The sequence below is a fragment of the Anomaloglossus baeobatrachus genome, chromosome 3 (genome assembly GCF_048569485.1).
Source record: "Anomaloglossus baeobatrachus isolate aAnoBae1 chromosome 3, aAnoBae1.hap1, whole genome shotgun sequence".
NCBI classification, from domain to species: domain Eukaryota; kingdom Metazoa; phylum Chordata; class Amphibia; order Anura; family Aromobatidae; genus Anomaloglossus; species Anomaloglossus baeobatrachus.
Genome location: NC_134355.1, coordinates 536,795,865 through 536,867,953, shown reverse-complemented (window position 1 = coordinate 536,867,953; position 72,089 = coordinate 536,795,865).

The window sequence follows — 72,089 nt, the reverse complement described above, 5'->3', positions numbered from 1 at the left end:
CACATGCCACAAAAATAAACATCAGAGATGGAGCGATAGGAGCCAGGTTAAGGAGAGTGAACCCCAATGCACCCCGGAAGAAAGGAGTGAAGAAGAGATGAGTGAGGAGGTGAAAAAAGTAGAGGTCGGGGGACACTTATTTATAATCTGCCTTACATCAGCTATATAGAATATAAAGGAATACAAACAGACATTGTAGTAGAGGAAAGAAGTCTCCTTCTAGGAGACCTTCCCTGAATTCGGGGCAAAAGGTTACTGACGTCGGGGTAAAAGGTTATGGGATTTTATGTTGAACACTTGTGCCCTACTCTGCTCTCTTTGAGGTTTAAACAAATTGAAAGATCATAAGTCCTGATGTGTGCTGGGATTATATCTGAAAATGCTTTTGTGTGTTCGATTGATACAATGAATGTTTTAACCCCTTCCACCCTCAGCCTGTTTTCAACTTCCTGACAAGGCCATTTTTTCCAATTCTCACCAATGGTTCTCTGTTTGGTAATAATTCTGGAATATCTTAATATATTACAATGATTCTGTGATTGGTTTTTGTAACTTATTTTACTATATGTCAGTGTTCAAGTTTCAAAAATATAATTTCTGTTTATTTATGAAAATAAATTTATGAAAATATTACAAATTTGATGAAAAAAATTGAAAATGTAGCAATTTTTAAACTGAATTTTTATGCCTTAACCGGATAGTTACATCATCACATAAAATAGTTAATAAATAACATTTACCACATGTTTATGTTACATCAGCACCATTTTTTAAACATAATATTTGTGTTAGGAAATTATAAGGATTTAAAGTTTATCAGCATTTTTTAATTTTTCCAGAAAAATGTACAAAACCTATGTTTTTAGGCATCACATGACAGTTGAAGTGACTTGGAAGGTCCAACATGATGGATTTCACCCCTCAAAGTGCTAAAAACCATATTCAAGAAGTTTATTAACCCTCTAGTTATTTCACAAGAATTAATCAAAGTAGAAGGGAAAAAAATGAAAATTTTACTTTTTATCACAAAAATGTTGTTTAGCCCAAAATGTTGCATTTTTGCAAGAGTAGAAGGAAAAAATGGACCACATATAATTTGTTGTGCAATTTCTTCTGAGTACACGGGATACCCAATACATGTTGGAATACTACTGTTTGGGCACACAGCAGGGCTCAGAATGGAAGGAGGACCTATAGACTTTTGGAGCTCAAAATTGGCTGAATTATATAGTAGATGCCATGTTGTCTTTTCAGAGCCCCTGATGACCTAAAAAGTTGAAGTCCCACAATTACCCTATTTTGGAAACTAGAACCCTCATGGAATTTATCAAGATGTTTGTTGAGCACCTTAAACCCGCAGGTGCTTCACAGTATGCTGTGAAAAAAAGATATTTGCATTTTTCCTACAAACATATTATTTAAGCCTCATGTCTTGCATTTTCACGAGGGTAACAAGGGAAAATAAACCTTACAATTTGTTGTTCAATTTCGTTTAAGTGTGCTAATACATCATATGAAACATATTTTTGAGGTACAGTGCAAACTAGGAAGGGATGACGTGCCATATTGAAGTACAGATTTTGTTAGGATGATTTGGGGTGCCGTGTCATATTGTTAGAGCCTCTGAGATATCAAAAAAGCAGACATCCCATAAATGACCCCATAAATGACCCCACAATAAAAACTCCACTTCTCAATTACTTTATTTAGGGGTGCAGTGATTATATTGACACCACAGGTGTGTCACAGAATTGTATACAATTGGGTGGTATAGAAAAAAATTTATAGTTTTTACCACAAAAAAAGTGATTTGGCACCAGATTTTACATTGTTGCATGGAAAATGAGTAAATATTCACCAAAATGTGTCACAATTTTTGCTGAATGTAGCAATACACAATTTTTGCTGACCGTAGCAATACCCTACATGTGTCTGTACAGTACTGTGTGCTGAGCCACATGGCAGGGCTTGCAAAGGAAGGAGCACTATAGACTCTTGGAGCACAGATTTTCCTAGTATAGTTTTTTTACTCCAGATACAGAACCCTCTAAGTGCCAAAAGAACAGAATCCATCCAAGTGACCCCATTTTGGAAATTACGCTCTTCTGGGAATTTATCTACATCTAAAATCTGATGATTTTTTTCTCCATGTATGTGTTTCAAAAACAAGCAGCAATGGATGTTGCTTAGTGAAAAATGCAAATCTGCTATTGTAGTGCCTAGTGCATTGTAATGCCTGTACATTGTGCCCAGCTCTTTCTTTTCAATACATGCACTCCAGAATTGGCAGGCTCCCCTCACTATAGTAATGCCAAACATGAATGCTAAATGTAAATTAGGCTCACTGTGGGCATTTGGAGTTGGCAGCTCAGATTTTGCTGGCTTTCGTTTGGAGGAGAGCCATAGCATTTTTTCAAAGCTTTGTCTTACCAGTAATGTGGAAACCCCCTATATTTCCACTGATAGATGACAGACTGGAGTAAAGACTTGTCTTTATTTTGTAGATTGAGTTGAAGCTTTTATTCAGAACATTTTATATAAAATTTTGGACCACATTTATCCTGTGCTCTATGCTGAGCACTTACTTCGGGCTTTACATCTTTGGCTGTGCTCACATAACAATAGATTTTCTCATGCAAGAGAATTGTGCTGATTGTGTTAATATCACTGATCCGGATCTCCTGCATGAGTCGGAGCACAGATGCCGAGAAGACGGAGAATTCCTTTTCTTCTCCATTATCTGTGTCTACAGTAATCAGACTGCATTCAAATGACATCTAAATGAAGTCCAATGTTTCACACGCACCCATAGACTTGTATTAGCGAGTGTGATGCAAATATCGGAGCCACACGCAGCATGCTGTGATTCTTTTCTCGTACTGAATAGGCATTAGAAAAAAAATCATAGATCTGCACTGTTTCATAGAAAACACAGGTCGGAGTGGTATCTGATAAGATATTGGACAGCACTAGGTCGCGTTACACTTAAGTGAGTGAGCCCTAAATCTTCAAATGATGTGATTCTGATGACACCCCGGAGAGATCCGTACACTATAATGAGGCAGCAGAATTACTCTGGATTGTATCTGGACTATGTTCAGTGGTGTCTGTCTTTTTAGAAGTGCACAAATCTGTGGTCGACAGCGCTTTTATGCATCATTAAAAAGACGGACACTGGCAGATTATTTTTCTATATATCTGCCGACAGTTTTGTGAGGGTTTGCTTTTTGCACAATTAGTTGACATTTTTATTGGTACTATTTTCAGTTAAAATAACACTTTTTGATTGCTTTCTAAACTGATTTTTGAGAGGCAGAATGAAAAAGCAACAGCAAATCAGGAATATATATATATATATATATATATATATATATATATATTAAGCCTTTCATTTCATGGTAAAGTTGATAAAACAACTTTATTGTTTGGCTTAGTACAATTACAGCAATACCACATTTGTTTAATTTTTTTAAGATTTAGAGATTTTACATAACAATTTTTAGAGAAAAAATAATTATTTCTGTATCTCTATTAGGAATGAATGCACCCGTGGATGTTTGGAGTCAGTCAGACTTTAGTCCAAAGTAGTTTACCCGGAGACAGGCCCCATATAAGTCAATCAAGACACAAACTTAAGTGCTGTAAAATGTTCCTAGTAAGGGTTAGGAGTCAGCAAAAGGAAGCAAATTTAAGTTAGCCTGCTTTACACCATACGATCCAGCATACGATATCGTATGCGATTGTACCCGCCACCATCGTATGTGCGGCACGTTACATTTTTTTAACGTGCCGCACAATCGATTAAAAGCTGTCACATGTACTTACCCGTCCATACGACCTCGCTGTGGGCGGCGAACATCCACTTCCTGGCATCACAGCAACGTCACGCGGCAGCCGACCAATAGAAGCGGAGGGGTGGAGATGAGCGGGACGTAAACATCCCGCCCACCTCCTTCCTTCCGCATTGTCAGCGGGAGTCGCGGACGGAGTTAAGCTGTCGTTCAATGTTCCCAGGGTGTCACACACTGCGATGTGTGCTGCCTTGGGAACATTGCACAACCGCACGTTCAATTTATGAGAAATGAACGACGTGCATGCGATGAACGGATTTTCGTTCAATCGCAATTGCACGGAGGTTTTACACGCTACAATCATACTTACGATGCCGGATGTGCGTCACTTACGACGTGACCCCGCCGACACATTGTAAGATTTTTTGTAGCGTGTAAAGCGCCCTTAAGAGTCAGACAATTATACATACCTACAGATAAGATGACTGTCAGACTACTACTTTCTGTGCTTCTCCACCCACCCTGTATGCTGGTATCTGTGATTGTTTGCAGTAAGTCTGCTGTATTGCTGTGCAAAAATAAATAAATCATTTAAAAAATTATGTGGGGTCCCCCTGTTTTGCTAAATAGCCACAGCTAAAGCAGAAGCTGTGGGATGATATCAGGCTATGAAGGGATCAATATTCATGGCTTTTCAGTACTTGATAACAGCACCCCCCCCGATTTGCCTCGGCTCTTTCCGAGTTCCATCGTGCGGTCAGCTGACATTTTGTAATGGAGAGGGATCTATCAGACACCCTATTACTAACCTAGCAAGCAAAGAGGTAAAAAAGTACACACACACACACACACACACACAAGGGAAAAAATATTTTATTTTAAAAAATACTCTCCAACTTCCTTGTTCACTAACATATTATAAGAAAAAACTATGAAGATCCAATGTAGTCCCCAGAATCAGATGAAATCCAATATTGTGAACCTGAAAGATAAAAAGAGAGAGATTGAAAAAACAAAAAGAAGTCATCGTTTCTTGTTCCCCACTAGAGTTGAGAGCGGTTCGCGGTTCTCCAGTTCGCGGTTCGAGTGATTTTCGGGCCTGTTCTAGATCGAACTAGAACTCAAGCTTTTTGCTAAAGCTCGATAGTTCTAGTTACGTTCGAGAATGGTTCTAGCAGCAAAAAGACAAGCTAATTCCTAGCTGGCTTTCCACTGTAATAGTGTAAGTCACTCTGTGACTCACACTATTATGAAATTTCAGCGTATAGTGTGCGGGAACAGCGCATTCAGATCACTGCTGTTTGGATAACGGCGATCGCCATTTTTTTTTTTCCTTGTCTTCCTTCCCTAAGCGTGCGCGTGTAGTGGGGCGGGCCAGCATGTCAGCCAATCCCAGACACATACACAGCTAAGTGGACTTTTAGCCAGAGAAGCAACGGCATGTGTGATAGGATGTCCATGTCACATGTCCCTGCATTATAAAAATGGACATTTTCCTCCAGCACGCCATTATCTGCCTTCTGTATCTGGGTGTCAGTCACCGCTGGCGTAGCTCCTGTCTACGATACTGCTGTGTACGCTCTACACACAGCGCTATACAGAATAGGGATAGAAGTTTCTATTAGTCCTTGTAAGGGCTAATACCAGCAGGGTCAGAGCCATAGGTGACAGTCAAGTCCGTGAAAACTGATTTTAACAGCTACACAAGATGACAGCGTCTGTGTAGCTAAGGTCAGGGATTTCCTCGCTGCATTTCCCCATTAGGAGGGATAGAAAGTGAGGCTTCCTTTCCTCTACCCAGACCCACAACCCTGCCACTGTACCCTCCTGCCCTTTGTACACTCAAGCTCATTGTTACTAAGCCATTATACTAGCAAACACTGAGTAAACTTAGTAGCATCCTAAAAGTAGCTGTTGGACTTCCATTAGTGTCCCACTGGTGCAAAGCTATTTGCAGCACCACTGCATTGCACACTCAAACTCATTGTTACTAAGCCATTATACTAGCAAACACTGAGTAAACTTAGTAGCATCCTAAAAGTGGCTGTTGGACTTCCATTAGTGTCCCACTGGTGCAAAGCTATTTGCAGCATCTCTGCATTGCACACTCAAGCTCATTGTTACTAAGCCATTATACTAGCAAACACTGAGTAAAATTAGTGGCATCCTAAAAGTGGCTGTTGGACTTCCATTAGTGTCCCACTAGTGCAAATCTATGTGCAGCACCGCTGCATTTCACACTCAAACTCATTGTTACTAAGCTATTATACTAGCAAACACTGAGTAAACTTAGTAGCATCCTAAAAGTGGCTGTTGGACTTCCATTAGTGTCCCACTAGTGCAAATCTATGTGCAGCACCTCTGCATTGCACACTCAAACTCATTGTTACTAAGCCATTATACTAGCAAACTATGCTGCCAGTTTAAGGGCCGTAGTTGCATTGTCAGGGATAGTTATTGTTGTTTATGCTGCTGTTAATAAAGATAGACCACCGCTGAAATCTACACCACCTCTCAATTTTTACTACCACATTTTAAGTGCACAATCTTGTCACAATCAAAATGAGTGGCAAAATGACAGATGCTGGTGGAAAGGGGAAGAGGCGTGTTGGAAAAGGAAAAAAAGGGTTTGTCCATGGGGAAGGTGGCAAAGCTCCATTAACATCTGCTGAAGATAGACCATCTTTCAGCAAAAGTAAGATGTCTACTACTTACCGTAGACAATCCGATGTGCTCCCTTTTTTACGGACACGAACAACTGGAACAAAGGAAGATGATGGCCAAAAAAAGAAAATGCTTGAATGGATCTCAAGTGGTCCAACAAGTGCCCTCTCCTCCATCTCAACTACCGCATACAAAAAACACCAGTCCTCTGAGTTGTCATCCCAATCACACTTGCTTTCTCCAAGCTCTGAAGTCTCCATCTGCCCTGCACAGTATAGTGGAACTGAGACGGCTGAGTTTGCAGAGCTGTTCAGTCACACTATAGCCTGGGAATCAGAGGTCTGCTCCCAAGCTACAGTAAGTACAGACCAGGAAATGGTCTGCAGTGATGCCCAGAACCTTTGTGATTCAGATTCAGGCCGTGATGAACAAGTTTCTGAGCATAATGTTGACTCTTATTCACAAACTGAAACACCTGTTGTAATAGACAATGAGGAACATACTGATGACGATGAGACGCAGATACCAGATTGGGATGACAACTTAAATATTCGGTCAGGGCAAAAAGAGGCTCGGTCTGAGGGTGAGGGGAGTGCAAACACAACAATTGATGAGGAAGTTCTAGATCCCACCTACTGTCAACCCACAGTCAGGCCCTCGAGGAGGTCAACAGAGACAGTGGAGGAGGATGCAACTGACGACGAAGTTACCTTGCACCTTCCTGGACAGAGTCGGAGTACTGGTAGCACGTCTACAACTGCATCCTCAGCCACCACTGTGCCTCTGAGCACTAGTCGGGGTGGATCAGCAGGTCGCATGCCCTCTAAGCCTTGTCTAGCCTGGTCCTTTTTTGACATAGCAAAAGATTGCCCAAATTATGTGATCTGTAAAATTTGTCATGATTCTGTTAGTAGAGGGCAAAACCTCAGCAGTTTGACAACTTCTTCCATGAATCGTCACATGAATAAATATGATATGTCCCAGTGGGAAGCTCACCGTGCTGCAATGCAGCCAAGCGGAGCGAACCATCCACCGCCTGCCCCTTCCAGTGCATCCGAACGCTCTTCATCTTCTAGGACTGTGGGGACAGCTGTCACACCTGGTTTTCCACGCACAACTTCCACCACTGTAACCGCAACAGGCAGTTTGCTTGGTAGGTCGTCAGTTGGTTTGGAAGTGGAAACAAGTGCGTGTGTACAGCTCTCTCAGACATCGATAGCACCAACGTTGGATGAAGGAAACATCATGTCTATGCCTGCACTTTCCTCACAAACCTGCATTTTTCCAGGGACACCCTACTCAACACCGTCTACACACAGCAGCCAGATCTCTGTCCCTCAGATGTGGACAAATAAAAGGCCATTTCCTTCGACCCATGACTGTTACATCTCGTGGCTCTCCTGAGGCAAGGACTGAGGCAGTCTCCCATTCCTTGCCTGCCACGAGCACTCCTGCTCAGCAGCGCCGAAGGTCTGCCAGACTGCGCAGTGTGCAGGAGATACCTTCTCAGAGAGGCAGCAGAAGGGTGACACCTAGTGGTTCTCCTGTTACAAGGAGTGAAGCGGTCTCCCATTCCTGGCCTGCCGCAGACTCTCCTGCTCAGCGGCCCCGAAGGTCTGCGAGGCTGCGCAATGTGCAGAGGTGTACTGCTCAGGGAAGCAGTGAGATTCCCGTTATCTCTGCACATTGTGAGACCGAGGATCCCGCCTCTATTTCCCAGAGGCAGGAGGGTGAGCATGTGCAATGCGTGGTGGGTCCTGATTCGCTCACTGACGTCACACGGCTTGATGACAAGGCTGGTGACGTGGTGAATCCTGACTGGCCAGGCTGGGACGTCGTGGACCCTGATTGGGTCAAGTCCGTCATCTCCGCCTCGCGCCCGCCCTCGGGTGGAGCTGCACCTCCTTAAAAGCTCCCCCTGCCATCATGGCGGCGCGCGACCGTCCTTCTATGTTTGGATGTCTGGCAGCGTGCTGCCACGCCACTGCTCAGGCATTACTGGCTCTTGTGGGCTTGGCCCTTGCTGCTCCGGCAGTACCTTGTTTGCAGGCCGTGTTCCTGCCTTGCTGCTCCGGCAGTACCCCCGTCAACAGGCTGTGTTCCTGTCCCAGGTGAGCTCCTCAAGTCTCCATTGGACTCACCTGGTTATTGAAAGCACACGTGCGTGGGCACCTCTGTGCTACCCTCGTGCCATATTCTCGTGACTTCCACTGGCACACGTGCGTGGGCACCTCTGTGCTTCCCCATGCAACAGGTACACCGAGCCGTGAGATCTGTGCCATACAACCCTCACGGGTTAGGGCAGATCGGTGTACATAGATCGTCTGTGACATTCCAGACGATCGCTAGCAGCAACCCGCTCACTCTTCACCCACCATAGCGGCGGTCCCTTACACCGCACCCGCACAGTGGACCTTGACCGGTGGAAGCAGTCCATTTCCCATCTTGGCACGCTTCCCCGGGTCCCCCTCGTAACACATGACAAAGCTAAGAGGTTGACTTTATCCCTCTGTAAGATCTTGGCTACCGAAATGCTGCCTTTCCACCTGGTGGACACACAGGATTTTAGAGACCTTATGTCTGTCGCTGTGCCCCAGTACCAGATGCCCAGTCGCCACTACTTCTCTAAGAAAGGTGTGCCCGCGCTACACCAGCATGTCGCACACAACATCACCGCTTCCTTGAGAAACTCTGTGTGTGAATGGGTGCATTTCACCACCGATACTTGGACCAGTAAGCATGGACAGGGACGTTACATGTCGCTGACTGGGCACTGGGTAACTATGGTGATAGATGGTGAAGGGTCTGCTGCACAAGTCTTGCCGTCCCCACGACTTGTGTGTCAATCCTCTGTCTGTCCAGGTTCCGCCACTGCTTCTGCCTCCTCCACCTCATCTGGGTCCTCCACCTCCGCCCCAAGCCTGCCTGGTCAGGCCACCAGCGTTCTCACTTCACAGAAGGAATCACGCACCCCTCATTACTATGCTGGCAGCAGAGCGCAACGGCATCAGGCGGTCTTTAGCTTGAATTGTCTTGGAAAAAAGTCACACAGCGGCTGAGTTGTGGGCAGCTCTGGAGACTGAGTTTAATAAATGGTTGTCTTCACTCAACCTGCAGCCTGGTAAGGCCGTGTGCGACAATGCTGTAAACCTGGGTGCGGCCCTTCGCCTGGGCAAGGTGACACACGTGCTTTGTATGGCTCACATGTTGAACCCTGTTGTCCAGCAATTTTTAACACACTATCCCGGCCTAGATAGCCTCCTGAACAGGGCACGAAAACTGTCTGCTCACTTCCGCCAATCAACCACCGCTGCTGAGCGACTTGCATCGCTCCAGAAGTCTTTCGGCCTGCCGGCTCATGGCCTGAAATGCAATGTGCCGACACGCTGGAATTCGACTCTCCACATGTTACAGCGACTGTGGCAGCACCGCCGAGCCCTGGTGCAATACGTCATGACGTATAGCCTGGGCCAATGAGATGCAGAGGTGGGGCAGATCACCCTGATGGAGTGGTCTCAGATCTATGCACCCTTCTGCACAGTTTCGACATGGCGACAAATATGTTTAGCGCTGACAATGCCATTATCAGCATGACAATTCCAGTCATTCACATGCTGGAGCAGACGCTAAACACTATTCGGAGTCAGGGGTGGGACAACAGGAAGGGGAGGAACAACAGGAGGATTCATATGCGCAAGACACAACAACATCACCAAGGTCCAGACGTTCATCATCACCAACAGGCATGGGACCATGGGGGACAGGGATCAACAAGGGCGCATGGTAGCAGGCAAAATGTTGAGGAAGGTGCAGGAGAACATGAAGAAATGGAGGACGAACTGTCCATGGACATGGAAGACTCAGCGGATGAGGGAGACCTTGGTCAAATTTCAGTTGAAAGAGGTTGGGGGGAGATGTCAGAGGAAGAAAGAACGGTTAGCACCTCTATGCCACAAACTCAGCGTGGACTTGGTCCACATGGCTGCACAAGACACATGAGCGCCTTCTTGCTGCACTACCTCCAACATGACCCTCGTATTGTCAAAATTAGAAGTGATGATGACTACTGGCTTGCCACACTATTAGATCCCAGGTACAAGTCCAAATTTTGTGACATAATTCCAGCCATAGAAAGGGACGCACGTATGCAGGAGTATCAGCAGAAGCTGTTACTCGATCTTAGCTCGGCTTTTCCACCAAACAACCGTGCAGGTGCAGGGAGTGAATCTCCCAGTTGTAACTTGACAAACATGGGACGGTCTCGTCATCTTCAACAGTCTACCCGTACCAGTAGCACCGTATCTGGTGCTGGTAACAGCAATTTTATTGAATCTTTTCATAATTTTTTTAGACCCTCCTTTGCAAGGCCACCAGAGACAAGTCTGACACATAGTGAAACGGCTGGAGAGGATGATACAGGAGTATCTCCAAATGAACATCGATGCCATTACTTTGAAAATGGAGCCTTGCTCATTTTGGGCTTCAAATCTTGAAAAATGGCCAGAGCTCTCCACTTACGCCTTGGAGATTTTGTCGTGTCCAGCTGCCAGCGTTGTCTCTGAACGTGTCTTCAGTGCTGCTGGGTATATGCTGACAGATAAGCGCACGCGTCTGTCCAGTGACAACGTGGACAGACTAACGTTCATCAAAATGAACAAGTCATGAATCCACAAGGAATTTACTACCCCTGTGTCATCCTGGGGAGAGTAAATGCTTGTGTATTTTGAATGTGCTTGATGCAAATCTAGCTGTGAAGTGTACAACTGGGGCACAAGTGCTGCCACTGATGGGGTGTCTGTGTGGCCCAATTTTTGGAAAAAAGGGAGACTCTTCTTGGAGTCACCTTGCGGTGTTTTACATGATTTTAGAAGGGCGTTCCATGCCTATATCTCTGTCTCCTCCTCTTTTTCCTTGTCCTGCTCTTTTGTTTTCGCATGAGTATATGTCCTTGTCACTTTCCTATGTGTTTGTGTTGTGTTGTAAGTTGTTTGTCACCTTTTGGACACCTTTGAGGGTGTTTTCCAGGTGTTTTTATGTGTTTGTGATTGCCTCCCATTGTTTCCTATGCAGTTCGAGTGGTTCGCCGAATCGGTTCGCCGAACCGAACTCGAACGAGACCTCCGTTCGGCGAACCGAACTCGAGCCGAACCGCGGCCGGTTCGCTCATCTCTATTCCCCACTTGATTAGCTCCCAAATCCCCCCCACTTGTCTGAAGTAATCCAATGTGAATTGTGTTTATGTACCGCTCCCGTGCCAGCAGCCGTGCTGCTCGGATCCGGATCTGTGGTATGGCTCGAGGGACTCTACCGGACCCGGGGGTTGAGCGGACACTTTGAATAAAAGGGGATGTATTTGTATGGCATTTGCTGTAATTTGTCTGTGACACCACCCACGGTGTGTGGTGAGATGTGGAACCACCGCTGCTGTTATGGGGTACCCGGGGGCGATGGGATGGCAGCTGGATATCAACCCCTCCGCGGCTAGGGATGGATGCCCCGGAGCCTAGGGTTGTGAAGGGTTGCAGGGACCAGTAAACTTACAGTTCAGTTGTCCTGGTGCTGGATGAGGTTGCACTAATGTGTTGAGTCAATAAACACAAAGTCCTTTTGGTAAACCAAGGTGTTGGTGGCTGGCCTCAGACGGGTGTATCTGATCCCACACCTGGGCTAGTAGTCAATGTCTCTCTCCTCTGCACACTTTGTGTTGTGTGTTGGACCTCCCGGTGTGAAACACGGGGGTCCGCTCCCAGTCCTTTGGTTGGGAGCTTTGCTCGCTGACGCTGACCCCTGGAATCTACCGGGCCCTGGTGGATGCCCTATCCCTCTCGGTGGTGGGTGGTTGACTGTTTTCGTGACTTAGGTTGGGACAGGACCTATAATCCTGCCCTCAATTAGTTAATTAGCTAGGCCGTTGGTTTTGGCCCTGGCTTCAGGGTCCAAGTACCCTCTTGTGTGCATGGTTTTCAGGTCGGTTTTTCGGTGTCGGTACCGGAGGGCTACATCCCTGCCCCGCTCCACCTCGGATCTCCGGCAGCCATCTTCCCGTCTCCTGTTGACACTGGCCACTGTCTGCCACCTAGCCAGTACGCCAGGGCTCCAACCCCGACGCCTGTCAGCTAGCACTTCCAAACTCCTCCACTCACTCCAAACTGCAAACTGCCAACTGCCAGGCTGACTGCTTTCCCACTCCCAGGTTCTCCAGACCCCCTAGGTGGGTGTTTCTCATCCGCCTGGTCCGGCCCACTGGTGTGTCTGTACTACCCAAAAGGGGGGGCTAGGATTTCAGGTCGGCTGAATGTAACCCTGTATGGGAAGGTGTTATGCGGGGGCCTATCTGTGTGACTACCTGGTTTTGCCAGTGCGTCACATTTTCATGACATCCGACGATTCTCTGATAAAGGCTGTGGAGCCTGGCTAAACTGAAGAGGTCTCAATAAGTCACTCCCGGTAATTTCTAATGAATGGTCACATCAGTAACTCACTGATGTCAATGACCGTGATAAAATCCAGATCTATCAGTTCACTCCACATTACCCGAGAGCAGTGAGGTCATGTAAAATTACTGATGTCATCACTTCTCTCGCTGGGGCAGAGGTGCATTTTTTGTGACTTGGCGAAAGTAGTGATGACGTCAGTAACCTTACATGACCACATCACTTTCTCTGAGTCTCGCGAAGGGTATCACGAGACCCACGATGTGTCATGAGTGGTGAAGTCATGTTACATGACTGAAGTCATTGTTAGAGAAATGAATGCGAGTAAATCTTGGAGCCCTATTCACTTGAGCTAGGCTCCATAGCTTTTATTAGAGAGTCACCAGAGATCATGGGATCACTATTCACATTCAATTACGGCGGACCTGAAGGGATTTTTTGGGAGCTAATAAAGTGGTGAGCAAGGAACTGTGTTTTGTTTTTATTTATTTAATCTTTCTTTGTTTATGTCTTTCAGGTGCCCATTATTGGATTACATCTGATTCCATAGAATACAATGCATTTTCATGTTGTTTTTTTTTATTTTTAAATATATTGGTGAATGAGGGAGTTGGTGAGTGTTTTTTTTAAATAAAATATTTTTTTCCTGTCTGTCTTTTATAGTTCATTACTTGCAGGGTTAGTAATGAGGGTGTCTGATAGGCGCCTCTCTATTACTAACCCCTGGGCTGGATGTCAGCTGTCAATTCACAGATGACATCAATCTCAAAGTATTACCCTGATTGGGACCACACCTAGGCAATAGGGAAGAGCTGGTCAAAGCTCCACAATTGGCATCGCTAAACTTCTGAAGCAGCTGTGGGCTGATATTTTTAGGCTTTTAAGGATGAAATATCCATGCCCCTTTCCATATAGATAATACCAGCCTCCAGCTCTCTGCTTTACCTTGGCTAGATATCAAAAATAGGAGGGGACCCCATGATGTTTTCTAAAATTATTTTTTTTTTAAATAATTAAAAAAAACGGCATGGCATCCTCTCTATTTTTGATAACCAGCCACGGTAACGCAGACAGCTGGTGGTTGATGTTATTAGGAGGGGAAAGCCAAGGATATTGTCCCCTTCCTAGCCTGATAGTGACTCGCCCCAGGGCTATGGAGTACTCGGTCCCAGGCCGTATATATACGGGGAACAATTCACTGGGTGGCCGTTGCCCGGTTCCGTGACCCTGGGTGTCGCTTGAAAGGGGTTATGTACATGGGAATGATAATAAAGTTTTTGTCGTGACGCCACTTGCAGGTTGCTGCTATATGGATGGAGCCGCCGCTGCACAGTCTCTCTGGGGCTGGTGTTAATGGCAGCCTGGATTTTGGGCCCTCCACAAGTAGGGCCAGGCCCCAGGGGGGTACGTGATGGAGTTAGGTGTGGAAAGAAGGTAGGCCACACAAGGAATTGCAGTGTAACTGGTTTCTTTACTCACAGCATTGTTATGGCTGGCAACCCGAAGAAGGCTGGTCCTGACCACTGGTCCCCTTAGTCCCAGTGCCGGTGTGGTGACCTGGTGGCTTCTTTCCCCTGCACCTGTCTCTGGTCGGTAGGTCCCCGTGGCTTGGAGCATCTGGGGGTCCCCTCCTAGTAGTCTTTCAGTCTCTGGTCCATATGGTGAGAAGTTTCAACCCTGTAGGGTCGGTTTTCTGTCCCGGTCTATGGTTCTCCCATCACTGCTGGTCCGGACTTTATGGTCAGTGAGGTCCTGGATGGTCCCCTCACTCTGCAGATTTTATCAAGTCTGCTTGGAGCGTTTGCCTGACCTAGGGCTCTGTACCTCGTTAGTGCTATGGTTCTAGGAGTACTTCCCTGTACTCCACCGGCAACCACACGTCTGGGCCCACAGGACACCACTACACTCTCCCGTCAGTACGGTTACATCCGTCTCCTCTCACTAACACTTACTGAATGTCTGACTCCTCCTCCCTGGTTGTCATTTAGTGGACCAGATTGGTTCCACCCCTAGGTGGCCATCCATTGGGTCCAACCCTAGTCTGTCACCAGTCCTTGGGAAAGGGAAAAACAGGGATTATAATATGTTTTAATGTTACCACCACTGGTCTTCTGGGTCCCTGGAGGTAGGCCCTGCATCTTTGACAGGATGCAGTACCTTGTAGCTCCTGATAGCTTCAGTGGCGCTACATTCCCCCTTGGTTAATTCCAGCCCATCCTCGGGCTGCAACGGTGAGCAAAGTTAACATTTTAATTTACATTTTTCAAACACTAAATTCTCTTCCCACGCAGGGGAGGCATTTTCTTAAACATTTCAAAACCTGGGTACCCTTCCCATCAACCACCACCCAAAGGTCCTGGTCCCAAAACCCCTAGGAGGCATTTCGCCGGTTTCTATGACAATGGGATCTAGGCCACCTCTGCCACAGACCATTTCTGCGACCGTTTCCTCTCCTTGCTGGTAGTATCAATGAGAGTCCCTTTTGCAAGGTTGTACTCATGACTGGTACAACTATTTGCAACGGAAAGTTTTTACTGCTACCAGTCCAGCAGTTTTGGTCCATTTTTTATCACTATTATGAAAAACCAGCTTAAATCAACATTTACATTTTTCACACATTATCAATATTTTCAGTTTATTTTATTTTATTTTATTATTTTACTTTCTGTAACTACTATTTATACCTCTATTGACACATTTTTCTGTTGACACCTATTCTCTGTACCTGAGTGGGGGCTGACCAAAGTTGCTATGACTGGATCTACATAACTCTAGTGTCTCAGCTGATCCCTGTTGTGTTCTGGTGTCTAGTGCATGCGTCCCACTAACGTTTGTAGGTAGACGAGGTAGTTGTCTGCGTCTTCTTTGTCCTCTTGTTGACCTGACAGATTCACTGTTTGTAGACTCTTCTGGCTCTTGAATTGTCTCTTCCACTGGTTGTGGGAAAGTAATTACGGGCACTATCATGGCTCCATTGTACTGAGGCCAATTCTCAGGAAAGTCTCCAAGTATTATATGTATCACCTTCTCTTTCTTCTCTGGCACTTGAGGTAAATTGGTAACAATCTTTGGAATGTTCCCGCTGCGTTACACAGTCCAAACGGTATGCTATTGAACTCACACAGGCCCATTGGTGTTGCGAATGCAGTGTTCTCCTAAACCTCTTCGGCTACAGAGACCTGTCAATAGCCACTGGTGAGATCTAGGGTAGAGAAGTGGTTAGCAGCCTTCTGTGCAGCCAGCGACTCTTCTATGCGGGTAGCGGATAAGCATCCTTGTGAGTTATTCAATTAATTTGCCTATAGTCCACACACATCCTCATGGTGCCATCCTTCTTTTTGACCAGAACTAGTGTAGCTGCCAAGGGGCTACAACTATCTCTAATAACCCCGGCCTCCTTCATGTTCCTCAACATCTCCTTGGCACACTGATAGTGAGTTGGTCATATAGGTATGTATCTTTCTTTGATATGAGGATGATCTCCTGTGGGTATGTGATGATGTATCCCTTTTATCCTCCCAAAGTCTGGTGGATGCTTACTGAAAACTTGTTCGTATTCCTGCACTACCCGGTAGACTCCGTGTTTCTGGTGTGAAGGGGTGGAATCAGTACCCATATGCAGTTCCTGGCACCAACACTCTAACTGCTTTTGGGGACTGTCAACTTCTCCCTGTTCTGATGGGGTCAGGGATTCTATTGCCTGGATTGAATCATCTGTGACAGTGAACAATTTGGTAATGGTAGCGTACATGGGCAATTTGGTTTCCTCCTCCCCACAATTTAACAGTCGCACGGGCACTCTTCCCTTGCGAACATCAACCATTCCCCTGGCTGTCAAGATGGTAGACCAATTTTCTGAGTATATGGGTTCAACCATTGCCTGGTAATCTTGCCCTTTGAGGCCTATTGCTACCCGACACCATATCATCATTTCACTTCATGGGGGTATCACAATTGGACCAGAGTCTATTACCCATACATTACCAATATCCCCACCAGATAGTTTACCTGTTGCCTCTGCAGGGGGGCTCTAATTTCTCTTTGCAAGACCCTGTACTGCCCGGCGCTGACAGTTCCTGCAATCTGTTGGAGTAAAAACAACACTTCTCGCAGACAATTTTCAATTACATTTGTACCCAAAATCAGCTGTGGATTCTTAGCATTGGCATCAGTTTCAACTACAATCAATCCTTGACCTTTTAATTTAACTTCACCCTTCACACTTTTATGGTTACCTCCTTAAACCTAATCTGAGTCAATGGTAATCCATTAACAACATAAATAGTGAGGCCCAAGTCCGGATGGGTGAGTTCAGTATCTGACCAGAATCTCTTATAGAATACATACGGGATGGTTGTTACCTGCGAGCCGGTGTCCAACACTCTCCCGTCAGTACGGTTTCATCCGTCTCCTCTCATTTCGACTTACTGACTGTCTGACTCCTCCTCCCTGGTTGTCGTCTAGTGGACTGGATTGGTTCCACCCCTAGGTGGCCATCCATTGGGTCCAACCCTAGTCTGTCGCCAGTCCTTGGGGAAGGGAAAAACAGGGATTATAATGTGTTTTGGTGTTACAGACACTGGTCTTCTGGGTCTCTGGAGGTAGGCCCTGCATCTTTGACAGGATGCAGTACCTTGCAGCTCCTGATGGCTTCAAGGGCGCTACAATAGCAACAGTTTGTATCTCTTTGATCACTTAGACCGATGCCTTCAATCCTCATATCTGGCTTAGACTTGATCACATTTGATTGTATTCCTAGCTATTATTAATGGTTTTGTGATTTAATTTAGCAGCACTTTCTTATAGTACAACTCTGTTTCTTTCTTAAAAAAAATAATAATAATAATAATAGCAGTATGAGTTAAAACTTCTCCGCTCCACTTTGAGCACTTGTATATAAGCCGACTGCAAACTGTGTCAGGTGTTGCTAATTACGATTTTCTGCTATGTGCATTTATATATTGGCTTTGAACTGTGATTATTCATGTCATGTAAAACAGTGACAATCTCTCATAATTTATCTTCTGTTACTATGATAAGCAAATCATTCTTAAGAAATTAGCTATTAGCAAGTAATTATCTTCTCTGAAATTGAGCTTAGTGTGTAATGCCTGCTTGTAGCACCAATTCAGTTATAAAACGTAATTTATTTTTTTCCCCCCATTTTAAGTGTAATAGCTTTAATATGTAGACAGTTCGATAAACTGAACTTGTAAGGTCAACGGTCTTAGCATTAAAATCAATTTGTTTGCTTGGATTGTACATAAATTCAAAGAGCCATGAAGTATAAACAGAATACAAGGCTCTTTGGATGCAATCCAATATAATTATAGCTCCTCACCCTTGTGACTCTCTATGTGTGTAGCTCACAGCTATTTGCTCGCCCTTAGATAGCGGTATTTTTGTACAAGACGGAATCTGATTGAAATGCAAAAAAAAAACCCCCACAAACCTGGAAGGTATTTTTACCAGGCTTAGAAATCATAAGTGCCGAATATAATAACTGAATTTGTAGCATTTTCCAGTCTTAGATAGTAGCTTGCAAGTGTATGGATTTTATAGTACTGCATCCCTAAAGGTTTCTTAAAGTTTTGCCAATATTACAGGCATAAAACAAACCATGGAACACTATTCATCACACTTAATTCAAGCATTTCATAAACTGCAAAGCATTTATGCAGCTGTGAATTTCATGTCTATATGTGCAGTAATAAGCATGGATTTGCATATAGGAACAGCAGGCAGCAAATAAGTTTGTTTTGGGCATTTTTAGATGTATAAATTCAGCCTTATCTAATATTTCAGCTTTAATGTACATGGAAATGATGTAGTTTTCTTTTTTGTAAATATGATCGTTAAAGCAAGAGGATGCTTTTATGCATCTCTACTGAAGAATGACTGTTGGCATACCAGTTCACATTGCTATAACATGAGCAGTCTGCCTACGCTGTAGAAATTGAATGAGATATGCTGAACCTGTGCCAAGCTAAAGACAGGTCCTTTCAAATAGCTTACATTTCTTTTCACAAGAACACAAGCTCCATTACTAGAGCTGGGTGGACTCAGAGAAAACCGGCGGGTCCTGTTACCTTTTTATTTAAAACCCGGTTCCGATCCAGAATCTGGTCCCCGTATATGACTATGGGGATCAGAAACTGGAGATTAAAAATGTTGGTAACAGGGATAGGAGAATAGGAGTGGGCATGCTATACTCACTGATGCTAAATCATAGCGGCAAGCAGCTTCCAGGTCACGCATTCACTTTTGGAGCAGCCTTCTTTGAATATACACTGCTTTCCTCGCCCACCGGTGCCTGTGATTGGTTGCAGTCAGCCGCGCCCCCACACTGAGTGGCAGCGTGTCAGCTGACAGTTTCCATTCACAGGCGCTCATTTATATCGTAGGTCGGGGTTACACTGGTGTATGCGAGAGCGATATGCTACTATCCTTTGGCTCAGGCTTTGCTGCGAGCGTGATCCGAGTGTCATGTGACTGTTACCCAACCCTACAATCGGGGCACAGCTATGGAGGAGAGTGACTGGGTTAATCCCCCCATCTCCTCCATTGTCAGCCTGTGTGTATATTGCTCTGCACTTGGATAACATCCGAGTGCAGTCCGATGTTTCTCTTGCACTCATAGACTTGTATGGGTTCGAGTGATAGAAGACTCGCAGAGAGGCTGGTGTTATCCTTTTGTGTGACTCACACGAGTATTGAGTCGCATCACCTGGCATGGCCTGCTGCTCTCTTGACAGGAATGTGCATCTGCATGTATTTCTATGCAGCTGCACGCTCGTGACTGGAGAGTGGCAGGCATGGTGATGCGACTTATTATTTGCGCAAGTCACACATAAGGGTAACACCGGCCACAAACGTATCATACTGTGATTTTTTTCCTCATTCTGATTAGGGCTGAGGAAAAACTCACATATTTGAGCTGCAGCATTGTTTTACATGGGGCCAAGTGCAATGTGAGATTTTATCACTGCACTTGTGCGAGTTATATGTCAGTGTGCCTCTACACACATACATACAGTAAAAATAAATAAATAAATAAAAAACGTGGCGTAGGGTCCCCCCATATTATGATACCAGCACAAATAAAGCCACGGCCATAGTCTCCAGCCCCAACCCTGTGCTCATCTTGGCTGTGTATCAAAATAAGAGGAAACACATAAGGCTTTTTTAAATTATTTAAATAATTAAAAAAAAAACAGCATGCGGTTCCCCCAATTTTTATACCCAGCCAAGATAAAGCCTGACAGCGGCTGGTATTCTCAGACTGAGGAGGGCCACAATTATTGGCCGCCACAGCCTAAAAATTGCAACCTGCAGTTGCCCAGGATTGTCGCATCCATTAGATGTGACATGCCTGGAGCTTTAACCGACTCTTCTCGATTGCCCTGGCACAGTGGCAATCAGGATAATAAGGGGTTAATAACAGCTCACAGCTGTCATTAAGCACTAGGTTAGTGATGGCAGACATCTATAAGATACCTCTTCATCACTAATCTGTAAGTGAAAGTAAATAAACACAAACACAGAAAAAATTCTTTATTTGTAATAAAATACAAAAAACACCCTCTTTCACCACTTTATTAACCCTCTAAACAACCCTGCAGGTTCGACGTAATCCACATGAGGTACCAAGGCAATTAGAGCATGACTGCCCACTATGCGCTCCATGGAGAGAATGAATGAGCCGTGATGAGCGATGACTGATTGCAGTCAGACGCAATCACACAGGCGGGGCATATCTGACTGTAATCAATCGCAGAGTCCTGGTTGGCTGTTGGGCAGGGAAAACAGTGTTGAGTGCACATGGACGAGTACTGATGAGCGGAGGTTGCTGGAGCAGCGTACAGCCATGTGGGAGCAGTCTACAGCTGTGACAGAGCCTCGGTAAATATGAAGCTCTTTCTTCATTTTTTTTTTCTTTATTTTTCCTTTATTTTTATTTTTTTCTTCTTGAGTGCCGTATCCGGATCAAACAGCCGGAATCCCGGGCCCGGGTCTGACACCTGGTATACTTTGAAACCATGTAGATCCAGACTTCTACAGTCCGGGTCTGTTCATCTCTATCCATTACGACATGTAGGTGTATTAGAGAAGACTCTCTTGCCAGAAAACCCTAATTATGGGTTAGAGTGGGGTTGCATGTTACACTTTGGCAAACTTAGGACTTCCATGTATTCCATAGACTGCCATTCATCTAAATAAGTGGCATGCAGTACTATTTTCCATATCCACAGTGGCTCCAATAAAGGAGTGTGCCTATCGAGAGACACAGGTAGTTGGATATAACAAAGACTATGCTGACATCTGCATTGTTCTTCCCATTTTTCTTTTTCATCATAGGAACAGGAAAAAAAATCAAGACAGAAATTGATGCATCACATGACAGACACCAACAATACTCTAGTTTTCCCTCATGGTGTTTGTCTTATTGATTGGCTGTAGCAGTCATGTGGATAGATGATGCAGATCGGCATAGGAAAGCACAAATACTGGCAGGGGACCAGAAAGGGCCAGAATCAGAATAGCAAAGGATCAATAAGATGAATATGACTTTTTTTTTAACATTCTAAGTAGAGATGGGTGAACACTAAAATGCTTGTTACTTGAGTCAAGCGGGTCAGATGCTCTGAAAGTGCTCAACTCATGCAACAAGTATAATGGAAGTCAATGATTGGACAGCTCAGCTCTCCACTCACATACAGCCAGCCATAGACAGAGCTTTTCCTGGGGAGGGAAGTTTTTTAAATTTTGATATACTAAATCTGAAAACATTGATTCAACCACAGTTAAAGCCATTCAGAGACTGTGAATGGCTCTCACACATCATGCATTGAAGAAAACCTGTACTTTGTGGTCATTGTTTTACAGACCAGCATTTTTAAAGCAAAAGTGAATTCCAGAGTGGGGGTCGTGGCCGAGCCTCGCATTCCACCAGCATTTTTTAATTGAAAGTGACTGCTAGAGTGGGGGTCTCAGCCAAGCCTCACACTCTGCCCGCACTTTTAAAGTGAAAGTGAGTGCCAGATCAGGGGTCATGGGCATGCCCCTGTTAGTGTTTCCCGGAGCCTGTGGAGAGCAGACATGTTTTCCCCCTCTGTAGGCTCCGGATTTAGCAGAGCTGAGGATCATTGTTAGACTTCGTATGGATTACCTCGGATTTTCAAGGGTGTTTTGGGGGTTAATAAAGTCATGAATGAGGGTGTGTGTATTTTATTTCAAATAAATGATTATTTTCGTGTTTGTGTTTTATTTCTTTTCATTTACAGTATTACTAATGGGGGTGTCATAGAAGCCTTCCATTACTAATCTAGGGCATGATAGCAGCTGTTTGTTGACAAATCACAGCTGTTATTAACTGCTTATATTACCACGATTGCTACCACATCAGAGCAATTGGGATGAGCCGGATAAATCGCAATGCATTGGCACGTATAATGTGATATGCCAATTCTGGGCAGCTGCGGGCTGGTATTTTTAGGCTGTAGGGGAGGTCAATATCCATGGTGCCTTTTTCAGTTCCCAAGTTTACCAGTGTGTTATTTTTTTTGCAGAATGTAAGACGCTTGATTTGGCCACTCTCAACATTTTTGCTATCAGTCTGATGGATTTCTTCTTATTTTGTCAGACTAGTTATCATCTGTTACTCTTCCATTGAGGGCTCTTTTTGCTGCATGTTGTGGATTCACAATGCACAAACCATACCTGAAATCAGATCCAGACCTTTTAGCTGCCTAATTGATAATAGATTAATGAGAAAAAAGCCGATGCAGCCCATTATTCAGATTTTGAGATACTTGTCTAATTATTTTTTGTCCCTTGAAAAGAAGACATGTACATATTAAAGAGCTGTAATACCTAAACTGTTATGCCAATTAAGATTTGAATACCCTCAAATAAAGCTGAGATTCTGCACTTTAGGCCAACATTGATTATATTACTGTATCTTGAATACAGTTAGGTCCAGAAATATTTGGACAGTGACACAAGTTTTGTTATTTTAGCTGTCTGCAAAAACATGTTCAGAAATACAATTATATATATATAATATGGGCTGAAAGTGCACACTCCCAGCTGCAATATGAGAGTTTTCACATCCAAATCGGAGAAAGGGTTTAGGAATCATAGCTCTGTAAGGCATAGCCTCCTCTTTTTCAAGGGACCAAAAGTAATTGGACAAGGGACTCTAAGGGCTGCAATTAACTCTGAAGGCATCTCCCTCGTTAACCTGTAATCAATGAAGTAGTTAAAAGGTCTGGGGTTGATTACAGGTGTGTGGTTTTGCATTTGGAAGCTGTTGCTGTGACCAGACAACATGCGGTCTAAGGAACTCTCAATTGAGGTGAAGCAGAACATCCTGAGGCTGAAAAAAAAGAAAAAATCCATCAGAGAGATAGCAGACATGCTTGGAGTAGCAAAATCAACAGTCGGGTACATTCTGAGAAAAAAGGAATTGACTGGTGAGCTTGGGAACTCAAAAAGGCCTGGGCGTCCACGGATGACAACAGTGGTGGATGATCGCCGCATACTTTCTTTGGTGAAGAAGAACCCGTTCACAACATCAACTAAAGTCCAGAACACTCTCAGTGAAGTAGGTGTATCTGTCTCTAAGTCAACAGTAAAGAGAAGACTCCATGAAAGTAAATACAAAGGGTTCACATCTAGATGCAAACCATTCATCAATTCCAAAAATAGACAGGCCAGAGTTAAATTTGCTGAAAAACACCTCATGAAGCCAGCTCAGTTCTGGAAAAGTATTCTATGGACAGATGAGACAAAGATCAACCTGTACCAGAATGATGGGAAGAAAAAAGTTTGGAGAAGAAAGGGAACGGCACATGATCCAAGGCACACCACATCCTCTGTAAAACATGGTGGAGGCAACGTGATGGCATGGGCATGCATGGCTTTCAATGGCACTGGGTCACTTGTGTTTATTGATGACATAACAGCAGACAAGAGTAGCCGGATGAATTCTGAAGTGTACCGGGATATACTTTCAGCCCAGATTCAGCCAAATGCCGCAAAGTTGATCGGACGGCGCTTCATAGTACAGATGGACAATGACCCCAAGCATACAGCCAAAGCTACCCAGGAGTTCATCAGTGCTAAAAAGTGGAACATTCTGCAATGGCCAAGTCAATCACCAGATCTTAACCCAATTGAGCATGCATTTCACTTGCTCAAATCCAGACTTAAGACGGAAAGACCCACAAACAAGCAAGACCTGAAGGCTGCGGCTGTAAAGGCCTGGCAAAGCATTAAGAAGGAGGAAACCCAGCGTTTGGTGATGTCCATGGGTTCCAGACTTAAGGCAGTGATTGCCTCCAAAGGATTTGCAACAAAATATTGAAAATAAAAATATTTTGTTTGGGTTTGGTTTATTTGTCCAATTACTTTTGACCTCCTAAAATGTGGAGTGTTTGTAAAGAAATGTGTACAATTCCTACAATTTCTATCAGATATTTTTGTTCAAACCTTCAAATTAAACGTTACAATCTGCACTTGAATTCTGTTGTAGAGGTTTCATTTCAAATCCAATGTGGTGGCATGCAGAGCCCAACTCGCGAAAATTGTGTCACTGTCCAAATATTTCTGGACCTAACTGTATGTTTTGGTATGCAGCTAAAATCACAACACTTGTGTTACTGTCCAAATACTTATGGACCTAACTGTATATACATTAATCATTCTACTTATCTGTTGTTGCAATGCTATGAAGTCATTTGCAGAGGTGTAATTTATTAGACATTATCTGTTAGTATATAGAAATAGATGGCATCTTTTAAATTACATATTAGTGGCAACAATTAGTTGTGGAATGGCAGCCGCACCAGGGAATAAAGCTTCAATTCTCATGTCACATTCAACGTTAAAGTTTGAATAGTATTTATTTATTATAATTATTTACATATATTTCCAAACTTTTAATAAAATATGTTACCGGGAAATATGATTCTCATATATAAAGATACATTTTCAAAGAGGCTATATATACCATATGTGTGTTGGCTACAATACGCTAAAATAACCTTAATCCTTCATATAGTTGTACTGCTACCACAAAAAAATAACCCTTCAAATCTATGTTTACAAAAATTGACTCCAAATTTCAGTGACTTAGGAGCTTCATCAGCAATGATTGTCGCTTTCTGCTGTCTGCAGCTCTCAGTGCTTTTCCACTTTGCTAGCTGAACATACTGTCTGTGATAGAATTTGCAATTACAGTGCTTTGGTAGGGGAAGAGAACAACAAATAGGGCTGAGTGAATCTGTCCCAACTAATTTAGAAACAGGTGGCCACCCCATGTGCCAACCAGTTCATTTGAAGTTGGAGTTTTATGGTGCATTAAAGGAACCATTTTGGATGGGTGACAGGTGCCTTTTGGACTAAAGGAAGAAGAAATGTTTTGTGTTTTTGTGTTTCTCCTGGTGAATCAACAAAGGATGGATAGTGATAATAGATGTACAGTATATGTTTTTTATTTACCCATCGAATAATCAATGTCATAGTAAGCCACCAGTCAGAAAACATGAATGATTGGTTGTGGTTCCTTTAAAAGGAAGTTAGAATTTGTTGTCAAACTTTAGTTTAGTTGACTCTACTAATGGGTTATCTTCTAATGTATGCCTGCTCAGAGATGAAGAGCGTATTAGCAGGTGTCATGTCTGCCACCCCACATAAAGCAAGTACACATGGCTCCAATAGAAAGGTCCAGCTGTGAGCTACATCATCATGTACAGTAACATTGCTGGAAGCCATGACATAGTTACGTAAGTGGCACTCTTCACCACAACCTCTAGGGATAATTCTAAAACAAGGGTGTATTAATCTGACACTTAAGAAAACCTCTTGTGTGTGCCCTTCTTCTGCTATGTGATAAACCTGCCACCCAGAGGACGAAACAGAGAGCAGCAGGTGTATTGTCTAATCCCTGGCAGCTTTCTCAAAGACACACGAAAGCCGATTAACATGGAACCAGACTGTGGTGGTCACTTGTAATCAGGCGCTGTATGCCTTCTTACCTCACACCTCTCTCCTGTAAAGGCCAGGCATAGTGCGGCATTACTAAGGTAACTTAATCTAAAATATTTACACCTAACAAAGATCAAGTTCTTCAAGGATCTTTTGCAGCTTAACATTCTTTGATGTATTTATCACAACTGCTATGCACAATTTGTATTGAAATTCAGATGGTGCAGAATTAAAGCTTGAGACAGATAACATAACAAGTATTGTACTCTAAAGTAAAATACTATATCCAAGTACCTACCGTGTTTCCCCGAAAGTAGGACCCCCCCGAAAGTAAGGCAGGGTGGGGGTTTCGGGGGGGTCCGCCAATGTAGGGCACCCCCCGATTGTAAGGCAGGGTAGCGGGGGGGCCGGGGAATGTAAGGCCGCCTATGGGTGGGGGTCCCTGGGGAAAGTACAGGAACTTACCGCTGCCGCTGTTCCCTCGCTCCATCCAGGCCTTCTCCAGTCTCGTGCCACCCGTGGTCCGCCTCCGGTGAATGGCCCCCGCAAGGCTCCCTGCTGGCCATCAGCTCGAGCTGCGATTGGCCAGTCAGCCGGCTCGCAGCTGATTGGCCCTCAGCTCGAGCTGCGATTGGCCAGTCAGCCGGCTCGCAGCTGATTGGCCGAAATCAGCCGCGACGTCACCGCCTGCAGCTGATTGGCCGAAATCAGCCGCGACGTCACCGCCTGCAGGCTCGCTCCGATTTCGGTAAGTTCCGAAACTCTGTGTGTGTGTGTGTGTGTGTGTGTGTGTGTGTGTGTGTGTGTGTGTGTGTGTGTTATGTGTATGGGTGCCGTATGGGGCTGTATGTGTCAGTGTGTGTGTGTGTACGGTACCGGTACGATATGTGTGTGGGTGCCGTGTGGGGCTGTACCGGTACCGTATGTGTCAGTGTGTGTGGTGGCAGAATGGGGGGCAGAACCACTGTATGGGGAGGCTGCAGGGGGGAGGATGGGGTGGATGCCGGATCTCAAACAATGGGGAGGCTGCAGGGGGGAGGAAGGGGTGGGATGCCGGATCTCAAACAATGGGGAGGCTGCAGGGGGGAGGAAGGGGTGGATGCCGGATCTCAAACAATGGGGAGGCTGCAGGGGGGAGGAAGGGGTGGATGCCGGATCTCAAACAATGGGGAGGCTGCAGGGGGGAGGATTGTCATTTTTTTTTCCAATGTAAGGCCTCCCCCCGAAAGTAAGGCAGGGTGGGACTTTTGAGGGTAAAATTAATGTAAGACAGGGCCTTACTTTCGGGGAAACACGGTAGTTACTTTGGACAACACCAATTCATGTGGCTATCACAAAATTTATTCCATTGATTATTTGGGTTCTTTTGTCATTATCCCCACCCCTATGATCAACTGAAGGACAGTCACATGTAGAGATGAGAAAATCTTTTGAAATACAAATTCGTTGACTTTGGCCAATTTTGACACTAAAATTTGATTTGCACCAAGTCTATTTGCGCAAACCTCAACACTAGAAAGCTTATGATTGCTAAGAAAATACATATTTGGCAGACTAAGTAAAGAGAGGGGAACCCCACTGACCATAAGCACTTACACCGAATAGGACAGAGAGAGTGAGAGTGACCATCAGAGTGTACACTTTACAAGAGAGAGAGACTTACCCAGTCACGCTGAAGAGGGAAAATGACTCTGATGCACAAACTGTGCTCCACTACAAACCATGGATCTGTGATGGCCCATGCACTGACCACCACTGTACAATGTACGGTAGTCCAATATATGTCAGAGCTGCAGATCATGGGGTCGTCCACACAACAACACAAAATGCATTGGCTTCAGTAGTGTGGAAAATGGTAAGGGGTAAGTTTTTCTTTTTTTCGAGAATGGTTAATTAAAGCTGAAAATGTTTGAATGTATGTGAAATTGGGATTTTTGGGAAATTTGACTAAAACTGGTTCTTACTGGATTGATGCACTTATCTTTATTCACATGTTAATGAACTGAAACATTACACATTCTATTCAAAATTAATATACAAACACAATATTTTACAGATCAGAGGCTTTCCTCTGATTGGGATTATGCAATGGAGCTTCCTAAATTCCTAAATATTTTAAAGCAGATGTGTTGCCCCTTTTCACAATGAAAACTGCATTTATTATTAAAGGGAACCTGTCAGGTGCAATATGCACCCAGAACCACGAGCAGTTCTGGATGCATATTTCTAATCCCTGCTTAACTGTCCCTGTATCTAGTAGCATACATAAAGGGATCTATAAAAAAAGTATTTCTAAAGATCCCATATGATATGCTAATGAGCCAGTGACTAGTCGTGAGGGCGTTATTTCCCCTGGCTAGTCGGCCCCATTAGAATGTTAGTACGCCCCATGTGGACGTGCTAACATGCTAATGAATGCACAGCATCAGAGGATAGTCATGCGAACTTCTCTGCTGCCGTCACGTCTGAGTCTTGATTTCGGCTCAGTGCGCATGATCCCGGACTTTCGGTCATGCGCACTACATAAGTTTGAAGCCAGGACTTGTACACCCATCTTCAAAGTGCAAATGACCGTCGGGTGAGTCCTGGCTTCAAACCTATGTAGTGCCCATGACCGAAACTTCGGGATCATGACTGAGTCAAAATCCAGGACTCAGATGCGATGGCACCAGAGAGGTGAGCATGACCATCCTCTGACGCTGCACATTCATTAGCATGTTAGCACGTCCACAGGGGCGTACTAACATGCTAATGGGGCCGACTAGCCAGGAGAAGTAATGCTCTCACGACTAGTCACTGGTTTCATTAGCATATGATAAAAGGTCTTTAGAAATACTTTTTCTAAAGATCTCTTTATCTATGCTACTAGATACAGGGACAGCTAGGCAGGGATTAGCAATATACACCCAGAACTGTTCGTTGTTCTGGGTGCATATTGCACCTGACAGGTTCCCTTTAAATAGGTCTCTAAGACTGTGGTCACTAATGTGTGTTGCTTCATGCTCAGGTTTTAAGCCACATGCAACTGAACTGATCACAATAGATACTAAAACTTATGCAAAAATGCAACAGTTCTCATCAGGCTTTTTAGCATTTTTCCTAGATGGTCATGAAGGTTGAATTCTCAATCTTGCAGTGTACTGATGTCTGCACATCTTTGGTGCAACATCTCTAGTAGCGGACAGGTGGGAATGATCGTATAGAATCAGTTGCACTTTCAGTTTTAGCAACGCATCGACAAACATATGTACAGGGGATCTTAGACCTAATGAGCCTGATTTACTTACTTGTAAGTCCATGTCCTCTATAGCTGCTGTATAATCCATTTTAAAACTTGTCAAGTCAAATATTAAATAGAGGATTTTATGAGGCCAGCTCTAGCTAGAAGCATTGGATGAGTTTCTAAGAATATGCATTTTGGCATGGATTATCTAAATAAGTACATAAGCATCATCAGGTGTAAGAGATCTATTTAACAATGCAACAGCGTATACAGATGGTGGCGAGGGGAGGATTTTGCCACCCCGTAGTGGGAGTCGTCCATTCTATGAGCTGGCTGTAAAGCTGACGGCTGACTCAGACAAAGTGCAGCATGCCGGTTCCCAGTGATCAATTGTACTTGCATCTTTTAGAAGAGAGTACAACTGAAGTCCTGACCACCGGTACTTCCGGACGAGGGCAACATTAGTAATTTTTTCTGGTCAGCTGATAATGCTGCTTAAATCCTTGACACCACAAAAGCGGCTGACAGCCTGATAGTATGGGATGTATGTGGTCCAGTGGAGCTAAACACCAAAGGTTAATTGCAATTAGGGGAACTGGGGAAAAAATTAGAGGAACACGTATGGGGAGAGAGGGTGGGGGGAATGTAAACAGACACAGTATGGGTAGTGAGGGGGAAATATATACAAAGTATTGGTAGTGAGAGGGGAATGTATACAGAAATAGCATGGGGAGAGAGGTGGAATGTATACAGATATAGTATGGGGAGAGAGGAGAAATGTATACCAACATAGTAAGGGGAGCGAGGGGGAAGAAATCTGCCAAGCCTGGACTTTTTTTGAGACTGCAAAGGATGACCCAACTTTGTGAAAAAAACTCAGTAGAGGCAGAAATTCCAATAATTTGACATCTACATGATGAATACATACATGCACAACCAATATGCGTTGTTCTGGAAATCTTATTACACTAAAGCGTGGACTAGCGGGTCTTCACAACCACCGTGTGTGGTGATTTTCCTCTGCTATGAAAGTGGACATACCTAGTGTTTTTGAACGATCTCATCTCAGACACAGAGCACATCAGATCTTTCTCAAACAACCATAACAACGCTGCCTACACCTCCCTCACAGTCCACTAGTTTGTCATGTACACCTTACCTAACCTTCTCTCAGCACATCAGCCAGCCCTCGATTATGCAGTTGTGGTCACATGACAGATTATTTCCTCCCCCCCACGTGCCTAAACTAAGGCCGGTGTCACACGGTACAATCTATCGTGCGATCACACGAGCAATCGTACCCGCTCCCGTTGTTTGTGCGTCACGGGCACGTGTCGCACAAAGTCGCACAAAGTCATTAACCTCCTGTCACACGTACTTACCTCCCAGACGACGTCGCTGTGGGCGACGAACATCCTCTTCCTGAAGGGGGAGGGACGTTCGGCGTCACAGCGACGTCACACAGCGGCCGGCCAATAGAAGCGGGGGGGCAGAGATGAGCGGGACGTAACATCCCGCCCACCTCCTTCCTTCCGTATTGCCGGTGGGACGCAGGTAAGCTGTGTTCGTCGTTCCCGGGGTGTCACACGGAGCGATGTGTGCTGCCTCGGGAATGATGAACAACTAGAGCACAGAAGGAGGACCGACATTTTGAAAATGAACAATGTGTCAAAGAGCAACGATAAGGTGAGTATTTTTGCTCGTTCACAGTCGTTCAGAGGTGTCACACTGTACGATATGTCAAATGATGCCGGATGTGCGTCACTAACAATGTGACCCCGACGACATATCGCCTGATATATCATACCGTGTGATGCCGGCATAAGAGCTTGAACTTCACCATATGTAAACTGTTGGCCACGGAAATGCTGCTTTTCTGCCTGGCCGATACAGACAGTTTCCGAAACTTGATTGTCATGGCAGTAACCCAGTACCAGTTGCCTAGTTGCTATTACTTCTCCAATAAAGCTGTGCTTGTGCTATACCAGCATGTAACAGACAGCATCACCAGTTCCTTGAAAAACCCTGTGTCTGACTGTAAATTTCACCACTCATGCCTGGACGAGCAAGCATGGCCAGGGCATTACATCTCGCTGACTGGGCACTGCGTGACTGTGGTGGCTGCAGGGTCAGGTGGGCAGGTGGCTGCTTCACAAGTACTTTTTTCTATATTGTTGGAACCTATTTATCTGCAGCATTCAGGAAACAGGTGAGCTGAACTTTTTTCCTTTCTGCTTCTGCCTCCTGCACCTCCTCTAGAGCCTCCACCTGTGCCCAGAACCTCTCCCTTAATGTAACATGCAAGAGTAGTCCCCCCACCTCTGTACAGCACAACCAGAGCTCACCGCAATCAGGCAGTGTTGAAAATAAAATGCATTGGAGAACGCAGTTACACAGTGGAAGAGTTCTGGACAGCTATCCAGGTAGAGTTTCAGCAAAGACTGTCTCCACTGAACCTGAAGCCAAGGAAGGCCATGTGCGATAACAGTGAAAACCTTGTGGCAGCCCTACACCAGGACAACCTCACACACATGCCTTGCATGGCTCAAGTCAACAACCTGGTTGTACAGTAATTTATAGGCCATTATGCCAGCCTGGATGTGCTGCATTAAGAAGGCATGGTTGCTGTGTGCTCACTTCCGACACTTGCACAATGCGGCAAATCGACTTGCATCACTACACAAGTCTTTTGACCTGCGATGTGCAGACATGGTGGAATTCTGTGATGCCCCTGGACTACTCAGGTGATCACAGAGTACTGCACGTTCTTTCTCTCCAGTGCAGGATTCAAACCCTCATGGTTCTGGGAACCTAACCTGCAGTACTGCCTCCACCAGCATTCACAAATCCTAGTTACACCTCACACCACACCTGTCAGGCACACCAGTGGGCTGCTTAAGCTGGAATAGGGCAGTCAACCCAGAGGTCAGACAGAGTGGTGGGAGGGGGGAAGTCAGCGAGGGAGGAAGTGAAGTGCAGAGCAGAGATGACAGGCAGAACAGAAGTAGCTTTCAGCACTCGAGCTGTGAGGAGCTCTGAGGAAGCTGGGAGTTGTAGCTCCGAGGGGAGAAGCAGACCAGGTTGCAGACGGTGATCTGGACCTAGAGGAGTCGGACCCCCTGGTTTCAGGGGATTGAGGATAGGTGCTTAAGACCTGTCTTGGAGGACGGTCAGCAGCCTGGGCCTAATCACTGATCCCGGACCAAAGGCAAGACGGGGTACATGGACCCTAGGTTGGGGAGAAGCTTCAGGCGACCCGACAATTAACCTGCGGAGGACAGGGCCTTTATGGACTGTTCCCACGAAGCTCAGAGATCAGGGGCACTAGCGCAACGAGGGGGATAGAGCTTTCCAAACAAGTGGCCCACTGAAATCCCAAGCGTGAGCTCCTGAGAGGAGGCTCCTTCACTTAGCCATAGTGGGGAGCGGGTCCCGGAAAGCTCCAAGCTGACGGGCCACAAAGAACACTCTAAATTTTGTACCAGGAGGCAGGTCACAGAACACCAGGCAGTGCTGCAGGGGACGGGACCCGGACGAGCTTCTCTCAAAAGACAGCGGCAGTCAGAGACTGGGTTTACCCTGTTGTCAGCGTCTGCTTTATTGCTGAGTGAGTACCTAATTAACCCCTGCAACCAGCGAACCTACGCTCCCCCTGCAACGCACCCCGTATCACCATCCAGAGTCCCGGGGCCTTCCCCTACCCATGGAGGGTAACGCCATTTTGCTGCCCCACTCCATCACCCCGGGTACTGCCAACGGCAGCGGCGGTACTCCCAATTACCGTACACCACGGGTGGCGTTATGAACTATACCTATCACCGGTAAATACCCCCCTTTTCCATTTGAGTGGGGCCCCTAGCCCCCGGGTCCGGAGACCCTTGAACCATGAGTAATCACCACCCCTGGATCCAAGCAGTTCGACTGCTGAAGGGGCGGCACACCTCAAATTTCTGGCATCACGAACAGGATACGGACTGGGCCCACTAACCTGGATGACGTGCGCCTTGAAACGCGAAGCTGCGGTGTCAAAATTCCGTTCACGCCATTTTCTTTATCTTTGGCGCCAGAACGCCATCTTACAAAACAAAAGCGCGCGAAGCCGAAGCCTCGCTCTTCGTCCTGAGAGTTTGGCTGGAATCAGAAGTTCCCAGAGTGCCCCAACGGAGAATTGAGTGACTGGCGCAAACCAAGGGGGCATGATGGCATGTAGCAGCGGAAGTGGAGCAGGGATGCCAGGACTCTGTGATAATTTTCCTGGGCACCGCAGAGGCAAGGTGGTGGCAGCACAAGACTGGTCATTAGAGCTTACACGCTCCACGCTTACACAGCCTTGATAGAACAGGAAACCGAGCAACTCTGCAGAAGGATGCGGACGCAGTTCCTCTTTATTCCGGGTCATTGGAGGGAAGAATGAGGAGCCTGGCGATGGCGGTGCGAGCCCGTGAGATTGAAGTCCCATGCAAGGACCGTGTAAGCAGCTACCCTGCCCCGGTTGACCCGGCCTATACAGCTGCGGGGTCCGGTCTGCCCCCGTCTACTGCAAGTGCTCCGCCACCGGCACCCTTGTCCTCGGCAGACGCTGAGCTTCCAACCCCAGCACCGCCAGCAGAACCTCTAGTTCCCGTTTATGAGTCATAGATTGCAGAGCTACTGAGTCTACCATCCAACCAGGCCATGACAGCGGTTACCCCAACATCTGCTCGACCAGACTCGGCCACATCACCGGGCCCATATCCTGATACTAGATTAGTAATCACCACCCCCGGATCCGAGCGGTTTGACCGTTGCAGGGGCGGCACAATTCCACTCTGCACATGTTGAAGCGATTGTGGCAGCAGTGACAAGCCCTGTTTCAGTATATCATGATGCATAGCCTGGGAAAACGAGATCAGGTCATGGGCCAAATGACCATTGCAGAGTGTGCACAAATGAAGAATCTCTAGACCATTCTGCAGAGTTTCAATATGGCTACTAAGATGGTTATCACTAATGATGCAGTCATCATCAGCATCACTGTTCCGGTCATCTACTTGCTGGAATGCACTTTGAATAGTCTGGAGGAAGAGATGGTAGTAGCAGAGGAAGCGTAGGATGTGGAAGGGAGACCAATATCTCTAAGGTCCAGACTGTCGTTGCACAGGCCGGTGGCATGTAAGGGTGGAGTACATTGATCAAGCAGGGCTTATGGTACCAGACAAACTGTTAGTGATGGTGCAGAAGCTGAGGAATAAATGGGGGAGGACGAGGAGGAAGAGATAATGGGCACGCAAAAGTCAAGAGGTGAAGAAGATATTGATCCTCTCTCTGTTGTGGAAGAGGATGGAGGAAGCAAGCTTGAGTGTTACCCCGCCACCAACACACCATAGATTTGGACCTCACGGAAGCATGCAACACATCAGCATCTTCTTCCTGCACTATCTGCAACATGAGTCTCAAATTGTTAGGATTTGAAATAGTGCTGACTACTGGGTTGCCAATCTGTTAGATCAATGATACAAAAGTAAATTTTAACAAATGCTTCACTCCCTGGAAAGGGATGTGCACATGTTGGAGTATCGAAACTAACTTGTACACAAACTTAAGAGTAGTTTCCTCCAAGAGAGTAATGAGGTACACACTGTGCATCACTGTTTTAAACTTTAAAACATTGAGCCATCATCGCAGAAACTTTACCATAAGTTTAAGTGGCAGAAGCAATTTCTGTGAGTTGTGACACACAGTTTTTAAAATCATCCCGTGCACCAGCAGAGCAGAGTACAAGTCTGACATTTAGTGAATGACTGGAGAACATGGTGCTGGAGTATCTAGAGCGCAATATCAATGCCAATAGGGGGTTTCGACCCATTTGCATTTTGGTTATAAAAAATGGAAGCATGGCCTGAGTTCACCAGTCACACCTTGGAGCAGGTCTGAGGTGAGTGCATGCAGCTGGAAGCAGTGATCGCAGCATGACATCTGTAGTGCAGTGCCGCTCAGACTACAGATCGCCCCTCCTTGCCGCATGTCATCTCAGACCTGCGATCCTAGCTGGAAGCACATTATATGGGGGCGCAGGATACAGTGCAGCGCCAGATGCAGTGCGGCGCGGGTTGCGGTGTGGCATGGGATGCAGTGGGGCACTATACCAGCTGTCCTTAGTGACACTTTAGACATTAGGATCACTTTGCGGTCACCAACAATATGGCTCCGCACTGTGATCCTAAACTTCATCTTCCCTTATCTTTTTGGAAACACCCAAATTGGAGAGCAGATTCCACCCACTTTTACTGCAGTTGTATTGTGAGCTACTTCTACAGCAGTTCTACAGTAGGATTTCAGCAGCTGCTTCCCCTAGTGTTTAAGAGTGAAAAATATCAAACTTTAAATATTTCTTTTAATATTTTTCTCAATTAAAAACAAATAAACAAAACATTAAAGCTTTACATTTTTTCAGTTATTGAAACATTTTTTTTTACCACACCTTCCCTTTAAACTTTGTCTTTTTAATATGAATGAAGCAGCTAGTATTGCCCCTCTTCCTCCTTCTTTTGCTTCCTCCTTAGTCATGACCAGCCCTGTCTGGTGCATGGCCCATGCCTCACTGCTGTGCAAAGACACCATGGTTACTCTGTGGCCACTGTCCTGGTGTCTGCCCCTACTTTTGTGCAATGGGGATATAGACTCCTAGTTGGATGTCCTTTTGTGTGTTGCCTGTAGCAGTAGGGCTCACATTCTAGCAGGTATGCAGCTACCCTTCACTCATCTACATCTCTTAATATCCTTAAATAGTCTAGGAAGCTAATATTACAACCACCTGAGTGTGGCTGAGCAGAAAAGCAATTTTAGCTGGTGTATGAAGGCGCCCAGCCCACCTGGCTTATAGTTGCCACTCATCTTCCTTAATATTTCTTATGTTGATAGTCTAGGAAGCTAGTGGCTGTGCCACAACAGTGTGACTGCACTGTAAAGTGGTTTGAGCTGTTTTGGCAGCATTTGTCTAGATTTTTGTTTTTGCCTCTCATTGAATTCAGTGCGGTTTAGATGTGTTTGTCTAGCCAGTCAGCGAAAACAGGTGAAGTCGGCAAACACGAACCAAACTGAAACTTGGGAGGTTTGCTCATCTCTAATAATGACAGCTGTGATCAAGCCCTAGATTAGCAATGAGAAACGTCCGAGACACCCGCTCTTATTATTAATCTTGTAAGGGAAAATAAATAAAAATTATTTATTTGAAATAAAATACACACATCCTCTTCCACCCCTTTAATTAAACCCCAAAACACCCTTGCAGATCCTATATAATCCATACGAAAATCCACGATTGTACATCTGGAGCCTGGAGAGAGAGATAACATGTCCACTCTTTGGAGGTTCCTGGAAATACTGACCACCTCCTTCCTTCCTCAATGCAGCAGGGACGCAGGTAAGGTGATGTTCCTCGCTCCTGCGGCTTGACACACAGCGATGTGTGCTGCCGCAGAAACGAGGAACAACATCGTAACATCGGTCTTTCCGAAATTATGGAAATGACCGACACTACACCGATGATACGATTTCGATGCTTTTGCGCTCATTAATCAAAAACGATTTACACACTCCGATGTTGGCAGCGACGCCGTATGTGCGTCACTTTCGATTTGACCCCCATGACATTGCAGCTGCAATGTCGTAGTGTGCAAAGTACCCCCTAGGCTGATTCCCAAGTGAAAAGTCATTAGTTCGAATCGAGTATCAACTATGAAGAAGATTTCCTAAGATTTCCTAAGAAAAGAGAAATAGCATCATTCAGGTCATCAATAGCGGTCTGTCAGCCAAATATAATTGCCAAATGGGTTCTAAGACAGTAAGAAGAATAAGGAATTAAGTCTGTCCATCCATTTAACACTAGAACTACTGGACTCGTGACACCTATATAGAAATACATGGTGCAAAGTAGTCAAATTGACTACCTCAGTAGTTCTAGTGTTAAAACCCAAGAGGTGGACGATCAGGCAAAATATTGGAGTCAACAATTCGGCTCATCACAAAAGTATCGGTTTCGCCGTGACAAATATGGCAGTAGAAGTGGCCGTTCTACTTCATAATAGGAAGATCACAGACATCCATGCAAGCACCATGTGATGCACATTATACAAGTCTGTAATAGTGGCCCAAAAAATGGTGAAGAAGCCTCAACTTCAATATCATCATAAAAAGCATCGGTTTGAGCTTGCAAGAAAAAAAAGTATGAAAAGTGGACAGTAGAAGATTGTAAACAGGTGATATGAAGTGATGAGATGAAACTAAATAGACTAAGCTCTTATGGGTGCAAATAGGTTTAGAATTAACAAGGGCAAAAGAAGCTAAAGGATCAAGAAATTAAAGGAAGTGTCAAGTTTTGTAAAGTAAGCTTGATGATGCAGAGTTGTTTCACCGCAAAAGGATCGATGATGGCCTTCATCCTGAGCTATACATGAATATCCTACAAGCTGAGTTACTATGCAATTTCAAGTACTATGGGTATGAAAAGGACGTCAGAGTGTTTCAGGAGGACAACAACCAGAAGCATACGTCGATATTGGCAAAATGAATGGTTCAATGATATAATAAAGTAGAGGTGCTGGCTTGGTCTCAGCAGTTTCCAGACCTCAACACAATTGAAAAACTTGTGAGTAGAGTTGAAAAAAAAGCGACTAGTACCCACCAACATTGGAAACGTTAAGAAGAGACCTGGGGTCAGATTTTGATCAAGATATGCTTTATTCTTATCTAGAGAGTGCACGGAAGGATTTGGGCAGTGTTGAAAGCAAAAAGTGGATTTACAAAATACTAACAAAACAAAAAAAGTAAACTTTAGATTTTAAGAAGCAAAAGAGTAACAATGCAGTGACATAACAAGAATCTGCATAACTTATCATTTGCTAAATAGTTGCAAGTCAAATCTATGAATGAGATAGCTAATATAATTGTCTATAAAATGAAGGTAGTCTCAAACTCAAAGCTGTGATGGATGGTGAGATATGGAGCCTGAAAGTCAAAAGTTCAAAACATTGTTACCCTACCAGGTATTTATCATGTACTGTGCTGCTGATGTCCATGCTGCAACCAGTGTCACTTATAAGCTTAGTAGGTGTTATTCAAACATACTACTTAGCAAGCAAGTTACTAAATTCTGAAAACCTTTCTCGGTCCCAGCTGCGTAACTAGAGTTTGATGCGCCCCAGTGCAAAATTTGAACCTTTGCTCCCACCTTCCGCATGTTGGTCAGATGTATGGGCCTTTGTAGAGATCTAAATTCTCTAATGACATAGAAGTTTATCCCCTCCAGTATGTAGTAATGTACCCCATTAGGAAAAGAATCCGGCACTCAAGAATTGTGCATGAAGTGAAAGATTTTTTTTTATTTTGACAGGCGTGAAATTGTGTGACAATCAAACATAATGTTTCGGTCACGGATGACCTTCTTCAGATCAGTTCACACTATAGATACAATAAACAAATCAATAAAATGTATGTCATTATATGGAAAAAAAAGTTTAGAAACATATTTCTCAATGTTCAAAGCTTTCACATAGAGAGCATATATGTGCTATCCACAAATCTTGAGTGCCGGATTCTTTTCCTTATTGATTACGGGGTTGGACCCTATCCAAGCACCAACTAAAACAGGAGTGCCATATTTCCAAAATAATAATAGTAAAGTACCCCATCCTGGCCACCTTCCTATTAAATATATCAAACATTCTGGGTCCATCCTGGTATATATGCATCCCATCCAGGTATATATCCCCATCCTGGGCCCCTCCTGGTATTTATGTCCCAATCCTGGTAAATATGTTTCCTTTCTGGTATATATGCAGGGGCTGACTGGAGTGTGGAGCCAACACATGAAATTCTCTCTAGGATTCCAATCTACAACTATATGCAAATACCTGTTTGCCACTATCCCCATTATAGTGGAGCATCAACTATAAAACCCAGGCAGCTCCTGCACATATACTGCGCACACACCATAACTGTGATGTCCAATTACTGAGTAGTTTGTAATAAAGGGATTCTTTGGTGAAAACAAGTTATCACTGATCCACAGGTTAAAATAGAGAGAGAGAGAGAGAGACAGAGAGAGAGAGAGAGAAAACCACTCAAGCAGGTAGCGCTGTGCTTGAGTATGATTGATGCTCAGCCCTGTGCAAGCCACGTACATTGTTTGAATGGCTTGCACTGAGGGTAAAATCAGCATGATCTAATGTAATGTGCACAAAAAAATATATAAATAATAATAATAGAAAAACTCCACTCACCCTCCCTTGGAAATGTTCTGCTTATGGCTGCCTGCATGTGGGTGGAGATATGAACTGCCCAATTACTGATTTTTAGTGGTGCACTTCCCAAAATAGATGGCATCATAAGGAAAGAAGATTATGTGGCAATACTGAAGCAATATCTCAAGACATCAGCCAGCATACTCACAAACTGCTGACAAAGTAGCTTAAGGTTAACAAATTCAATGTTTTTGAGTGGCCATCACAAAACCCTGATCTCAATCCTATTGAACATTTATGGGCAAAGCTGAAGAGGCAGGTGTGAGCAAGACGACTTACAAACTTGGCTCAGTTACACCAGTTCTGTCAGGAGGAATGGGCCCAAATTCCTACCAACTATTGTGAGAAGCTTGTGGAAGGATAACCAAAATGTTTGACCCAAGTCATATGGTTTAAGTGCAATGGTACCAAATACTAATGAAATGTATGTTAACGTTTGACTTTGCAGAAAGTAATAAAAATGCCTTAAAACATTGTTTCTCTTCTTATTCTAGCATTTGGCAAATATAAATAATTTTGGTTCCTAATTGACCTAAAAAGGGAAAGGTTTATTCTGATTTCATGTCAGATAGTGAGAAAAACCTGCATGTGTCTTTTTAGATCATGTATATAAACTTCTGGTTTCAATTGTATAAGACAACACAAGTAAAGGCGGACAACAAGAGGATAATCAACCATCGGAAGTAGCCAAACACCAGGCAGCACGTGACACGGCTCCAATAGCAGGATCGTTAGCCTTACAAGAACCTTCCCTGGGTGGTCAGTATAGAAGGAATCTATAGCCAGCATCACATAAAGGATCATGTGACTATTTCAAGAGGAGGGCAGTGGTCAGAAATCGACTGCAAGCTGAGATCAACTAGCTAACATCAAACAAAAAAATTAAATTAACCCTTGCAGTGCCAACAGAAAGCAAATCCATTTAATCTGCAGAGCCTTTAAACTAAATGTGAACTGTCACAAATCCCTGATTAGAAAGAGACACTTATGACAATATCAGTCACAAGCTTTTCTGAAGATCAAAGTCCCCCAGCCTCCTGGTTTCATGCTTCTTAGGGAATGAGCACTCCTGTTTGATCAACAGTTTAGACCAGAGGCATCATTGAAATGCTGATCACGAATTGTGTGCTTTCTGAAGCTACTAAACCCTGCAACTTTGCTTCTGCAGCATTGGAGGTGTAGCCCCCCTGAAGCCATCAGGAGCTACAAGGAACTGAATCCTGTCAAAGATGCAGGGCCTACCCCCAGGGACCCAGAAGACCAGTGCCAGTAACACAAAAACACATATATAATCCCTGTTTTTCCCTTTCCCAAGGACTGGTGACAGACTAGCGTTGGACCCAATGGATGGCCAGGCTGCGCCCCCTGGTGCTCCAAATGACTTTTGTTCCCAGGTGGAACAGCTGAGCAAGGATGTGTCCATGATCCTAAAAGTTATACAGCTCAAGTCAGAACCCAAGCCGGCGGAGAAGATCCAACTTCTTACTGCCCTAAAGACGTCCCATGGATGCGAGGAAGGACGATCCCATCGTCCCGAGGAAGGAGAAGTGTATCGCTACGATTCATCTGGACAACCCATCTGCTGTCATTGCAATAAACCGGCAACCCCTGGGGCCAAGGGCCAACCCCCAGTGATAAGATGACAAGGCCCATCTGATTGGCACAACAGGTATGTAGGAGAACGACCAGTTCTGTCCATCACCCTGGACTGAATTCCCACATCTGCATTTTTGGACACTGGCTCGCAGGTAACAACCATCTCATATGTACTCTATAAGAGTTTCTGGTCAGCTACTGAACTCACTTTTCGGGCCTCACAATTTATGTTGTTAATGTATTTTCAGTGACTCAGATAGGGTTTAAGGAGGTAACCATAAAAGTGGGAAGGGTAGAGTTAAAAGGTCAAGGATTGATTGAAGTTGAAACTGATGCTAATGATAAGAATCCACAGATGATTTTGGGTACAAATCTGATTGAAAATTGTCTGGGGAAGTGTTGTTCTTCCTCCAACAGTTCGCTGAAACCGCCAGTGCTGGGCAGCAGAGGGTCCTGCAAAGAAAAATCAGAGCCTTCCTGCAGAGACAGCAGGTAAACCTATCTGGTGGGGAAATTGGTAATGTACGGGTAATAGACACCAGTCCTATTGTGACACCCCCACAAAGTGAAATGATGATATGGTGTTGGGCGGCAATAGGCTTCAAGGGACAAGATTACCAGGCAATAGTAGAGCCTATATATTTCGAAAATTGGTCTACAGTCCTGACAGCAAGAGGAGTGGTTGATGTTCACTAGGGAAGAGTGCCGGTGCGAGTGTTAAATTGTGGGGAGGAGGAAACCAAATTGCGAAGGTACGCTATCATTGCTAAATTGTTCACTGTCACAGATGATTCTATCCAAGCAGTAGAGTCCCTGACCCCATCAGAATAGGCAGAAATTGAACGTCCCCAAAAACAATTAGAAGGTTGGTGTCAGGAGCTGCATGTAGGCACTGATTCAACCCCTTCACACCAGAAACACGGAGTCTACAGGGTAGTGCAGGAATACAAACAAGTTTTCAGTAATTATTCACTAGACTTTGGGAGGATAAAAGGGGCACATCATCACATACCCACAGGAGATCATCCTCCTATAAAAGAAAGATACAGACCTTTACCACCCACTCACTATCAGTGTGCCAAGGAGATATTGAGGAACATGAAGGAGGCTAGGGTTATTAGAGATAGTTGTAGCCCTTGGGCAGCTCCACTCGTTCTAGTCAAAAAGAAGGCTGGCACTATGAGGATGTGTGTGGACTATAGGCAAATCAATCGACTAACTCTTAAGAATGCTTATCCGCTACCCTGCATATTAGAATAGCTGGCTGTACTGAAGGCTGCTATTTACTTTTCAACCCTAGATCTCACCAGTGGCTTTTGGCAAGTCTCTGTAGCCGAAGAGGATCGCAATACCAATGGGTCTGTGTGAGTTCAATAGCATGCCATTTGAATTGTGTAACGCACCTGGAACGTTCCAAAGATTGATGGAATGCTGCCTGGGACACCGCAACTTTGAGACAGTACTGCTTTACCTGGATGATGTTATCGTGTACGCTAAAACTTACGAGGAACATCTGAACCATCTAGCTGAGGTATTTGAAGCAATGTCAAAGTAAAGAATGAAGTTGAAACCATCAAAGTGTCATCTGTTAAAACCCAAGGTTCAGTATCTCGGGCACGTGGTCAGAGCAGAAGGAGTGGTACCAGACCCAGAGAAGATTACAGCCATCAAGAACTGGCCCCGACCGACCACCGTCAAAGAGGTACATCAATTTCTGGGCCTGGTAAGATACTACAGGAGATTCATAAAGGGCTACACAAAGATGGCAGCACTTTTGCAAAAACTCCTGGTAGGTCAGGCAAAGAAGGGCAAGACTTCCGGTCTTCCATTTGAATGGGTTGAAGAAGAAGATAATTCCTTCAGACAGATGAAGTGGGCCCTGACTGGTGATGAGAACCTGGCGTATCCTAACTACAACGTACCCTTTGGGCTGTATACTGATGTCAGCAACGTGGGACTGGGAGCTGTGATATCCCAAGTATAGAAAGACAAAGAATGAGTGATTGCCTTTGCAAGCAGGAAGCTCCATCCTACCGAGAGGAACCCTGAAAACTACAGCTCTTCAAGTTAGAGTTCCTGGCCTTGGTCTGGGCTGTCACTGAACGGTTTAAACATTATCTAGCAGCCGCGAAGTTCACCGTCTTCACAGACAATAACCCCCTGACCCACCTGGATACGGCTAAGCTAGGTGCATTCTAGCAACGTTGGGTGGCCTGGCTAACGAACTATGATTTCGCCATCAAGTATCAGGCTGGTCGCAAGAACGCCAATGTGGATGTGTTATCCAGGATGCCTCACCTGTCAGATGAGGGAGAAGATGTGGATGAACTAGAGATTGAGTTGCCAGCTTTCCACCGCCACAGTGCTTCCCAGAATCAGCAGTCTTGCAGCAAGCGCCCGGAGGCTGCATTGAACCTGTTACCTCATCATGGATGGAAAGAAACACAAGACAGTGACCCTGTGGTAAGACTGGTCAAAGAACTGATAGCCCAACCAGGTTCGTGTCTATGTCCTGATGCTCCACTGGAAGCCCAACATCTATGGAAGGAGAGGAGCAGGCTGTATATATATTCATCGAGGCAAACTGTGTAGAAACATTACTAACCCTAAAACCAATGAGAGGGTATGTCAAGTGGTAATACCCAAGAACAATGTCCAGATGGTGCTGGAAGCGTACCACGATTGAGCAGGACACTTTGGATGGAAGACATTAGAAGCATTGCTGTGTGACCGGTTCTACAGGATTGGAATGAGAACCACCATAGAAAATTGGTCCCTGCGCTCTGAGAAGAAAAGACCACGACAGCCAAAGAGCACCGCTGCAACTCATTGTCACCAAGCAGCCCTTGGAAATTGTAGTCCTGGACCATATGAAGTTAACACCTAGTCGGGCAGGCTATACATATGCTTTCATGGTGCATCACTACTCCAGATTCTTGGTGGTCGTTCCAGTGAAGGACTTGACAGCAAGGACTCCAGCAAAAACCTTTCAGGCTTACTTTTGTAGACCTCATGGATACCCAGAGCAGAAATTAACAGATCAAGGTCCAGCCTTTGAAGCAGAAATATTCCAAGAGTTCAGCAACCTGGTTGGGCTGTAAAAAGATCTGCACTACACCTTACCATTCACAGACTAACGGTATGTGTGAGAAAATGAATCATCTAGTTATCGACCTGTTGAAAACTTTATCATTAGAAGAAAGGAAAATGTGGCCAGAAAAACTACCTGACTTAGTGGACATGTACAACAACATTCCTGTGAGTAACACAAACTGTACACTAGTGTATCTAATGAGAGCAAGACCTGGAAGATTGCCAGTTGATCTTGAAATGGGAGTTGTAATTTCAGAAATTGATTCGTCAAATGCTGATTGGGACTCTAATCGCTAAGCACAGTATAAAAGAATACAAGAATGTGTCGAAAAAGCTTAAATCAAAGCCGAGAAAAACAAGAGAGAGAGTACAACAAAAACGCACAAGCTGTTTCCTTAACACCAGGAGGAATAGTTCTAAAAAGAAAAAGGAAAGTTCATATACTTGATGATCGGTGGGAAGTAGAACCCCACACTGTGCTACCTTCAAATTCTGATAACAAGAAAGCTTGCTTATTCAGCAAAGATAGAGGAAAAACAGCATCAACATTCTCCAGGGATCATTTGAAGAAATGCCCAGAATTATTTAAACTTAAAGAAGAAGTCCTCTGTACACCTCAAGAACCAGAGAAGAAAGAGAAAATGATACACACAACGAGACTTTCCTGAGATTTGGCCTCAGTACAATGGAACCATAATAGTGCCAGTAATCACTTTCCCACAACCAATGGAAGAACCAGTTCAAAATCCAGAAGAACCACCTGTTGTAGCAGAACCTGAAGAGTCTACAAACAGTGAATCCGTCAGTTCAACAAGAAGACTAAAGGGGGCTTTACACGCTACGATATCGCTAATGCGAAGTCGTTGGGGTCCCGGAATTTGTGACTTACATCCGGCCGCATTAGCGATGCCGTTGCGTGTGACACCTATGAGCGATTTTGCATCGTCGCAAAAACGTGCAAAATCGCTCATCGGTGACATGGGGGTCCATTCTCAATTATCGTTACTGCAGCAGTAACGAAGTTGTTCCTCGTTCCTGTGGCAGCACACATCGCTCCGTGTGACACCGCAGGAGGAAGGAAGCTCTCCTTACCTGCCTCCCGGCCGCAATGTGAAGGAAGGAGGTGGGCGGGATGTTACGTCCCGCTCATCTCTGCCCCTCCGCTTCTATTGAACGGCATTTCAGTGACGCTGCTTTGACGTCGCTGTGACGCTGAACGAACCGCCCCCTTAGAAAGGAGGCGGTTCGCCGGTCACAGCGACGTCGCCAGGCAGGTAAGTATGTGTGACGGGTCTGGGCGATGTTGTGCGGCACGGGCAGCAATTTGACCATGTCGCACAACAGATGGTGGCGGGTACCCACGCTACCAATATCGGTACCGATATCGCAGCATGTAAAGCGGCCTTAAGAATTACCTAGTCTACCTACAAACATTAGTGGGACACTTGCACTAGACACCAGAACATAACAGGGATCAGCTGAGACACTGGAGTTACGTAGGTCCAGTCATAGCAACTTTGGTCTGCCCCCACTCAGGTAGAGAGAATAAAGGGGGCTTTACATGCTACGATATCGTTAATGTTTTATCGTTGGGGTCAAGCCGTTAGTGATGCACATCCGGAGTCATTAATGATATCGAAGCGTGTGACACTTTTGTGCGACCTAAAACGATTGCAAAAGCGGCCAAAATCGTTTGCCATGGAGAGGTCGTCCTAAAACCAAAAATCGTTTAACGCTCATTCGCGATGTTGTTTCTCGTTCCTGCAGCAGCACACATTGCTGTGTGTGACACCGCAGGAGCGAGGAACATCTCCTTACCTGCGTCCACCGGCTATGCGGAAAGAAGAAGGTGGGCGGCATGTTTACGTCCCGCTCATCTCCGCCCCTCCGCTTCTATTGGACGCCTGCCGTGTGATGTCGCTGTGACGCCGCATGACCCGCCCCCTTAGAAAGGAGGCGGATCACCGGCCAGAGCGACATCACACAGCAGGTAAGTCTCTGTGACGGGGGTGCGCGATTTTGTGTGCGACGCGCAGCGATATGCCGTGTCGCACAAAAGATGGGGCGGGTACGCACGCTAGCGATATCGGCAATCATATCATAGCGTGTAAAGCCCGCTTAAGTGTCAACAGAAAAATGTGTAACATGGTGTCCTTATGTAAATAGAGTTATAAATAGTAGTGTAACCATAGAAAGTAAGAATGGTTGTAAATTGAAAAATGTTGATTTTAAAGAAATCTGGTTTTATGTAATGCTGATAAAAATGCACCCAAGCTACTGGACTGGTAGTAGTAAAAACTTTCCATTGTAAATAGTTGCACCAGTTGTGCACACTACCAGAGTAATACTGCAGCCAAACCTTTTCGAAGAGGACTTGTTTTCTGCAACAAAATCTTTCGAAGAGGACCCTTGTCTGCAGCAAAGTCTTTTGAAGAGGACCCTTGTTTTTGCAACAAAAGTGTTGGAGAGGACAGGTCGCAGAAAGGGCTAGTGGCAGAGGGGGCCGAGACCCAGTCGTCATAGTAACCGGTGACATAGCTCCCAGGGACACCAGGTTATGGGTGGCAAAAGGGTGCCTCCTGTATATATGTTATGGTTGATGAAATGTTTAAGAAATGTGCCTCCCTTCTATGGGAAGGAAGTATTAATGTTGGAATATATAATGAAAGTGTTAACTTTGTTCACCTTTGCAGCCCGAGGACGTGCTGGAATTCACCAATGGAAAAATGTAGCACAACACCTTTGAAGCCATCAGTAGCTACAAGGAACTGCATCCTGTCAAAGATGAGGGGCCTACCCCCAGGGGCCCAGAAGACCAGTGCCGGTAACACTAAAACACATATATAATCCCTGTTTGTCCCTTTCCCACGGACTGCTGACAGACTAGAGTTGGACCCAATGGATGGCCGCCTAGGGGTGGAGCCGATCCAGTCCACTAGACGACAAGCAGGGAGGAGGGGTCAGACAGTCAGTAAGTGGAAGTTAAAGGAGATGGACATAACCGTAATGACGGGAGTGTGTAACAGTGACCTGTGAGGCGCAGGCATGTGGTTGCTGAAGAAGTACGGTGGAGTACTCTCAGAACCATAGCACCAATGGGGTGCAGAGCCCTAGGTCAGGTAAACTCTCCAGGCAGACCTGATAAAAAACTGTACAGTGAGGGGACCATCCATGACCTCACTGACTGTAAAGTCCGGGGCACCAGCAGTGACGGGAGAACCAGGGACCGGAACAGAGCACCGACCTGACAGGGTTCAAACTGCCCGCCGTACGGACTAAAGACTGAAAGACTACCATGAGGAGACCCCCAGATGCTCCAAGCCATGAGGACCCACCAACAAGAGACAGTTGCAGGGGAAAGAAGCCATCAGGTCACCACACCAGCAATGGAACTAAGGGGACCAGTGGTGAAGACCAGCCTCCATCGGGTTGAAAGCATCACCAGCGGGAGTAAACAACCAGTTACACTGCAATCCCTTGTGTGGCCTACCTTCTTTCTGCGCCCTAGTACTGATACTGGACTTAAACATCAAACACCATCATTTATCCCCCTAGGGCCTAGTTCTACTTGCGGAGGGCCGCAAGATCCAGGCTGCTATTAACAGCAGCCCCAGTGGTGAGAAACTGTGCAGCGGCGGCTCCATCCATATAGCCGCAAACTGCAAGTGGCGTCATGACAAAAACTTTATTATTAGTCCCTTGTACATAGCCCTTTCAAGCGACCCCCAGGGTCACGGACCCAAGCAACAGCCACCCAGTGAACTGTCCCAGTAACCGGGTATCCCATATCCCTGGGAAGAGTCAGAGGCACATAGTAGAACTGAAGCTGGATTGGATCAAGAGCTAACCCTGCATTTCGGTGATCCTAGCCAGCTTTAGGCCTCTTTCACACGTCCGTGTCTCCGGTACGTGTTTGGTCCGCTTCCTCACGTACCGGAGACACGGGCACACGTAGACCCATTAAAATCAATGGGTCTGCGCTCACGTGCGTGTTCTGCCATGGACCGTGTGTACGTGTGGAGCATACGTGTGTCCATGTGCTCCACACGTCAATATGTCCATTTTTCTCCGGCATCACGGGTGTCACACGGAATGCAAATGGACCACACGGAGGTGTTCCGTGGAACACGCGCCAGAGAAAACACACGTGTTTGAGAAAAAAAAACTTTACTCACCTTCTCCAGCCCCGCTGTCTTTGCCGCTGCTGTCACTTGCTTCCTCATTATGCTCATTGAATATTCACTTCACTGCGGCCGGAAGCTGCAGCAGCGGGGAGTCAGCAGGACCGGAGACCAATCAGCACCACGGACAGCGACGCCAGGGACAGGTGAGCAGAAAGTTCCAGTTCTCCGTGTGTTATCACGGATAACACACGGAGAACACACGTGTGCCATAAACATGGCTCATGGAGGGCAAAACGCACCTCTGACACGTCCATGAAACACGTGCGTGGTTTTTCATAGACGTGTGAAGGAGGCCTTACACTGTAAGCACTGTGCATGTACCGACACTGCTAATAGACTACATCAGGGGTCACTGTCCTCGGTAACAAGCTGTAAACAATAAAATATAAGCAAATTATTATCAGGTGAATGGTGCATAATGTAATAATAAATATATTGTTGTTACATAAAGTTTCCAAATGTACTCATCTTTTAAAATGAGAATAAGGGGTACTTTGCACACTATGACAACGCAAGCCGATGCTTGTGATGCCGAGCGCGATAGTCCCCGCCCCCGTCGCAGCAGCGATATCTTGTGATCGCTGCTGTAGCGAATGTTATCGCTACGGCAGCTTCACATGCACTCATCTGCCCTGCGACGTCGCTCTGGCCGGCGAACCGCCTCCTTACTAAGGGGGCGGGTCATGCGGCGTCTCAGCGACGTCACACGGCAGGCGGCCAATAGAAGTGGAGAGGCAGAGATGAGCGGGATGTAAACATCCCGCCCTCCTCCGTCCTTCCGCATAGCCGTCATGAGCCACGGTGACGCAGGTAAGCTGATGTTCCTCGCTCCTGCGGCTTCTCACACAGCAATGTGTGCTGCCGCAGGAACGAGGAACAACATCGTACCGTCGCTGCCGCGCAATTATAAAAATGTCGGACATTACACCAATGATACGATTACGACGCTTTTGCGCTCGTTAATCGTATCAAAAACGCTTTACACACTACGATATCGATAGCAACGCCGGATGTGCGTCACTTTCGATTTGACCCCACCGACATCGCAGCTGCGATGTCGTAGTGTGCAAAGTACCCCTAACACTCTAAGTTACTATGAGGTTTTTTTTCCTCCAAATAATTAATTTACTAACCGATCAAACATTCGTGGGGTTGTTGCCCATTATTTTAAATGCACACAGACCTTTCAAACCATTATGTAGGGTGATATTGACACCATTATGTAAGATGCACCACTGTCTGGATAACAACCTATTATCAATGTCCCTACTATTAGATCAGGTGGACGGGCCAGTTCCATATGTACAGGGAAGGACAGACACCGCACTTTACTCAGCCACCACTGCAGAACTGCAACCTGCATAAGAAGGAAAAAATGTGCAAAAAAAAAAGATGTACTGTATATAATACAGTATATTGGTTGATATTTTGGCCAAAATACACATCTGGCAACCCATGTCAAGGCTCCTCATTATCTTGCTACAATGTTTGATGGGTTGGTAAGAGGCGGTTTCATTAGTATTTTGCATCTGTGCTGCCCGCCTTTATCCTGGTGTGCATTTGCATCTTGACATGGTGTTGGTAAGTTTGGCTATTTTATGTTCTGTGTTTTTGTTTTTTTTTAATCTAAATAATTAAATTGTATTATTTGTATGTACTGTATATATATATATACTGTATATACAGTATATATTTTTTATCATTATTATTTTTATTATTACATAACAACTATTATTTATTCCTAATTTATTTGTGTTTGCCTTTTGTTAGAACCTTATAACTTTATATTTAATTGCTAGTCTTGGTATTCTCAGCACATTGTAAAATTACGGTGGTTCCAGGAGGTCAGGACAATGCCCATGAATTATGAATTAGAAGACTAAAGCATTCTCTCCCAAGAGTTTAAAGAATTTACTGATAAATCAAAAAATATAATAATTCTCTTAAATTTGAAAATTTCATCCCTGGACTTTGTCAATTACATTTTCTGTGTACGAAAGCAACAGTATGAAATAAGCAGTTACATCAAAAAGTATTATAGTTTATAATGTTTTATAGTTTGTAATATGTATAACTGTTATTATATGATATATGGCTAAGCTACATTATTTTTCTCAGTAGTATGGATGTAATCAGTTAGGAGGACAGGTCTCATCACATGCTCCTCCACCAGCAGCCATTTTATAGACTTAAGGCTGCTTTACACAAGTCGATATCTCGTGTGATCACATTTGCGATCGCACCCACCCCCATCGTTTGTGCGGCACGGGCAATTTGTTGCCCGTGTCGCACAAAGTCAGTAACCCCCGTCACACGTACTTACCTCCTAAACGACCTCGCTGTGGACGGCGAACATCTACTTCCTGAAGGGGGAGGGGTGTTCGGCGTCACAGCGACGTCACACAACAGCCGACCAATAAAAGCGGAGGGGCGGAGATGAGCGGTACGTAACATCCCGCCCACCTCCTTCCTCATGCCGGCGGGATGCAGGTAAGCTGCAGTTCATCGTTCCCTGGGTGTCACACAGAGCGACGTGTGCTGCTTTGGGAATGATGAACAACCAGAGCACAGAAGGACGTTCGATTTTTTGAAAATGAGCGACGTGTCAACGAGCAATGATAAGGTATTTTTGCTCGTTCACAGTCACATTTGTGTTACACGCTATGATATGCCAAACGAGGCCGGATGTGCGTCACTAACGACATGACCCCAGCGACATATCGTTTGATATATCGTAGCGTGTAAAGCCCGCTTAAGTATTTACTAGTAAATGTACACAAAATCATGTGTCCAACACATTAGTTAAAATTTAAAAAAAAGCTTCTGACCCTTTTAACAATTCACGGTCTTAAGGGTGCTTTACACGCTGCGACATCGCTAGTGATTGCTAGCGATGTCGTGCACGATAGCACCCGCCCCTGTCGTACTTGCGATATGTGGTGATCACTGCCGTAGCGAACAATATCGGTATGGCAGCGTCACACGCACATACCTGCTTAGCGACTTTGCTGGAGACACCGAACAATCTTTCCTTTAAGGGGGTGGTTCGTTTGGCATCACAGCAGCGTCAGTAAGCGGCCACCCAATAGCAGAGGAGGGGCGGAGATGAGCAGCCGGAACATGCCGCCCACCTCCTTCCTTCCTTATTGCCGGTGGATGCAGGTAAGGAGATGTTCGTCATTCCTGCGGTGTCACACATAGCGATGTGGGATGCCGCAAGAACGACGAACAACCAGCGGCATGCACCACCAACGATATTATGAAAAGGAGCAACGTGTCAACGATCAACGATTTTTTACCTGTTTTGCGATTGTTGATCGTCGATCCTAGGTGTCACATGCTGTGATGTTGCTAACACCGCCGGATGTGCGTCACTAACGACGTGACCCCGACGATATATCATTTGCGATGTTGCAGCGTGTAAAGCACCCTTTAGGCTGGAGTCACATTAGTGTATGGTATCTGATGTGAGAGCACCGGATGCGATATGCTAATTACCCCCGGCTCAGGCTCTGCTGCGAGCATGAGCTGAGTGTCATGCGACTGTGATCTAATCTTGCAATTGGGTAACAGCTGTGAAGCTGAGGGCGGGTGCTGCGGAGGAGAGGGAGGGGTTAATCCCTCCATCTCCTCCATTGTCAACCTGTGCGTATATCGCACTGCACTGGGATAACATCTGAGTGCAGTCTGTAGTTTCTCTCGCACCCATTCACTTGAATGGGTGCGAGTGATACGTCTCTTGCAGAAAATCGCAGCATGTTGCGTGACTTTCTCGCATCCAGAATCTGGATGCGAGAAAAACTGACCAACTGCTCTTCCTCATTGACTAACATTGATCAGAGGGCAATGCGATATTTTCTCGCATTGTACTCATCCATTTTTAACGCTCATGTGTGTGTACCCTTAGGCTAAACTCACACGAATGTATGTAAAAATGGTCCCATTCTCATACAGGATATTAGGACAATTTTTTTCTCACTTGTCATCTGTGTGCTTTTAGTGTGCGGTCAGTGTGCTGTCAGTGTACTCTCAGTGTGCTCCTGTGGCGCCCCAGGACCTGGACGCCACAACTGTGTTGCCCCTCAAAAGGGTTAATACTGAGCCTGGAGGTAATTGGGGAAATCATTCGCCAGTAGGTACCAACATCCAACGTAGTTTCTCCCTCAGGCCAGCAGAGGGAGCTCTGAACCTGGAGTTCCAGGGAGCATTCCTCAAGTCTGACCTGAGGGAGGAGTTAGTGTTCAGTCTGTGAGGAGAGAGCAGAGAGAGCAGACGCAGAGTGTCCAGTCTGGTGAACTGGGGCTGGAGCTGGTTAGCTCAGTCCAGGGAGGCCAGAGCTGCAGAGAGGCAAAGAAGCAGAAGTGGACATCGGAGTCTGTGGCCACCAGGGCCTAAAATATTCCTTGGTAGCCGAATCCGAAGGGCAGGAGAGCTGCAAGCACCTGGTCCATAAAACACCTAAAGGTATAAATACATGCGTGGTCAATATAAAGGACTGGCACATGACTTATTTCTTCCGAAGACAATACTAAGGACCAGGTGGCATTCACTGCGAGTGGAAGAAAAGCGATTCCGACAGCTAAATAGGAAAGGGTTCTTTACAGTTAGAGCAGTAAGACTGTGGAATGCCCTACCACAAGAGGTAGTAATGGCAGATACTATAACAGCTTTCAAAAAAGGGCTGGATGATTTCCTCAGTACACACAACATTGATGGTTATAAATGACTTTGTGACCAAATGTAGAACTGGTGGAGGAAGGTTGAACTAGATGGACCTAGGTCTTTTTTCAACCTTAGTAACTATGTAACTATGTACAGCTGCATCACCAGGGCCCGGTGTGGACTCCAGCAGAGAAGCACCAGAGAGGGCCTGCGCAGCCTACCACACAGGGAGAGGGACGTACCACCGGTCTCAGCAGCAAGAGGGCCATTGCTAATCCAGAGTGCAGGGTCCTATAACAGCAAAGAAAGAACAGGAGTAGGCCTCATACTCATCTGGCCAAAAAGATACCTCAGTTACTTCCAGGCCGGCCGGAGCCCTCTACCACCTGTAACGGTCTCCCAGGACTAACTGTTTGCACAGTAAAAGAGGAGAAGGTAAAGAGACTGTTGTTTGTGTCCGGTCCTTTCACCGCCCTGTCGGCCCTGCATTACACTGCAACTACATCGACACTCACAAGCACCAACAGTGTCCCCGGGGCACCGCTCCACCTGTGGGGAGCAGGACCATCCAAGCTGCCATTCCATCAGCCCTGGAGGCCTCATACAGCAGCGGCGGCTTAATAGCCGCAAACCACAGGTGGCGTCACGAAAATACAAACTTTAATCACCCCCACTGAAGCCATATTAATTGACCCCACCAGTTTACGGAGTCGGGCCCAGCCACCACTGACGACCCCCCGGACTAGTCCGGCCCGGCACCGGGTGTCCCATATCCCTGGGGTGGGCGAGTCAACTTTGGCGTCACGAACAGGATAACGTGCCCGGCGCCCACCGGGTACTGTGCACCTTTGAAAAGACTGTGTGTTTTACTGAAAATTGCCGCCGCCATTAGCACTGCTGAGCGCAGGAAGAAGGGGGGCGTGCCCGAAAAAGAGCGCGAAGGAAGCGCGCCATCAGAGCGGAGGGTGGTTAACCCCGCGCTACCCAGAAGAGATTTGAAAAAGAGAGCGGAGCCTGGTAAGGTCCACTAAGGGGGAAGAAAGATGTCCGACGCCGAGGAAGGGCAGGTGGGTGCTGTAGCCCAAGACGCAGCAGCATCGGCCAATGTGATCCCAGTCGCCGTCGCCCCAGCCCCCGCTGCAGCGCCTGTAATGCCGCTCACCATGCCATACCTTCCGGGAGCGGACTGGCTACCGCAGTATTCCGGGGAGTCACATACCCTGAGCGACTTCAGAGAAAGGCTGCACAGATTGTTTAGAGTGTATCCTCTGACTGAGAGCCAGAAGGTGGGCATATTAATGGGGCAGCTAGCCGGCGCGGCCCAGCGTGAAGTGAAGTCCTGGCCTGATACAGATAAAGGGACAGCAACCCAGATACTGGCTAAGTTAAAGAGTACTTTTGACACCCGCCCCGCAGCAGAAATAAAGATGAGATTCTTTGGGTGCAAACAACGGGCCACAGACAGCATACGGGACTATGCCTTAAACTTGCAGGAGGCCCTGAGAGCAGTTAAACAGGTGGACCCAGAAGTGTACGTGAAGAAGACAAGCTCCTAACTGAGCAGTTCATAGAAGGGCTCCTGTCAGACGCCCACAGGACCCAGCTGTGTATCATGGTCATGCAGAACCCTGCTCTGGACTTTGCAAAGTTTAAGGACCAGGCCATCCGGGTACTGAGAGAATCTACACCGAATGACACAGTACCCCTCCGGCCTCTTGCTATCACATACCCAGAGGTGGTGCCTGCAACACGAGCCACTGCAGGGGCTGAGGCGCAGACCCTGGATAAAGATCCCGCTGCGGAGCTGAGACAACAGGTCCAAGAACTGACAAAGACTGTGGCTGCCCTTGCAAAGGCTGTGCAGTCTCTACAAATGACCCCACCGCCGTCGAGAATTGAGTTGGCCTCCAGTCCAGATGACGTCCCATGGATGCGACAAAGGAGGATTCCGCCGACCAGAGGAAAAGATACAGACCGGTATGATTCTGCTGGAGAACCGATCTGCCGCCACTGCAGCCAGGCGGGCCACTTAGCAAGGCACTGTCCTTTAAATGGGCCAAATCTGGGGCCAGGAGCCAACCCCCAGATGTAAGGAAGCCCGGCTCAACTCCCAGTCGCAGCATGTGGGAGGACGACCGGTCCTTCCTATTGTGCTGGATGGGATCCCTCTGAATGCCCTCCTGGATACGGGGTCCCAGGTAACAACCATCCCTTATAAACTGTACAAAAGATATTGGGCTAATTCAGACATTGACCATGGCCCAGATGATGATTTAACAATTGTGGCCAGTAATGGTTAGCCCTTGCCTCAAATTGGGTATAAGGAAGTAACCATTAAAGTGGGGCGGGTAGAATTGCCATGTCAGGGGATGATAATTGTAGATATTGATCGCAAAGAATCTAACCCACTGCTAACCATTGGTACAAATGTGATGGAAAATTGTATTGCCGAAGTGATAATTTTGTTACAGCAGGCGTCTGAAACTGCCAGCTCCGGGCAGCAGCGTGCCCTTCAGAGGGAGATCAGAGCCCTGATGAGGAGGCAGCAGGTAGAGCTGGTCAGAGGAGAGATTGGCAGTGTGAGGGTAAGTGACCCCTTCCCCATTGCAATTCCCCCAAAAAGTGAAATGTTGATATGGTGTCGGGCAGCAATAGGCCTCAAGGGTCAAGATTACCAGGCCCTGGTGGAACCTGTGTATTCAGAAAGTAGGCCTGGAGTCCTGATAGCCAGAGGGGTAGCAGACGTCCGCAAGGGAAGAGTGCCCGTCCGTGTCCTGAATTGTGGGGAGGAGGAAGCCAAATTGCCCCGGTACGCCACTGTAGCAAAACTGTACACTGTCAGTAACAATACCATCAAAGCAGTGGAACCCTTGATCCCGTCCGACCAGGCGGAAGACAATGGCTCCAAGGGACAGCTGGAGGACTGGTGCCAAAAATTGCATGTGGGCACCGACTCCACCCCCTCACACCAAAAGCATGGGGTTTACCGGCTGGTACAGGAATATGAGCGGGTCTTCAGCAAACACCCCCTAGATTTTGGGCAGGTAAAAGGGGTTAAACATCAAATCCCCACTGGTGACCATCATCCCATTAAAGAGAGATACCACCCTGTACCCCCAGCACAGTATCAGCGTGCCAAAGAAATGTTACGAGAAATGAAGGAGGCTGGGGTGATCAGATATAGTTGTTGCCCCTGGGCAGCTCCCCTAGTGCTCGTAAAGAAAAAAGATGGCACAATGAGAATGTGTGTTGACTACAGGCAAATTAACCGCATTACACATAAAGATGCTTATCCACTACCCAGAATAGAAGAGTCATTAGCAGCCTTAAAATCAGCTAACTATTTCTCCACCTTGGATCTCACCAGTGGGTATTGGCAGGTTCCCGTGGCAGAGGCGGACAAGGAGAAGACTGCATTCACGACACCAATGGGCCTCTGCGAGTTCAACTGTAGGCCATTCGGGCTCTGCAATGCCCCAGGGACATTCCAAAGGTTGATGGAGTGCTGCTTGGGCCATTACAACTTTGAAACCGTGATATTGTACCTGGATGACGTCATAGTCTACTCCAAGACCTATGAAGACCACCTGAGGCACTTAACAGAAGTGTTCGAGTCCTTGTCAGAGTATGGCCTGAAGCTAAAGCCGTCCAAATGTCACCTCTTGAAGCCAAAGGTACAGTACCTGGGTCATGTGGTCAGCACAGAAGATGTGGCACCTGATCCACAGAAAGTCACAGTAATCAAGAACTGGCCAAGACCCACCACGGTAAAGGAGGTGCGGCAGTTCCTTGGGCTGGTGGGCTACTACCGAAGGTTCATTGATGGTTTCACAAAAATATCAGCGCTTCTTCAAGATCTCCTGGTGGGCCAGCCAAAGAAGGCTAAGAAGCAAAGTCCTCCATTTGAATGGAACAGCCAAATAGAAGCATCCTTTGGCTCTCACTGGAGAAGAAATTCTGGCCTACCCTGACTACAGCCAGCCGTTTGTACTGTACACAGACGCCAGCAACGTGGAATTGGGAGCAGTTCTGTCCCATGTGCAGGGAGGCAGAGAGAAGGTGATAGCTTTCGCCAGCAGGAAGCTTCGTCCCACAGAAAGGAATCCAGAAAATTACAGTTCCTTCAAGCTGGAGTTCCTCGCGATCGTCTGGGCAGTGACTGACCGCTTCAAGCACTATCTGGCGTCGGCCAAGTTTACCATCCTGGAGCCCTCTACCACCTGTAACGGTCTCCCAGGACTAACCGTTTGCACAGTAAAAGAGGAGAAGCTAAAGAGACTGTTGTTTGTGTCCGGTCCTTTCACCGCCCTGTCGGCCCTGCATTACACCGCAACTACATCGACACTCACAAGCACCAACAGTGTCCCCGGGGCACCGCTCAACCTGTGGGGAGCAGGACCATCCAAGCTGCCATTCCATCAGCCCTGGAGGCCTCATACAGCAGCGGAGGCTTAATAGCCGCAAACCACAGGTGGCGTCACGAAAATACAAACTTTAATCACCCCCACTGAAGCCATATTAATTGACCCCACCAGGGTACGGAGTCGGGCCCAGCCACGACTGATGACCCCCCGGACTAGTCCGGCCCGGCACCGGCTGTCCCATAGCCCTGGGGTGGGCGAGTCACTCCCAGTGTGCTCCCAGTGTGCTCCCAGTGTGCTGTCAGTGTGCTGTCAGTGTGCACTCCATTTTTCTCAGCAGCTATTATTCTTTTAGGGTGCGCTCACACGACGTATGGATCGGACGAGTGCAATGCCAGAAAATCTGTCATTGCATTCGGACCAATATTAGTCAATGAGCCAGAGCAGTTGGTCAGCTTTTTTCTCATCCAGATTCTGGATATGAGAAAAGTCACAACATGCAGAGATTGTACGCTCAAAAAGGCCGAGACTCGCCAATACAAGTAAATAGGTGCGAGAAAAAAACGGATGTCACACTGACGGCACACAGAGCATCCTAGTGATGTACGCTTTTATGGATACAATTTTACCTGTAGCACAGAGCACTGTAAATGTGCTGTAAATGACTGTAAATCAGGAGTGGGGAACTTCCGGCCCGCGGGCCGCATGCAGCCCACCATGACCTTTTATGTGGCCCCAGGGCAGATTCCCGGGGGCAGCAGGCTGTGTTCTACACCGGCCAGTGTCAACATGATCAGGACTTTCTTTTTGGGTGGGTCTCACAGCAACCTCACAGCTTCCAGCAGTGTGTCCTTTGCCCTCTAGAGATGAGTGCCCACCTTCTCCTTCCAATGCTGTGTGTCTGGCGCATGCACTCCGATGCTGTGAGTGCAATGCTACTGTGAGTCCAGCGCCCGCCCTCTGCTGCTATGTACCCTGTCCAATGCTTTGTGCCCCCCACCCAAGTTCTGTAAACCCTCTCCCCCAGAGTTGCATGAAACCCTCAGCGCTGTGTGCCCCCCAATGCCGTGTATCACCCCAGGTTTCCGTAGTCCCCTCCCCCTCAGTGATGTCAGGGATCCCCCAGTCCTGTGTGCAGCCCCCCCATCCTGTGTGCAGCCCCCCATTCTGTGTGCAGCCACCCGGTCCTATGTGCAGCCCATCACCTAATCCTGTGTGCAGCCTATCCCCCTGTCCTGTGTGCATCCCCCCAGTACTGTGTGCAACCCCCCCAGTCCTGTGTGCAGCCTCCCATCCTGTGTGCAGCCCCCCATCCTGTGTGCAGCCCCCCCATTCCTATGTGCAGCTCATCACCCAGTCCTGTGCGCAGCCCATCCCTCAATCCTGTGTGCAGCCTATCCCCCAGACCTGTGTGCAGCCCCACCAGTCCTGTGTGCAGCCCCCCCAGTCCTGTGTGCAGCCCCCCCAGTCCTGTGTGCAGCCCATCCCCCCAGTCCTGTGTGCAGCCAACCCCCCAGTCCTGTGTGCCACCAACCCCCTAGTCCTGTGTGCATCCCCCCCGTTCTGTGTGCAGCCCATCCCCTAGTCCTGTGTGCAGTCCATCCCCTAGTCCTGTGTGCAGCCTCCCCTGTCCTGTGTGCAGCCCATCCCCTAGTCCTGTGTGCAGCCCCCCCAGTCCTGTGTGCAACCCATCTCCTAGTCCTGTGTGCAGCTCTCCCCAGTCATATGTACAGCCCCCAGTCATGTGTACAGCCCCCCCAGTCATGTGTGCAGCCCCCCCAGTCCTGTGTGCAGCCCCCCCGTGATGTCTGTGCTTCCCCCCAGTGTGATGTCTGTGCTCCCTTCAGTGATATCTGTGGTTTCTGTGCCCCAGCCCTTCTTGTGTTGTCTGTGCCCCAGCCCCTCTTGTGGTGTCTGTGCCCCAGCCCCTCTTATGGTTTCTGTGCCCCAGCCACTTTTGTGGTGTCTGTGCCCCAGCTCCTCTTGTCATGTCTGTGCCCCAGCCCCTTTTGTGGTGTGCATGCCCCCAGCCCCTCTTGTGATGTGCATGCCCCCAGCATCTCCTGTGATGTGTATGCCTCCAGTGTCTCATGTGATTTACACATCACATTGGAGATGCTGGGGGCATATACATCACAGGAGGGGCTGGGGGCATTTACTTGTCCCCAGCCCCTTGTGTAATGTATGTGCCCCCAGTGTCACCTGTGATGTACTGCATATACAGTAGTCCCAGTGTCTCCTATATGATGTACATACAGCAGTCCCAGTGTCTCCTATGTGATATATATGCCCCCAGTGCCTCCTGTGATGTATATACAGCAGTCCCAGTGTCTCCTATGTGATATATGTACCTTCAGCATCTCCTGTGATGTATATACAGCATCTGTTATGTGATCTATATGATTTGCCAATCTTATTATCACACAGAGTTGACTGTGCTCAAAATGGAGACAAGCCTGAAAAAGCAGTTGTGAGAAGAAACATGATTAGAATCACCAAACATCACAGCCGCACCAAAGAGAAGCCGCTCCGGCCACCACAGTAGGGGTGAGTTAATTAATTGTTTCACAAAATATAACAGGATCATTTAAACATTGATAATTTTGTGCGGCTCCCGAAGGTTAGTAGAAATTTCCAAATAGCCCTCAGCAGAAAAAACGTTCCCCACCCCTGCTGTAAATGAATAATAACTGCTGAGAAAAAAACAGATAGCACACTGACAACACACCGATGACAAGTGATAAAATATCATCCTACTCTCCTGGATGAGAAAGGGACTATTTTTTCATACGTTCGTGTGAGTCCAGTCTTACAGTCATTTACAAGACCATTTACAGTGTGCTACATTATAGAATTGTATCCATAAAAACGGATGTCACTAGGATGGTCCGAGTGCCGTCCATGTGTCGCCCGTGTGATGTCTGTTTTTTCTCGTACCCATTGACTTGTATTGGCGAGTCTCGGACGTTTTCGACATACAATCGCAGCATGTTGTGACTTTTCTCATATCCAGAATCTGGATGAGAAAAAAGCTGACCTACTGCTCTGCCTCATTGACTAACATTGGTCTCAGTGCAATGAGAAATTTTCTGGCACTGCACTCGTCCGATTCATAAGGGTACTTTACACGCTGCAATATCAGTACCGATATCGCTAGCGAACGTACCTGTCCCCGTCGGTTGTGCAACACGGGCACATCGCTGCCCGTGGCGCACAACATCTCTTACACCCGTCACTCGGACTTACCTTCCCTGCGATGTCGCTCTGGCCAGCGAACCGCCTTCTTTTTAAGGGGCGGTTTGTGCGGTGTCACAGCGACGTCACACGGCAGCTGTCCAAAAGAAGAAGAGGGGCGGAGATGAGCGGGACGTAACATCCCACCCACCTCCTTCCTTCCGCATTGCCGGTGGCCGCAGGTAAGGAGATGTTCGTTGTTCCAGTTGCGTCACACATAGCGATGTCTGCTGCCGCAGAAACTACGAACAACATCGTACCTGCAGCAGCAACGATATTAAGGAAATGAACGAAGTTTCAACGAGCAAGGATTTTTCACGTTTTTGCGCTAGTTGATCGTCGCTTATTGGTGTCACACGCTGCAATGTCGCTAATGGTGCTGGATATGCGGCACTAACGACGTGACCCTGACGATATATCATTAGCGATGTCGCAGTGTGTAAAGCACCCTATACGCTCGTGTGAGCGTACCCTTAAGCTGTAGTCACACTTGCATATGAAAAAATGGTCCGATTCTCATAGTGGAGAGTAGGACGCTTCTAACTTGTCATCAATGTGCTGTCAGTATACTGTCACTATGCTGCCCATGTGCAATCCGTTTTTTTCTCAGCAGCTATTAGTTATTTACAGGACCATTTACAGTGTTCTTTGCTACATGATAGAATTGTATGCATAAAAATGGATGTCACTAGGATGAACCATGTGCTGTCCATGTGACATCTGTTTTTTTCTCACACCCATAGACTTGCATTGGCGAGTCTTGCATGAGATACCCTTGCAATCGCAGCATGCTGGGATTTTTTCCTCATTCCGATTGGAGCTGAGAAAAAAAAGCAGATCAGAGCTGCCTCATTGATTAACATTGATTTTCTCACATTGCACTCGTGCTAGTCATATGCAAGTGTAACTCCAGCCTTAGCGCTCTTTTCCACTTGTGTACCGCTTCCGATGCGAGAGCATCGGAAGCGGTATGCTAATGACCCTCTCCTGTTGGTTTCAGTCGAGGGTCATGTGACTGTGATGCGATCTTGAGATCGCATCTCATTGCATCACATCGCATCATAGCTACGGAGAAGATGGAGGGAACACTTTCTCCCATCTACTCCACTGCCTGTCTCTGCATGCACCGCACTGCAGTCGCATAACATGTGAGTGCAGTGCGATTTTACACACACATGAGACTCGGTGCAAAACGCAGCATCCTACGATTGCACTGAGAGCCCGATTCGTGTGGAGAAAAAACGGGACAGAAGAAACTGTCTCCTTGATTAACACTAGTGTGAGTGCAATCCGATTTTTTATCGACTTGCACTCGCCCATGAAAATCGAAGATGGAAAAGAGCCCTTACTAGGAGGCAGGTCACCAGTATCAAACAGGTGGGACTCCAACACCAATCGATCAATTACACTTTATCATTTATTATATACTGTTTATGAGCTGTAACCCCACTTGTACAGTTGATTGATTATATTTGGTCTACATTGTTTATAGGCAGAAATCTGCCAACCAGAGGTGGGGGGGGTAGAAATAACCAAATCTCATGAAAATTGAGGAATAAATAGCTGAAGCATATCATTTAGAGGAGTAGTAGAGTTTGAGCAGATAACACGGTTTTATCAAAAATAAAGTAAGAAGCCCAGAAAATGACTCAGTGCTAGAAATAGGAGTTCTGCCCCTATTCATGCCACTTAACCTTCTATCATGGTGACAATAACACTTCAATATTTTTCTAATGTTGATTATCAAATACATATTTCTACAACCTCGTATAAGAAGTATGTAGTTATTGTATTATAATTTATTCTCCTACTATAATGAAACAACAATGCAAGCAAAAAATATACAACCTAAAATATCAATTTTATTACAAAATAGATAAAAACAATAAATACTAAGGATTGTGGTAGTACAGATATATGGACCGGACAAATAATATAAAAACTTAGACAATGACAATAGTATACCAAATAGTTATTCAAAAAGGATAAAATATCTTTTTGTAAAAATGCAAAGTGCATTAGGTATATTTCGAGAAAATGTTAAAGTTATCATAAACAACTAATAAATAAACAATATTTATATGTCAAAGCAATGTAGTTATAGCCAGATGTGCATATATAGTTTATATCAAATATGGCTATCATGTACCAAAATATTAATATTTACATGTCCTAAATTATTTTTACATAAATTAGATGAAATTTGCTATATATCAAAGTTTCTCATAAAGTTGATATTCAAAGTATTAAATACAGATATTGCCACAGCCCCGTATTAAAGCAAACCTATCACCATATTTGGGGCCTATAAGCTGCGGCATTCTAACATGCTGTATGTTGCATGCTGTTAGAGCCCAGGCCACTGTGTAGAATATAAAAAACACTTTATAATACTCACCATTGAGGTCCTGCGCAGGCACTCTACAATACTTTGATCTGCCCTGAGCAGTGTGCAGGACCTCAATGCTGGCGTGTTTGTATGCGTAGACGCGTCATGCACTGCGGCTTCAGAATAAGGAAGACCAAGATGGCCGAGAGGGGAGGCGCCAGTCCCGGAGAACGGAGACGCTCATCTGACCAGTCTGCACCAGAGCGACCATTTAGGTAAGTATTATAAAGTGTTTTTTTATGTTTTACACAGTGGCTTGGACTCTTATATACAGCATGTTAGAATGCTGTTTATAAGAACCTAGTGGTGGTGGCCGCAGCTTATAGGCCGAAAAAGTGGTGACAGGTTCCCTTTAAAGATGGAAAATATAATTAACAGAGTGCATAAATAGTTAATTAGATAGCATGGTCATATAACCACAATTAAATAAATTAAATTAAAAGATTAAACCCAGTTTAATGTGAGATTAAAGTACTGAGTGCAACCATTGCACAAGCCCAGCGAAAAAAGTGCATAGGAACCAGTTTAAATAATCCAGCAACTAATTAGTGCAAAGTGCATAATCAAGCATGGCACACTGAGTATATGAGGTCACAGAATTCAATAGTTTAATACACAAAGTGTATAGAGAGGAATGTGTGATGCCCCTGCACTATCAAGTCGTCACAGGGTACTGCACGCTCTCTCTTTAGTGCGGTATTCAAATCCCTCATGGTTCTGTGTCCCCATCTTGCATTGCTGCCTCCAACAGCAAATCAAATCCTAAATTCACCCTGGACCACACCCACCAGACACACCAGTGGGCGGCTTGAGCGAAATAGGGTCACCCACCTAGGTGTCAGGAAGGGGAGGTGAGGAATCAAGAGTGGTGTGAGAAAGTGGAGTAGTACAATGGAGGAGGTGGGGAGTAGTGGCTCCCCAGGAAAAGCTAACTAGGTTGCAGACGGTGGTCTGGACCTAGAGGAGTCAGACCCCTGGTCGCAGGGGATTGAGGCTAGGTGCCTGGACCTGTCAAGGAGGACGGTCAGCAGCCTGGTCCTATCACCGGTCCAGGACCGAAGGCACGGTGGGGTAGTAGTGGTAGTAACATTATGTAGGACTTGAGCAATAGTGGTAGTAAGGCTGGGGCCACATGGGGACTAATGCGATCCTCGCATGACACTCGGCTCATGCTGGCAGCACAGCAGGAGCCGAGTGTCATGCGATTGTTATTGCGACTGAGGCCCCATCATGCGATCGGACCTCAGCTGCGGGGGACGGGCTGGCACTGAGGAGGGGTGGGCACAAGCTAGGAGGGGTGGGCCGGCACGGAGGAGAGGGAGGGATTTATCTCCCTCTCTCCTTCGTAGCCGGCTGTTGCCATTCTTGCACTGCACTCGTGGTATTCCGGTGTACCGCGAGTGCAGTGCGATCTTTCTCTCGCCCCATAGACTTGAATGGGTGCGAGAGAAAGAGGCTAACATTACAATCGCAGCATGCTGCGATTGTTTTCTTGGTCCGATTGGGGCCGAGAAAATAATCGCTCATGTGCGCTGACACATAGGCCAATATTGGTCAGAGTGAAATGCGATATTTTATCGCATTCCACTCGGTCCGATTTTCATGCCGTGTGTCTTAGGCCTAACAGTAGTAGGAGCACTAGTAGTAGTGGTAGTAACTACCGTAGTAGCAGCAGTAGTATTAGCCGCAGCAGTAACAGTACTAGGAGCAATAGTAGTAGTGGTAGTAACTAGTAGCAGCAGTAGTATTAGCAGCATCAGTAACAGTACTAGGAGCAATAGTAGTAGTGGTAGTAACTAGTAGCAGCAGTAGTATTAGCAGCATCAGTAACAGTACTAGGAGCAATAGTAGTAGTGGTAGTAACTAGTAGCAGCAGTAACAGTAGTAGAAGCAGCAGAGGGGTAATACCAATAGTGGTAGTAGCAGTAGTAGGAGCAGCAGTACTTGTGGCATTACGAGCAAGGTTGAACAATAGTAATGTTAGCTTGTACAAAACAAAAACACTTCCCAGAAAATACTATATTATATGAAATCTTCTGCAGAGAGAATGCTGTAATGGATGCATTGCTACAGTCTGACTGGTAATATGTGCTAATCTATTCCAAGAAGAGAGAAAGCTTCTCATGGGAACATTTGTATAGGTTTAGTTTAGATCACAGTGCAGGTGGCTGTACAAAGCAGTTGCTAAAGGGCTATGTGTTTATACAGTTGCTGTTGGGGAACTGAATTGATTGGTTATATAACTATTAAAATAAACAACTACGCTTTTATCTTTTGTGACTATTGTGTTTTAAGAGATTTAAAAGTGGTTTTAATTAGACTTGATTTATTCATTGTTTTATTTCGTTCTCACCCACATAAAAACATACTCTTCTGTTTACACAGAGCTACTTAACAGATTTCAGGCAGCCAAAATAAGATTTGAGAGGAAATTTGAAATTGTCTGAATGAATTTATGCTTTGATGTGGTCAGGTAGATAAAGACAAGTAAAATGGAAATGATTCTACACATTGTGTAAATAAACATAGTCTTTTAGTGCATTGGAATGTACAGTCAGCATGTATAACACTGTATAAATGACTGCACTTATAAATAAAATTGATAGAAAATGAAATTCTAACAATAAATGTAAAATAAATATGAAATTTAAAAAAAGATTTACTTGCACAGCTAAAAGGAGCATCACTATCTAAATATTAAATCTGCCAGGTAATTTGTACCATTGGAATAGTTTTTAAAAAGTGTCCAGGTATTATCACTTAATTCTTATTCTCTCCCCCCCTTTTTTTTCCTTTTAATGTTATGTGCCAAGGGTCTCCGGAGCTGCAAACCAACCCAGCCCCGTCCACATCCCCTGACTTGGTGTTGGTCGAAACAGCAGTGCCACCTGTCCGTCACTCAAGGTGTCTGGCCGAGAGACAACAAGTGGTCAGGGTTCTTCGCCCTTGGGAGACTAAGTCCTCTTCCAGCACTACTGAGCATGTGCGTAACATCATCACTGACACGACTGCCATTGATTGGTCGGTGATAACGTCAGCTGTGACAGATTGGTCAGCATGATGTCAGAGGTGAGGTGGCAGCTGCAGGTTGGCTGCAATTGGCGCTATTGCACTCGGCAATGTGGCCGGGCGGGCATAAAAGGGCCGTAGCTCTGCCCATCAGTGCAGGTGCTTCTTATTGTATCTGAGACAGTCCAGTGTGCAGTTGTAGCCGTAGAGCCACTGGGCTGCTATCTCTTGTGCTTGCTACCTGGCGGCCGTTTTGTGATGTGTCTGTACGCCAGTTGGGCGCTTCCTTGTCGTTCAGCTTGGTACATGTCCAGCTGGTTCTTTCCATGGTGCCCCAGTGAAGTCAACTGGGCCAGCTGTCCTCCTCGTATTGACTTCCCAGTCAACGCTACCGGTGTGACCATCTGGCCTGATGTGTCCTGTACACACGTGGCCAGTTGAGAGCTCCGGTGTCTAGAAATGCTAATCAGAGGACCGCTCGGTCTGACGTGTCCTACACACATGGGCGACAGGGTGCTTTCGTGGCGGTCTTCCGGTCAGCGTTACCTGGTCACCACCCGGCCTGACGTGTTCCCTGCACACGTGGTCGGTGTAGCGCCACAGGTACATCGAAACGCTAACTAGGTTGTCGTCCAGTCTGATGGGTCTCTACACACGAGACCGGTTCCCAGGTACCCTGTGCAGTTAACAGGTGTGCCTCACGGTTAGGGATGTAGCCTACACCCCTGTACCTTCTGGTTCTGTAGTTGCTGCGCCTGTCTGCTGGTCCCATTGTGGCATTACTATCTGCTCGGAGGGCTTCGGGTGACACCTGGTCCCATAACCCTAATAAACCATTCTTCCCCATCGCAACATTTAATATATCCCCCTAATGTGTTGAATAGTACATGGATGATGGAGTGATTCTTGCTATTTCTAAGCGTGCTAAAAAGAAAAAGAGCACAAGCAGCCTAAGAAAGACTAATAAATGCCAGCTCCATAACACACATGAAAGAGAAATATCTACACATAAAACGTTAATTATTCAAAATAAAAATCATATTTTACATGAACAGAAAAATTTAATAATGCGACAACCCCTCCTTTAATTTTTAAATCATCAAAACGTTCAAGTAAAAATTTAAAACCCTACATAAAGTTATTATAAGACTGACATTTACATGCTCCAATTTAACCCATTACTTGCCAAATTTGCAATTTTCATTTTTTTTTTTTAATTAAATGATAGATTTTTAATGATTTGGGTCCTAATGAATCAGAAACATAATTTGCCAAATTTTTGAAAATTTTGAGAAAACCTCGAAAATAGGTGTTTTGAAAGCTCTCTGGGTGCAAAAATATTCAATTAAAAATGACAATGACATGATTTCCTGTTTTGAAAACATTCATTTTACAAACACAACACAAAAAATTGGACCTAATTATAAAATCTTAGTTGCTAGATGCAAAAGATTAGGCGTCCCAAAAAAAGGACATTGGTAAATAATGAGTTAATAACAATGTGTAAAGATGAGTGAATAAATTTAAGAGGAAAAGAGGAGTTAAATTCCAGTTAAATGCACATCTTTTGTGATTCACTTATGTGTGGAATCAGCAAAATAGTAAATGCTGGCCACCAAGGTGTGCAGTGCCCCTTCATTTCTTTATGGGTGATTGTACCTAATGCTGGAATTTAGTCTCCTGATGAACTTAGCGCATCTCTAGGGGAAAATACTTGGCCACGTTGAGGGAATCATGCGCAACACAGATAAGTTAATTTCCTTCTTGTTTATACTGTGAAATCATTAATTAGACACCTGGGCTTTTCTAGGGATAATTTTAGCTGTCCTTTGCTGTCCTTTGCTGAGTAGGGGTGTCTTAATCGTTACCTATTAGGGTGCTAAACTCTATGGTCAGGCAGAGGTCAGATTAAAGTTTTATTAGGACCATTTATTAGACTTTAAACATGGAATAATTTTTTCCTATACTGCCTTGATTGAATGGTGTTCCCAATTTAAGTCCACTTTTATAGTCATATCGTATCAGCATTTTCTATGGTTATATATTGGTGTTACTTCTATTTTTTGGTGCTTATCCCATCCCAATTCTTTGTTTATATTTTTTACTATTGTAGCTTTTAAAAATGTAATGCAAATTGTAAATTTTAATGTTAAAGGGGTTGTTGGACTCTATGATACAACATATACTGTACACTTCTGAAGGATCAGAGAGTGGGATACTGACATTTTGCATTGCAGCGTGGGAGTCCTCATATTACCCAGCAGCTGTGCCATCTTATTGGTTATCATACCTTATACAATGCTTGTAAGTGCCACAGATCAGTTGTAACAAAAGGAGAACAATACTACTAATGTCCAGAGTCACTGGGTAAGTCTCTATGTTTTGCGAGAAAGCTTTTATGGTTAGAGTGGTCTTCTTCATTGGAGATGAGCAAACCTGCGTCAATTTCAAATTCGGTACAAGCCTTAGCCTGTTCGGTTCAGGCTCGGTAACCCAAGCACTTTCCCTGAAAGTCAGTAATGTCCGGTTTTGATCGATTACTAATCATGTTGTGAAAAAAATGCTTTTCTAATAACATGTTATGCTGTTGGATAGGATTGTGGTGCTGTATGATGAATGGGGGAATGTGTTTAATAAGTGGAGGAGGTGGTGGACTCTGGAGAAGCCAGATGCATACATGTGCATTCATTTTTTTCTTAACTTTGGCTGCAGGAATATCCACAAATAATCATGGTGCAGCAAACATCCACAAGGTTCCGACACAAGAGCTTCTGTGATTGGCTGTCTAAGTCACTTGGCCATCTGCGTATAAAATGCGGACATGCCGCTTCGGTGTCTTTTTGAGAATGTGAAACGTTAGGGAAGGTGCTGCCACTGGGGCTGATAAACAGTCAGCTTAGCTAAGGGTTTAATGATAGGTAGTTGAGATAGATAGAAGAGCAATAGTGTAGAATAGGGACGTGCAATGCAGGGAAAGCTGTGTGTCACAAGTTTGCCTTTAATGACAGAAATAGGGATAGCTACTTGTCAGTGCCTGCTTAAGGGGTACTTTGCACACTATGACATCGCAAGCCGATGGTAGCGATGCCGAGCGCGATAGTCCCCGCCCCCGTCACAGCTGCGATATCTTGTGATAGCTGCCGTAGCGAACATTATCGCTACGGCAGCTTCACATGCACTTACTTGCCCTGCGATGTCACTCAGGCCGGCGAACCGCCTCCTTCCTAAGGGGGTGGGTCGTTCGGCGCCACACCGACGTCACACGGCAGGCGGCCAATAGAAGCAGAGGGGCAGAGATGAGCGGGACGTAAACACCCCACCCACCTTTTTCCTTCCTCATTGCAGCCGGGACGCAGGTAAGGTGATGTTCCTTGCTCCTGCGGCTTCACACACAGCGATGTGTGCTGCCGCATGAACAAGGAACAACATCGTAACATCCGTCCTTACGAAATTATGGAAATGACCAACGCTACACCGATGATATGATTTCGACGCTTTTGCGCTCGTTAATCATATAAAAAATGATTTACACACTCCGATGTCGACAGCGACGCTGGATGTGCGTCACTTTCGATTTGACCCCACCGACATCGCACCTGTGATGTCGTAGTGTGCAAAGTACTTCTAAGAGTTTCCAGTGAAGGATCTAAATAGTTATTGCTACTTATTACAGCCTGCTCCCAATTAGCCAGTCAATCACATTTTTAGGTATTGTTATTTAGTACTGGCTGCTGTACATTTGCTATTTAGCTAGGTAAAAAGGTCTTGGTAGTTTTCATTGCCTGGTCAAAATTATGTACAGTAGTCAATCACATTTGTAGGTATTGTTAGTTAGTACTGCCTGCTGTCAATTTGCTAGTGAACTAGGTAAAAAGTTCCTTTCAGTGTCTTCTCAAAGTTACACAGTGAGCCACATTTCTAGTTATTCTTACTTTTTAGTGCCTTCACAATTTTGCCAACCCAGGCACGAAATAAATAATTTATCTTTTGTGTTAAGTGTTTGATAGGTGTGGCCGTAGGGTTGTGAAACATCTGTTTAATAGTAGATGAGTATATCAACCACGAGTGGTAAATCACAATGAGATTGTGGTGGAGCAGTGAATAGGCAGTGTGTCATAGGTGTACATGTGGGAAGTTCTGTCATTCAATGCTGTAGAGAGCAAACACCGGATCATCCTATCCCAAGAGAAATTAAAACAACTTCTGCTACTGGACAGCCTACTGCACTAGATTTTTTTGGCAACCACACATCATTTCAACTTCCATATGATGCTGATAAACAGCATGTGCTAGAGTGGATGGCACACGCTGCATCAAGTGGCCTCTCCTCCTCTTCCTGCGCCTAAACATCACAAACAATTCATTCTCCAGAGGTGCCACCTCAATTACACTTGTTTCTCCCCACCTCACAAATCTCCAACCAGCAGATTAACTGGGGAACAACACATGGACGAGTCTGCAAAGCTGTTCATATATTCTATCCCATGGGCACCAGAGGTCTGCTCCAAGATTCTTGGACTCAAGAGGAAGAAAGCATCTGCACTGATGCCCAAAATCTTTGGGAGTTGGATTCTGACCAGGACAAAAGTAGGGTCTGAGCAGGATCCCGGCCCTCGTCAACTGACTTTAACCCCTGGGGGTCTAGGTGGTGATGATGATGAGACTTAGATACCTGAGGCACATGTGTACTGTTATGTAATGTCAGGTCAAGCAGAAAAGGAGTGGGACAACATATAGCCTAATAATGAAGCTGTCGATCCCATTTAGTGTGAACCTAGAGCCACGCAGTTGTGTAGCTCAGAGGAGAAGGGGGAGGAGGAAGCCAACGAGGTAACGTTGGCAATTCCCATACAAACACAAAGTGATGCAACCATGAGAAGCACTGCACCCTCATCCACATCTCTGGCTGTGGCCAGCAGTGGTTGTGGGTCTGAAGTATGCAGGAAGGGTTGCCTACCCTGGGCCTCTTTTGAGACCACAAAATATGACCCAAACTTTATCTACCAACGTTGTAAACATTATCTCAGTAGAGACAACAATTCAAATCATTTCACTACTGTATGCATGAAACTGGACATCTGCAAGCAACATGCATTACTTTGGCAATCATTCTGCACTAAAATGCGGACTACTGGGCATACCCAACCACCAGCTGCCAAATCAACCATGTCTGCTGCTTCTTCATCCTCTTTTGTCACTGTCAAAACTATTCTCAAACAACCATAACCACAGAGCCTTCAATTGTTTAATCGCTACAGTTGGGGTGAGTGAGAGCCCATCAGCTATTACGAAATGACCATGCCTGGTGATTTGACCCATATGAGACACCAAGGTCCACATCCTATGTGTTGTATGGACCATACTTCCCTGGTGTGCAGACACACTATCGGGAAATGGGGGTGGGGGATTGATGCCACTGTTCTGCGGTCTGCCTGAAAGGTTTTTAATCTCAAGACTCCAAGATGGGTCTCCATTCTTTTGTTTGTATTGCCAGGGTTCTTGAGAGCAAGAGGCCTACACCTGTCACTGTTGCATCTCTTGATTTTTAAATTTAAAATGCCAGGCCACATAATTGAAACATATGACACATGAGCACCTCCTTGCTGCAATATCTGCAATATCATGTCCGTAATGTTAGTATTAGAAATAGTACTGAATACTGGGTTGCCACTCTGTTAGATCAATGGTACAAGAGTAAATATAGCAAGATGCTTCTCCCATGGAAAAGGATGCACAGATGACAGGTTATCGAAACAAGCTTGTAGACCATCTTATAAGTAGTTTTCCACAAGACAGCAGTGAGGCACAAAGTGTGCATTTTAGAATTTCAACCACAGGAATGTCGCGTCATCAATGCAGAAATATTAGCAGCAGTTCAAGTGGCAGAAGCAATTGTGAGGTATGGCACACATTTTTAGACCGTTGCATGCAGCAGCAGAACACAGTAGAAGTCTGACACATAGTGAATGACTGGAGAAGATGGTGCAGGAGTATTTAGTGCTCAACATCAATGCCATAAGCAGGGGATTGGACTCTTTCTCATTTTAGTCTTCACAAATAAAGGAGTGGCCTGAGTTTGCCAGTCATGCCTTGGAAGTTTTGGCCTGCCCGGCAGTCAGTGTTCTCTCAGAATGTGTCTTCACCGCTATGGGGGTGTATTGACGGATAAGTGCATCCGG